Source organism: Panthera pardus, unplaced genomic scaffold (assembly GCF_024362965.1).
Source record: "Panthera pardus isolate Hobbes unplaced genomic scaffold, ASM2436296v1 HiC_scaffold_12, whole genome shotgun sequence".
NCBI lineage: Eukaryota > Metazoa > Chordata > Mammalia > Carnivora > Felidae > Panthera > Panthera pardus.
Window position 1 is genome coordinate 54,619,744 of NW_026526677.1, and position 72,089 is coordinate 54,691,832.

Genomic DNA, 72,089 nt, shown 5'->3' on the forward strand with positions numbered 1-72,089 from the left:
TTTTCAGTTCCAGATTTCAGATTCGCAAAGCACAATTTGCATCCTTGGTCACCAAAGACTTTTATGTAGATTCAGGAAAGGCATCACTCTGGTCACAAGTTACAAGTTCAAGGATTTCAACAAGCATTTGGGCAGTGCTTGTCTGCATTCCCTTGCAAGCTAGGCATTATGGAATAAAGCACAATCCCCAGCCAAATTCAAAATACATTTGAAGGCATATGATACGCACTTGATCCTAGTACACAATTATGCAAAATGGTATATAGTGCCAATTCCTCATAGATATGATACAGATTCTGAACACTTTAGTGATTAAATTAAAGATATTTTTCATGGAGTAACATATGAAAAGGTGCCATCTGAAGTGACCTCGTTAACCCACTGAGAGTCCAGCACTGACAGATATACCACCATACAGCTGAATCATATAGCATTCATAGACTATAGAAATCCCTGTAAACGTCCCCATCCTAGACCTTCCAGAAAAGCCTTATAGATAAAATCTCTCAATTCTTTCTTTTCTTTCTCATTTCATCTGCAGAACTTCCTGTCTCACTGGTCCTAGGATGCTCAGGTGAGTGAGAATTCAGTTCTGTCACTCTCCAGGAATCCCGTTCTAGATTGCAGGTTGGTGAATCCAAGACCGTAAAGCCATGACGATCTCTTACAATGGCAGCCTCCAAAAAGCCACTTTCTTCCTAACAGGCTTCCAAGGTCTGGAAGCTCTCCATGGCTGGATCTCTATTCCCTTCTGCTCCATCTACTTGACAGTTATTGTAGGAAACCTTACCATCCTCCACATCATCCATACCGATGTCACCCTCCATGAACCCATGTACTATTTCTTGGCCATGCTGGCCCTGACAGACTTGGGCCTTTGCCTATCTACACTGCCCACTGTGTTGGGCATCTTCTGGTTTGATGTCAGAGAGATTACCATCCCCGCCTGCTTCACTCAGCTCTTCTTCATCCATACCTTGTCACTGGTAGAGTCTTCAGTTCTATTGTCCATGTCCATTGACCGCTATGTGGCCATTTGCAATCCATTGCGTTACTCCATGGTCTTGACACCTGCACGTATCATCAAGATGGGGCTGAGCTCAATTCTTAGAAGTGCCCTGCTCATCCTGCCCCTGCCATTCCTCCTTAAACGCTTCCAGTACTGCCGCTCCCATGTGCTGGCCCATGCTTATTGTCTGCACCTAGAGATCATGAAGTTGGCCTGCTCTAGCATCATTGTCAATCACATATATGGGCTCTTTGTTGTGGCCTGCACTGTTGGTGTGGATTCACTGCTCATCTTCCTCTCCTATGCCCTCATCCTCCACACTGTGCTAAGCATTGCCTCCCGCCAGGAGCGACTTCAGGCCCTCAACACCTGCGTCTCTCATATCTGTGCTGTGCTACTCTTCTACATCCCCATGATTGGCTTGTCTCTCGTGCACCGCTTTGGTGAACATCTGCCCCGTATTGTACACCTCCTCATGTCTTACGTGTATCTGCTGGTCCCACCTCTCATGAACCCCATTGTCTACAGTATGAAGACCAAGCAAATCCGTATCCGCATTGCTAAGAAGCTTGAGATTGTAAAATCCCTTAAGTGTTTTCGATAGGATTAGGTTAGGATGAAGAGAGGGAGCTTTGGGGCATGAAGCCTATTGATATTTTTGGTTTTCAGGGAATCTGTAGCAGATTACCTCCTTAAGCAGCTTCTAGAAACTTTCTGGTGATTCTAGCTGGTACCCCGGCTGACTCTCCAGAAAGCCAACAGTAACCCCCATAGGCATTCTTGGAAAATGTCATCAGTCTTCCAGCAAGTAGTTCTCCACCAATCAGCCTCATCCTAATTGTGGACCAGCTTTGGCCCAGAACAACTTAGTGAACTTTGTCATTCAGTGAGCTTCACTCACATGTTGGTGGACAACATCCAAGTGCCAGCCTTGGGAAAGATTCTTCTCTTGAAATCTTGTTTCCTTCTTAGAGACTCTCCCTCAGCCCTAGAGTATCCTCTATGGTTCTTTCTTTCTTACTCTTAGTTGATTCCCTGTTACTATAATCTCTTGTTAACAAATGTTTATATTAAACTTTTCTGTTAAATTATTCTGTGGTTTCTTTCTTCTGACTGGACCCTAACTAACACACCACTCAGAGTAAGTTCTTTGTTTTATCATACCTACCCCACATTTTGGTCTAGTACCTTAAAGGAACCAGTTAGCATCTAGAAACTGTGACTTGCCAAGTGAGTCCTATTTCTGTATGAAAGTCACACTCTCTGGGTTTCAGATTCATCACTTCCATCCCTCAGCCAGTTGAAGTTGAAGATTTTCTGCAAAGTCTTCCAGAGGCTTCACGCCGCCCTTGGACTAGCATCTATTGAAGAGTTCTTACAAAACTAAGTTTCAGAAGGCAGCAGGAGAGCAACTTAAAACTGAAGTTGATTTAAAAAAAAGTAATAACATCTCGTGTTGATACCTGGGTGTGTGTCCAAAATTCTGTGAAAGGACATAGGACAGTTGAGGATCTGGGAGCATTCTCTAATACGTATACATTTTAATTTCAAAGTAAATAAAACACCTGTATTTCCTCCCTACCTCCAATCTTACTTATTTCTTACAGAAATCTTACAGATAATCTTACTGATTATCTGGGAAATATGATAAAAAATAATAGTGATAATTGTGGCAATAACACCCAATAATTATTGAACATTTACTATATACTATAGAATGTTTAAAAGCACTTACATGCAATATCCAATTTGACTTTCCTTTGGAAATTAAGATTACAGAGTCAAATTTTTAAAATAAGATTTTTTTTTAATTTTAAAAACTTACTATAGGAAGGTATTCTCCAGGTAGCAGCTAGCTGACTGTTATATGCTGATTATTTGATTATTGATACATCAAAATTATGAGCTTTTTTAATGCAGAACTATAACCTAGGATCCATCCCAAGAATTGCCTTCTGTTTATTTGTGAAGAATGGCCTCCCAAACACTTCAATAGTGTAGAAAAGACCGCAATAGGAGTGAAAAAGGTATGCCTACTTCAGGAATGTTAATTGAAAAGCATCCTTATAAGACACATTTTTAAATGGTCATGATGTTTATGTACTTACTACAATACTGAATATCAATCATTTTGTTGAAATTTTAATTTCTCAAACTATTTTCATTTAGTGCTATATTACCATTCAAGATAGCAAGTTCTCATATAATTCTTTTAGATAGGAAGTTCAATGAGGTAAGTTACTATAACCAACATCATGTGTAATAAACAGAAAGCCCCAAACTACATTAAGGTCTGTTGGATCTCAAAACATAAACTTTTGGCATTGTGCTGTTGAGACTTTTTTGAACTCTAGTTTTCCCACATATACTAACACTTTAGATTAATGCCTCAGTGGCGACAAAGGAAAAAAAAAAAAGTAGATCTAAAACAGCATGGGATATTCCTGGGAAATATACATTTTAGGTGTTAGGTGAATATGGATGGGCATCAAATTTACTCACACAACTAGGGTGTGCAGGGGGAAAGATGTTACTTATTTTATTTCTAATCATCTTTCTTATTCATAAATATCTACCAACTAATTATCACAGGAAAAATGCAATAAAAACTATTTTAAAACCATACTTAAATTAAAAGAAAAACACTAATTTTTGCATCAGTTTGTCTAAATCCAATCCAATAATATTCTTTTAAGGTCCTTTCAGTTTCTCCTAGCTGGTGTCTCCTCAAGTCAGCATCTTTACCTACAAGTTATTCCCTTCATTCTGCCCCTACCTTGTTTCTTTTCCTATTCTTTTCTGTGATAGGAGATATGAGTTTTTATTTCTTTTGTCTCTCCCCATATCATGTCCTGTTTTTCCCCTCACAGAGCTGAATAGTTAAGATTTAAAGCATGTAGGATATCTTCCCTGTAATAAACTGTTCAAAGATTAATTCCCTCTCTCTCTCTCTCTCTCTCTCACTCTCTCTCTCTCTCTCTCTCTCTCCCTCCCTCCCTCTGTTTCTCTTCACAAAATCTGAGATTCAGACCTATTTTCTTCCAAAACATATCTAACACTATCTCTCTCTTCTCAGTGCTTGGATTCAGAGATGGTAAATAAATATTGCTTGTGTATTTTTGTGGGGGAGTGTGTGAGGAGGTATTATTTATGTTATAAAACATTTGTTAAATATGTGAAAAAGTGGGTGATAGGATGCATGGATAAACAGATGCTATTGGCTGAATTGTGCGCCCTCCCCCAATTTATACTGAAGTCCTAACCCCCAGTTCCTCAGAATGTGACTGTATTTGGAGGTAAAGGCCTTTAGGAGATAGTGAAGTTAAAACAAGGCATTTAAGGTTCGCCCTAACCCAATATGACTCATGTCCTTATAAGAAGAGCAAGAGACATCAAGGATACTCATGCACACAGGAGAGGCCATATGAGGACACACAGAAGATGGCCATCTGCAAGCCAAGGAGAGAGGCCTCAGAAGAAACCGAACCTGTCAACACTTTGATCTTGGGCTCTGCTGGCCTCCAGAACTGTGAAAAAATAAATTTCTATTGTTAAAGCCACCCAGTCTGTGGCATTTTGTATTGGTGGCCCCAGAAAATTAATATAAAAGGTAACTGTGTTTTGAAATGGATTCCAGGTTAAAAGTGATACATTTTTTTATTATAGAGGGAATAAAATATTCTGGAATCAGAGCTGAAAACAATCATAAAGACAAGGATATATAAGAATTCTTAGACCTTTGTGGTTGTGACTAGTGTCAGTTTCTGATTCTGCACTACAGGGATGAGGCCCAGAAATATGTATTTTAATAAGCATTACAGGTGGTTCTGATCCTGATTATCGGGGGACTCTGATTTGAGAAATACTGCTACATAACACTCAGATGTGTCTACAATGTGTTTGACCAAAGATTAATGGAATGAAGCCACAAGAGGAAGCCCAGCACATTCCAAGGGGGCCCATCAGGCCAACGAATTGGAATAAACCTCTTATGGTTGGTGTGGGGATCTGGGACATTCCTTAATGTTTATACCTTTGTATTCTCAAAGTAGAGTCAATAAGCTGGATACTAATTATGTAGGTAATGAAAACACTGAAATGGCCCTCCTTTCCTCTTTCTAAAATATCTTTCCCATCAGCTTTTAAAGTTCAAAATGGATGATTAATTCTTCATATCTCTGTATTGACATATGAAACTCCTTGGTTTACCTATGCTTTTCAGGGGCTCATGTTGCCCAAAAGGTACAAAAATGAATTCCTTTCTGAAGGTAGCTCCTCAATGTCTAGAAACAAAGGGCTGAATTCTGTGTCTGTGTGGATCAGAGACAGGAAGAGGAGATGGAGTACAGACAAGAGTCCCTGAGTATAGACAGGAGTCAGCAGCATATAGGGTTACTTGGGGCACCAAGAATCAACATTATCACCATATTTCCAGGAATGTGGTGCTCCTTTCTTCCCCTTTTGATGGGAGAAGAATTGAATTAAAAATGCCCTTTTAATGTTATATATACCCACCATATACACTGTCACTTCTGATATGCATAACTATATGGTTATGATACATCATATATAAAACATTATCAACAACACCCACTCTGATTTCTTAAAGTTGTGGAGCTGTTCAAAATATTTCACAATATCTTCAAAAAGTAGCTACAGTGTGTAACATCTCCTGGGATTCCCATTTAGATATCTCACAAAACTATTCCCTTCTTTTCTTTCCCTTATCCTCAGAGTATGAGATAATGAGGTCCAGAAAACCAGTCCTCCTAGGGAATTGATGAAAGATTCTTGAAATGGTCTCAATGGGGACCTCAGGAAGTTTCATAAAAATCAAGGAATTCAACATCCATCCTTCAGTCTCTCCATACCCTCCAGAGTCTCTGGTTTTAACTTTCCTTCTCCCCTGTCACAAGAACTGAAGTCTCTGCACCTAGCCTTGATAGGTAAGTCAGGTGTCTGGTGCTCAGTTGTTAAGCCAAGAAGAGGTCCTAGAAGGCTCAGTCTGAGCTCTGGAGAGGGAGAGGAGAGAAGGGACTTTGAAGCACAAGAAAGGCTGTAGAAGATGCCTGCAGAAGGTGGTGACCATTGCAGTCAGATCTCACTAACTTCATGGGGTCCCACGTCTGGTTTTAGCACTAGCTTAGTAGGGAGACAGCAGCTTTCTCACACCCATTCACTTCAATGACTTCTAGCCCAGAGAGTTGCCTCATATGTGGCAACATAAGAGTATTACTGAGACCCACAGAGACAGACAAGTTAGGCAAGCGAAACCGAGATGAAAGAATGAGATTAGCTGTAAGTTCAGTCTCTACTCCTTAGCCTCAGACACAAGGTTAGCAGAATCAGGAGTTAATTCCAAGAAGCAGAGACAGAGGGGTAGGAAGTCAAGTGATCCTCTAAAAGAAAAGCTTGTCTGTGACATGAAAGGGCATTTTCCTGAGCAACCACAGAGTCTGAGTGATAGAATTAGAAGCAGCCATTGAACTTGTGCAAGTACCTCTAGGAAGTGTTCTCCAAGAACAATTGTGAGCAAGCCATTTGTTAAGTTTACCACTCCCCTCTACACTTGAACTGGTCAAGAACAATGAAATCCTCACCAAATCTGAAAATGGATACTCTGAAGACCTTTAAATAAGAACCCCTTAGAATAGTTACCTTACTAAGATCTCTCTGGCCAACAGGCTAAAGGTGGTCTTTCCCAGGCAGATATCTCTTGGCTTCACTATTCTGGATTTTCTTTTATATCCAAGTCTTTTCCTTCAACTTATTCTCATAACTCTCTCTCTCTCTCTCTCTCTCTCTCTCTCTGATTCTTACTCTGCCCTACTCGCTTTAAAATGTGAGGCACAAACTCTGAAGAAAGTCTATCTTGACGTAAAAGAAGGTGGGGAAAAAAGACTTTTGATATTTCCCTCTATTTTTGTCATTCAATCTTCACTCATTTCAGGCTGTCTCAGCTTAAAAAAAACTACCCAGCTATATTAAACTAAATGTTTCCAAACTTTCAGAATGCTCCTTGGAGCTCCAGAGATTTCAGTTTGAATTCCAGCTGTCACTGATTGATAGTATGATTTTATGCACATCATCAAATTCTGTAAGCTTCTCTCCTCATTTGCAAATCAAGGTAATAATATTAACTTCCAGGGCTTTTCTAAGATCTAAATGCTATTTCTTTTGCAGTGTTCCTAGTACAGTGCCTGGAAAATAATAGATGTTCATCATGTATTATAAATTAACTTTTATATTATTAAGTAATATATATTCTTTCTTCACTACCCTACTTCGTTTTCATGTCAAAACATTTTCTGCCTTAAGTTTTATGCATTATATCGTTAATCACCAGGTAGCTTGCCTGTCCCCGACAGGTAAGTTTATCACAGCTCTTCTGAATTCATTTTGATGAATGATGTGGTGACCACTGATCATGGCTGAAGTAGAAGCTGAGGAACAGCACACAAGAGCCAATCTGACCTTCAGGTGGACAGTGAGTTAATGACACTGGCTATTAATTTCACTGGTGTTTGGAGTGAGAGAGGGTGTGTATTTCTCCAGTCACTTTATTAATTTAGCTAAAGAATCAGTACTTTTCTGAAGGTCTATTAAGCCCTTGATATTATGCTAGCTGCTTCTAGCTGACAATGAATAGTCCTGTATGTGGGGAGAAAGTATAATGTTTGTTGAGAGCCTGGAATCTAGAGAATAACTGGATATTAGTTCAAATCTCATTTTGGCCATTTACTGTACCTTTGATCTTAGATATATTAACTGTCTATAATCCTCTATTTCTTCATCTATAATATGGTACTATTAATAGAACTTTTTTCACAGGATTAAAAAAAATGTTAGTGTTTATTTATTTTTGAAAGAGAGAGAAAGAAAGCACGAGTCAGGGAGGGGCAGAAGAGAGGGAGACACAGAATCCAAAGCAGGCAGTCAGTACAGAGCCTGACACAGGGTTCGAACTCACAAACTCTGAGATCATGACCTGAGCCAAAGTTGGACACTTAACTGACTGAGCCACCCAGGTGCCCCAATTCATAGGATTTTCTTTAAGTGATAAAATATGCACTGAGTTACTAACAGCTAACTAAATAAATTTAGCTCTTAACCATGCATAAAACAATTTCTGAGCGCCTACTGTATACCATAGCCATTATAAGCACTGTCTTTACAGAAGTAAGCAAAGCCAAGCCCCTGCCATTTTTGAGCTCACATTCTAGTGGAATTATTAACTGGGAGTGGGCAGATCACTGCTTTGAAAGTCAGGACTCTTAAATTGGCATAAGACTTCTGCCCAGTGACTGTCCTCTCATGAACCTTCATTTTTTAATCTAAGGAAGAATAAGTCCTACTGGCATATTGCATTCTATTCTGTGGACTCTCACGGACTCTGCCTTGAAATTGGGGATGTGGCCATGGTTGATGGTGCTTCAGCCTTTTCTCTCACCTAGGTTGATAGAAGTTGAACTCTAGATCTCAGGGAATGCAGGTTACTGACTCACAGGAGAATCAGAGCTTTGATATGGCACTTTAGCAGTCAAGAATAACTTTACAGACAGCCATTCATTCACTCCCCAGTCCTTACTGGAATTCTGTGAGCTGAGTAGCACATGTGAGCTATCTGGATCAAACTAGGCTTCCACGACTGGAAGACCAGAGGAGAAGGTGAGTGAAGGATTAATCTGCGTCTAAGGTTAGCAATTATATGTGGCTGATGAAGATAAGCAAGAGGTAAGAAAGAAAGAAAGAAAGAAAGAAAGAAAGAAAGAAAGAAAGAAAAAAAGAAAAGAGAAAGAAAGGCAAAAAATGAAAGAAAGAATGAACAAAATAACAAAAGAAAGAAAGAAAGAAGGAAGGAGGAAGGAAGGAAGGAAAGAAGAAGAAAGAGATTGGAAAAAAGGAAGAGAGAAAGAGAGAGAAGGAGGAGGGAAGGGAGGTAGGGAGGAGAGAGGGAGAAAGGAAGGAAGAATGGACAGTGACAAAGGAATAGCAAAGGAAGTAAGGTAAGAGAAAGGAAAGAAAGAGAAGTTGAAAGAAAGCTTAGAACATTAGTGAGAGTTCTGGCAGAAAAGAGGCAGGTGAGGAGTGTTTAATTAAAGATCTCCTCAAAAGAGGTAGGCAAAATTAGTATAACCAACAGGAATAGTGTAGATCCTCAGACCTCTCAGCCTGAAGGAGAAAGGAGAAAAGAATTCAAAGAAAAACATTTTTCTAAAACAATGTGGAAAGAAGGCCAGAGACCAGAAGGAAGTGACCTCTGGAGGAGATGTACACTTCTAGGTCTACTTGATTCTCATGTTTTTTTGTTTTGTTTTGTTTTGTTTTGTTTGTTAGTTTTTGTTGTTGTTTTGGTTTGGTTTGGTTTGGTTTGGTTTCTAATTTCTTCCCAGGTTCGACCTCTAGCTTTTTTTCTGAATTCATTTCAGGAATTTGGAAGGAATCCAATTTTCCTCTTCCCTCCACACACAATGTCTTTGGGACCCTTGGAAAGCAGCAGCAACATTTCCTCCACCTTTCTGCTGAGTGGCATTCCTGGGCTGGAGCACATGCACATCTGGATCTCCATCCCATTGTGCTTCATTTACCTGGTTTCCATCCTGGGCAACTGTACTATCCTTTTTATCATTAAAACAGAGCCCTCACTCCATGAGCCTATGTACCTTTTCCTGTCCATGCTGGCTGTAACTGACCTGGGTCTGTCTCTTTGCACCCTCCCTACAGTGCTAGGTATCTTTTGGATTGGGGCGCGAGATATTGGTCACGATGCCTGTTTTGCCCAGCTCTTTTTCATTCACTGTTTGTCCTTCCTAGAGTCCTCTGTGCTGCTGTCTATGGCCTTTGACCGCTTTGTGGCCATTTGTCGCCCCTTGCACTATGCTTCCATTCTCACCAACACAGTCATTGGCAGGATTGGCCTGGTTTCCCTGGGTCGCAGTGTAGCACTCATTTTCCCATTGCCTTTTATGCTCAAAAGATTCTCCTATTGTGGCTCTGCACTTCTCTCACATTCCTATTGTCTCCATCAAGAAGTAATGAAATTGGCCTGTGCAGACATCAAAGCCAACAGCATCTATGGCATGTTTGTCATTGTTTCAACAGTGGGTGTAGACTCACTGCTCATTCTCTTCTCCTATGTCCTGATCCTGCGTACTGTGCTGTCTATTGCATCCAGGGCTGAGAGATTCAAAGCTCTCAACACCTGTGTTTCCCATATATGTGCTGTGCTTCTCTTCTACACTCCCATGATTGGTTTGTCCATCATCCACCGGTTTGGGAACAAGGCACCTCATCTTGTCCAAGTGATCATGGGCTTTGTGTACCTTCTAGCCCCTCCCCTGATGAACCCCATAGTCTATAGTGTGAAGACCAAACAGATCCGAGATCGTGTGGCCCATGCCTTTTGTTGTTAGCTGGGTCTAGTCTTAGAGGCACTATTTCCTTCAGTATACCCTTATTCCTCTAGCCTTTATAATATCTAATGTGTATGAAGTGGAGGAGACAATTATTTATTTACTCAACAAATACACACAGAAATGATCAAGAAGTCACAGCTCTTACAGAACTATCATTCTGGTGGGGGGAAAACACAATGCAGTATGACATGGCAGATTGTATTTTACAAAAATGGCCACAGAGGTATTTCTAATCCTACATTCCCTTCCAGAAATTTGTCATTCCCCCATCAAGAGAGACAGTCTGTTTTTTTTCTTCCCCTCGTAACAGGGTAGGACTTTGTAACAGGTTCAATGAATTGAATGTTGTGGAAGTGATCTTGCAAGACTCTCGAGGCTAGGTCATAAAAGATTATATGTTTTTCATTGGTATATACTTCCCCACACTCATTCTTTCTCCCTCTTTTTTCCCCTATTTATATATCCACCCCTATCTCACTCAATGCTTGCTTTTTGAACACAGCCACCATACTGAGAAGCTGAGACCACATGGAGAAGCCACATATAGATGTCCCAGACCAAGCTAAAGTCTAAGCCTTAGCTGGAAATTTATCAACTACTAGTGAGTGAACAAATCTTCATATTATTCCAACCCCCGTTTTTCCTGCATTTCCAGGTGATATCCAATAAAATAATCAATCGAACCCAGCCCAAGATGCAGATTTGCAAGCTAAATAACTGTTTGTTTATTTGTTTGTTTGTTTATTAAGACACTAAATTTGGGGGTGGTTTATTATACAGCCATATGTTAACTGTGTTGCTCAAAGTAAAAAAAGAAGTTAATATAGAAGCAAAAAGAGAAATATCTTCTTCCAGGTGGGACAACAGAGTGTCAAGAAAGATTTCCTTGAGTTGATACAGTAGCCAGCCTGACAGGACATATAAGAGTTAGGCAGTCAAACCGGAAAGTTATGGTCTAATCTGAAGGAACGGTATGTGCAAAGCTGATGCAAAGGTGAGAGAGAGAACAATATATCCAGAGAAATATCTGAAGTTGTTTTTGTTGTCATTGTTCCTAGCAAGTCAGGAAAAAGTAGAGAAAATTAGGGTGGAAGCAGGGGAAGTGATAAGTAGAAAAAAATTGAGGGATTGAAGATATTGGAAAGGTCAGTGAACCAAAAAGAGATAATTCCTTATACCCTCTTATCTGTCCATTACAATTTTGCCACCACATTGACCTAGAAAAAGAAATTATCTTTTAAGACCTAAATGTGAGACCTGAAACCATAAAAATCCTAGAAGAGAGCACAGGCAATAATTTCTCTGACATCAACCATAGCAACGTTTTTCTAGATATGTCTCCTGAGGCAAAAGAAATAAAAACAAAAATAAACTATTGGGACTATATCAAAATAAAAAGATTGTGCACAGCAGAGAAAGCAATCAACAAAACTAAAAGACACCCTATGGAATGGGAGAAGATATTTGCAAATGACACATATGATAAAGGGTTAGTATCCAAAATATATAAAGAACTGATACAAATCAACAGCCAAAACCCAAATAATCTAGTTAAAAATGGGCAGAAGACATGAATAGATATTTCTCCAAAGAAGACGTACAGATGGCCACAGACACATGAAAAGATGCTCAACATCAGGGAAATACAAATCAAAATTATAACAAGATATCATCTCACACCTGTTGGAATATTTAAAAGAAAAAATACAAGGTGGCTCCTGGGTGGCTTAGTTGGTTGGTCACCCAACTCCTGATTTTGGCTCAGGTCATGATCCCAAGGTCATGGAATCAAGCTCCACATTGGGCTCTGCACTGAGCATGGAGCCTTCTTGGGATGCTCTCTCTCTCCCTTTACCCCTCTCCCTTGTTCTCACTCTCTATAAAATAAAGATAATAATAATAATAAGTGAATAAAAAACACCAAAAACTATAAGTGCTGGCAAGGTTGTGAAGAAATAAGAACTCTCTTACACTGCTGGTGGGAATTCAAACTGGTGTAGCCACTTTGTAAAAGAGTATCGAGGTTCCTCAAAAAGTTAAAAGGAAACTACCCTATGATCCAGTAATCACACTACTAGGTATTTACCCAAAAAAGACAAAAGCACTAATTCAAAGGGATACATGCACCCTTGTGTTTATAGCAGCATTATTTACAACAGTCATATTATGGAAACAGCCCAAGTGCCCACCAATAGACAAATGGATAAAGATGTGGTATACATATATATACATATACAATGGAACATTATTCAGCCATAAAAAAGAATGAAATCCTGTCATTTGCAACAACATGAATGGAGCTAGAGTGTATAATGCTAAGCAAAATAGGTCAGAGAAAGACAAATTCCATATGATTTCATTCACAGGCAGAATTTAAGAAATAAAACAAAAGAACAAAGGGGAAAAAAAGAAGAGAGACAAACCAAGAAACAGACTCTTAATTACAGAGAACAAATATGGTTACCAGAGGGAAGGTGGTTGGGGGGCGGTGGGTGAAACAGGTGAAGAGAATTAAGAGGACAGTTATCATGATGAGCACTGAGTAATGTATTGAATTGCTGAATCACTATATTGTACACTTGAAACTAATACAACACTCTATGTCAACTATATTGGCATTAAAATTAAAAACTTAATTAAAATTATCTTTTGAGTAATGTATGTCAATATAGTATTATTAATTTTGCCTTTGAGGTATCTGTGAGGAAAGCAGGCCAGGTTAAAATGCTGCTAAGGAAGGTTTTGAGCATCTGGAGGAAAGATTGAAGGGGTCATGTTTCTGCACAGTGCAGGGTCAAGAAGGGGAGTGGCAAAGGGCCAAAGACAAAACCTCTACTACAAGGTTTATGTGGAGTCAGTTCTCATTTGAGGTTGGACTTATCTGAGGCTACCTAGTATATCTGACATTTAACTCTTGACAGGTTATGCCTTCTCCCACCAGTGCCTCATTCTGTCTGACATGAGAAAGCTGTTTCTTCAGTGATAAGGTATATGTGAACTTTGGGTGTTACATGTGGAGGATCCAAAGGTACTATGCAAAACAAATAGAATAAAATAGAGGACGTGTGTGAGTGTCTTGGGTGTCTGCGTACATGCAAAACTTCAGGAAAACCATACAGCCACAGCAAATTCCAAAGCATGCATACAGCTCTACAGCTGGAATCTGTATCTATGCTGTGTACTTGCAATTTTAGTCCTCATATGGGAGTCATGTTTTCTTATATCTTATAGCAAATTTAAAAGTTTTTGTGATACATTAGAAAGTATACTACACTTGGAGTCAGGTTTAGAAAGTTCTACGTTCTGTGTGACTTAGGAAAATTATTTTCCTTATATGAGCTCAATTTTCAATTAAAATGAATCTAACAGTAACAATGCCTAACCCAAAAGGATCTCTACACAATTTAAATATATGATATATATGAAAGTTTCAAATAAAATTATTAGCATGTTTTTCAGCTCACAATAAACTTTAGTTACTTTCATTCTTTTTTTTAAATTTTTTAATGTTTATTTTTGAGAGAGAGACAGTGTGAGCCAGGGAGGGGCAGAGAGAGAGGGAGACATAGAATCCAAAGACTCCAGGCTCTGAGCTGCCAGCACAGAGCCTGATGCAGGGTTCAAAGCCTTGAACCACGAGATCATGACCTGAGCCGAACACAGTAAAATATATCATGGAAAATTTGTTATAAGGAAAAGAGGGAGCCCTGGAATGGCCCTGAGGGGATGGAGAACCATGGATAATATTCCAGAGGGGCTGACTTAGCTGTCTTAAAGAACAAGCAGAAGTTAGATGGGCCAAAATTGTGTGGGTGGAGGAGTATTCCCCCATTCCATAAATAACATTGAATGTGCTATTTTCCAGGCATAGTTTCCACTTTAGGAAGCTAGTAGACAAAACAACAAAAGACTATGCTTTTAACTTACATTTTGGTGGGAGAGACAGACAATAGAAAAGTAAGTGATTAATTATTTAAGACAGTGCTAAATGTCCAGGTAGTCTGTGGGCAGGGAAGACCTTTATAATAAGGAATTTTCAAAAAAAAATTAAAGGAAGGGGATTATATTTTATATTTATATAAATGTGGACTTATTTCTAGAGCATGTATTATAAGTCCTGAAGGGTGAATGGGGCAATAGCTGAAACATCAGCAATGTTCTGGTCTCAAGACTGTCAAACCCAATAGCATTATGAGATGCAGAGCCCAGTGATCTCCCAGAGGACAGTTAAAATACAGCACCTGCTGTAACTCCCTGACATTCCTTAAAACCACACACACTCCCTTTATGCCTTCACGTAAAACCAGATGTATGTTTGGTTAATGTCTAAGGCCTTTTGTGCTCCCTCTCATGCTTTGAGGCTCTTTGATGTTTATACCTAATAAAACATAAAATAAAGACTATGTGCAGACCCCAGCTGCTGCTGTTCTCTCACAGAGGCAGGCTGCATGTCCACTCAGTCTGGTGTCTGAGAACCTTTTCTTCAGTGCACAGCCACACATAAAATTTATTAAAATGTTTATATTTATATTTAAATACAAAAAGGCAGAGAATTTTAAAGGGTCTACGATGGAAATAAATTAGAGTATTCTAAGAATAGCAAAAGGACCAGTGTGCCTAGAGCTATGTGAGCAAGAAACTACACTAGCTGTTGGAATTAGCAAGTAATTGATATTAAAGACAGAAGAGAGGACAGCTAAACAAAGCTGATATTTCAAGGTCACTGTCAGAAGAAGTTCTCCTTGATATAGGAAGTAAAAACATAACTGACCAGCCATGACCATGAGAAGAGGTTAGCAATGGTCTGAGGAACTGGGGATCAAGCATTTTGTATCCAAGGTCATAACTGCTAAACTTTGCAGTGAATCTAACCCAGACCTGGTAGGAACAGGGAGGAGAAGAATTGCACCTTCCTTTGAAAATCCTGAGGCCCAAACTTCTCTGATAACGAGGCAGTAATTGTAGCAGGCCCTGGGGCTGCCATCAAGCATGGATGACAGCCTTTATGCATCAAGTGTAGAACCAACCTCATTCATTCATTCATTCATTCATTCATTATTTAATACTTAATGATTGACTTTTTTGAAAGTTACTGGGAATAAATTGGTGAACAAGGCATATCTTCCACCTTAAAGGAGTTTATAGTCTGGTGGAGATACCTGAAATAGTTTAGGATGATCTACAAATTAAGTCCTGAAGTTCAGGTTGAAGTTATCCAGTTGGAAATGAGGAAAAACAGCTTACTACATAAAGCGAGTATTTTGTGAAAAAGCCAAGAGATGACAAAAAGTGTGATTTGTTGAGAAACTATAAATAATTCCTTTGAAGATCTATTCAAGTGGTAGAGCAGGAGGAGGAGTCTATCTTGAGATGCAGGCTGGAATACACAGGGATCAGAACTTAATGACTGCAGGTTTACTAGTTCATGCACCCAGTATCCCCTGAGCAGCTACTCTATACCAGACTGTGAACAGAACAGACAAAAACACTGCCCTCTAGAGTCTTAGATTTTACTAGGTGTGGGCAAACAATAAACATGAGAAATAAATAAAAGACATAGTAATGTTAGATGGTGAAAAGCGCTGTGGAGAAAAATTAAAGTAGGAAAGGGGTAAAGGCTATATTCAGAAAGGTTGTCACTGTTGACTATATTTGATGGTCAAGAAAAGCCTCACTGAGAAGTGATATTTCAAGAATGTGAGGAAGTAGCACATGGACATCTTTGGGAAAAGGATTCAAATTATAAAGAAGAGCATGTAAAAAATGCTGCAGTAAACACAGAGGTACATATATCTTTCTGAATTAGTCTTCTCATTTTATTTGGGTAAATACCCAGTGGTGGAATTATTGAATCATATGATATTTCTATTTCTAATTTTTTGAGGAAACTCCATACTATTTTCCACAGTAGTCAAGATGTAGATGCAACCCAAGCATTCATCAATAGGTGAATGGATAAAAAAGATGTGGTAAATATTTGAATATTATTCAGTCACAAAAAAGAGTAAGTTGTGTCATTTGCAATGACATGGATGAACTTAGTATTACGCTAAGTGAAATAAGTCAGACAGAGAAAGACAAATACCAGATGATTTCATTTATATGTGGAATCTAAAAAACAAAATAAATGAGTAAACAGACAGATAAAAAGCAGAATCAGACCTATAGTACAGAAAACAAACTAATAATTGCCAGAGGAGACAGGGCAGAGTGATGGGAAAAAAGCATGGAGGGAAGTGGGAGACACAAGCTTTCAATTACAGAATAAATAAATAACAGGAATAAGAGTACAGCATAAGGAATATAGTCAATGATATTATAATATCATTGTGTGATGAGAGATGGTAGCTACACTTGTGGTGAGTGCAGCACAATATATAAACTTGTTGGATCACTATGTTGTACACCTGAAATTAACATTGTGTGTTGGGGCACCTGGGTGGCTCAGTCGCTCGCTTAAGCATCCAACTTCGGTTCAGGTCATGATCTCACCGTTTGTGAGTTTGAGCCCCATGTCGGGCTCTGTGGTGACAGCTCAGAGCCTGCAGCCTGCTTGGAATTCTGTGTGTGTCTCTCTATCCCTCCTCTGCTCATGCTCTGTCTCCCTCTCTCTCAAAAATAAATAAACATTAAATTTTTTAAAAAACTTAAAAAAACACATTGTGTGTCAACTATCCTCAAATTTCTTTTTTTAATTGGCAAAAAAAAAAAAGGCTCAGAGAGCAAGACTGGACAGTAGGAGAAGAGTTAGAAGAGACACACTAACTCAGGTAGGAGATAATATTATTAGATGTAAGGTAGTACCAATAGAGATGGAGACATGTGGACAAATTTTGAACATATTTAGAAGGTACAGTTGATAGGATGTTTTCAGTTTTGGATATAGAACACTGTGAGAAAGGAGAGGCCTAGAAATCTAATTTGGAGCAATGGTATATACAGTTAGGGAAAACTATACAATGGGTATCAACTTTCTTGGCAAATATTATGTATACAAGACAGTATTAACTATAGTCACCATGGCATATACTAGATCTCTGGAGAGTACAAAGGTTCAGTTATATGGGATGAATAAGCTCTGGAGAACTAATGCTACTCTTCTCACTAAATTATTTCAGTTTAGTTTTATTCTTTTATTTTTTAAACATGTGTTATTTATGTTAATATGCAATGGGCTTATTGTTATTTTATTTTATTTTATTTTTTAAATTTTAATGTTTATTTTTGAGAAAGAGGGAGACAGAGCGCAAGTGGGAGAGGGGCAGAGAGAGAAGGAGACGCAGAATCCGAAGCAGGCTCCAGGCTCTGAGCTGTCAGCACAGAGCATGATGTGGGGCTCGAACTCACTAACCACGAGATCATGACTTGAGCCGAAGTTGCACGCTTAACCAACAGTCACCCACGTGCCCCTTATTATTATTATTTTAATGAATTAATACGTAAGTAACATGACCCAGTTTTAATCTCTAATATGGTAAATATCAATAGAAATAATGCCCCATAAATAAATGATCTGTGGGGTTCTCAATAATTGTTAAAGAGTTTAAAGGAATCTTAAGGCCAAAATATTTCAGAATTGCTCTAACAGATGTTTCTTTTATTATGATATAAAAATAATGAAGTAATAAAAGAATACAATCTCCTCTATATCTTATTAACAAAAGTCACTTCTTGGTATTTTGAAGTTTTCCAGAAAGGAGTAGATCTTTCCCTGGAAATTCACATATATATTATAGAAGTTTTATTAAGCACTAATTTCAGACACCAAGAATGACCATGTACATTATTTCATTCTGTGATGTCTTTTTCATAACACATATGGAATGTGTATACTTTCTATGCATCTGGTATTGTTTTATACAAGGCATAGACCCTCTTCATTTTCGCATATGTCGATAGTATGGATTTGACAGTGAGACCTCCTAGGCAAAGAGAAAAACAAATGCAGAGACTCTCAAAGATACCAGACTCCCCAGTCTAATAGAATTGAAACTGAACTTTTATCTCTATTTCTTGACATATTTACTTAGATAAATGCAATAGCTTAATGTCTGTTCTTCTTGTCTCTCTCTCTCTTCCTGCTACTGTTTTTTAAATGCAAATCTGCTTACCATTCTGCTTATAACCTCAACAACTTCTCTTATTAGAAAAATTAATACTATTTTATGAAGCCTATGGATTTTGCCTTTACTTATTTACCAGACACTGTACATTATATTTTCCTCCCTCTGTATTCCACTAAAGAAATGGATGTAGGGATGAAGAATATAGCAGATTTGTAGAACTGAGATAAGTCCCAGATAGTGGTAGCAGAAAGAATAAAAAGTGTGGCAGAAGACTAGACTGTGAGTTAGGCATAGAGTTAGCTGAGAAGGTATACACAGGCCAAACCAAAGAATAGAAATTGTATCTTTAGAGTAAAGGGAAACCAATGAAGAATTTACCCAGGGAAGTAACATAATCATATTTGCATTTTAAGATACTCAGCAGGGCTATGATATAAAGAATGCATTAGGGAAGGGTTGATAAAGGAAAAGCAAGTAAGAAGTGTTGCAGAAGTCCAAGTAAGAAATCATCGAGCACCATGGTACAACTGGCAAGAAGAGTGAATAGTATCATGAGATATATAGAAGAAAGAAATTTCATGACTTGGAGTTTTCATGATTTGGTATTTATTGTGTGTGTGGTTTTAACAATAGTCAGGAAGGAATGAAGATCACTTCCTGGTTTGACTTCTGAAGAATCAAGTGTATGAGAGTTCTATTTAATGAGATAAAGAATACTTTATAAGGAACATGCTTAAAGGCAGGAATTAATTAATTGCATTTTGAAGATATTGAGCTCCAGTTGCCTATGTAACACAGAGAGTGTATAGTGGTTAAGAACTCAAGCTCAGGAATAGGTCAGCCTGAGATGAATCCAGATTATATTCAGATTACTAGTTACGTATCCAGAAAAGTTTTTGTTGTTGTTTTTTTACCGCTATAAGCTCCTACTTTCTCATCTGTCAAACAGGGATAAATAATGCCTCCTAATGGGTTAATAGAGGAATAAATGTAATAAGGTACCCTATATTATGTAAAGCATTTGGTACAATTTATGGCACTTAGTAAATGGTTAATAATTGTGAAGTATTATTATCATTATTCTCATTAAAAAGTGTAGTCAATTAGGCATTTGGAGCTTGGAAAAGAAGTCCATGGTGTGGAAATAAATTCATGACCTGGAATCATATTTTAAACCTATAATAGGGCAAGACTACTCCCTCACCTATCTCTCTCAAAGAAAACTTAGAATTGGAGTCATAAACTCAAATCCCTGTGGAGGCCGTTCAGTAAAGTCAAGGAGTGAAGAAAAATTGTGGAACATGAATAGCAAGTGGTAGGGTATGATCTGTGGCAAACCATATCTTAGTTCAATTTTTGAACAATCCACAGTTACATGAATGAAATAAACCATTATTCTACAAGCTCTGTCCTGTTGATGACCACTTTGCACATCTGGCCTATCAGTATCCCCAAACAGCCAATTTCTTTCAATTTGTTCTTTTTCCTTTTTATCCTGGAAGACATAGCATAAAAAAGCTTTAGAACAAAGGAAGTGGCTCCAAAGAGACTGGAGCCCAGTCCTCATGTCTGCAATTTTAGTAATCACTCAATTTCTCCAGAAAGAAATTCAGGCTTCCCAACACCTTGACTTTAGGTCAGTAAAACTCATACCAGACCTCTAACCTGTAGAATTGTAAGATAATAAATTTGTGTTGTTGTAAGCCATTAGGTTTATGATGATTGTTATGCAGCAATAAAAAACTAATACAGCATCCTGACATACAACATACCATAAGCAAAGGATTAGGTGTAAGTAACAGTGTGAGATCTATATTACATTGTTGGAGTGCAAGCCAGAGAATTAACAGAAAAAGTAGTAGATAAAAGCAGGTATTGAATAATGGAAAACCTTTGTGCAAATATGGAGCCTCACCACTACCTTGTAACTTATTGGACATCTCTTGAAGGATTTTAAGTGTGGTGACATTTATATTTTAAAAAGATCCTTTAAACAGTTAATCTCAACGTACAAGATTATAGGTTAATCCAAAGGAAATTTTAAATCTGAACTAGGAAAGCTTCAGGGGGAATCAATGAGTGAAAAAAAATATTTGAGATATCTTAATACGGGAGGATCTTCACAGTTTGATGAATAAACCTGGTTTAAAATATATATTTACTTCCATGTCTGCAACCAAGTATTACTGTCTTGCAAATGAGGGCAATGCTACCTATTTTTTTAAACCACTTTATTGACGTATGATTGACATACAAAAAGCTATACATATTTAATGTGCACAGCTTGGTGAGTTTAAGATGCAGCTGTTTTTTTGTTTTTGTTTTTGTTTTGTGGGGTTTTTTTTGTTCTTTTAAATTTACATCCAAGTTATTTAGCATATAGTGCAACAATGATTTCAGGAGTAGATTCCTTAATGCCCCTTACCCTTTTAGCCCATCCCCCACTCCCACAACCCGTCCAGCAACCCTCTGTTTGTTCTCCATATTTAAGATTCTCTTATGTTTTGTCCCCCTCCCTGTGTTTATATTATTTTTGCTTCCCTTCCCTTATGTTCATCTGTTTTGTATCTTAAATTCCACATATGAGTAAAGTCATATGATATTTGTCTTTCTCTGACTAATTTCACTAAGCATAATACCCTCTAGTTCCATGCACGTAGTTGTAAATGGCAAGATTTCATACGTTTGATAGCCAAGTAATACTCCATTGTTTATATACACCACCTCTTCTTTATCCATTCATCAGTCGATGGACATTTGGGCTCTTTCCATACTTGGCTATTGTTGATAGTGCTGCTATAAACTTTGGGATACATGTGCCCCTTCAAAACAACATATCTGTATCCCTTGGATAAATACCTGGTAGTGCAATGATCCATCAGGGTCATAGAGTAGTTCTATTCTTTAATTTTGTGAGGAACCTCCATACTGTTTTCCAGAGTGGCTGTACCAGTTTGCATTCCCATCAGAGTGCAAAAGAGATCCTCTTTCTCCACATCCTCACCAACATCTGTTGCTGCGTGAGTTGTTAATGTTAGCCATTCTGACAGGTGTGAGGTGGTATCTCATTGTGGTTTTGATTTGTATTTCCCTGATGAGGAGTGATGTTGAGCATTTCATCATGTGTCAGTTGGCCATCTAGATGTCTTCTTTGGAGAAGTGTCTATTCATGTCTTTTGCCCATTTCTTCACTGTATTCTTTGTTTTTTGGGTGTTGAGTTTGATAAGTTCTTTATAGATTTTGGATACTAACCCTTTATCTGATATGTCGTTTGCAGATATCTTTTCCCATTCTGTCAGTTGTCTTTTAGTTTTGCTGATTGTTTCCTTCACTGTGCAAAAGCTTTTTATTTTGATGAGGTCCCAGTAGTTCATTTTTGCTTTTGTTTTCCTCACCTCTGGAGACATGTTGAGTGAGAAGTTGCTGCAGCCAAGGTCAAAGAGGTTTTTTCCTGCTTTCTCCTCGAGGATTTTGGTGGCTTCCTGTCTTATGTTTAGGCCTTTCATCCATTTTGAATTTATTTTGGTGTATGGTGTAAAAAAGTGGTCCAGGTTCATTCTTCTGCATGTCGCTGTCCAGTTTTCCCAGCACCACTTGCTGAAGAGACTATCTTCATTCCATTGGATATTCTTTCCTGTTTTGTCAAAGATTAGTTGGCCATATGTTTGTGGGTCCATTTCTGGGTTCTCTATTCTGTTCCATTGATCTGAGTGTCTGTTTTTGTGCCAGTACCACACTGTCTTGATGATTACAGCTTTGTAATACAGCTTGAAGTCTAGGATTGTGATGCCTCCAGCTTTGGTTTTCTTTTTCAAGATTGCTTTGGCTATTCGGAGTCTTTTCTGGTTCCATACAAATTTTAAGATCATTTGTTCTAGCTCTGTGAAGAATGCTGGTGTTATTTTGATGGACATTGCATTCAATATATAGATTGCTTTGGGTAGTGCAATGCTACCTTTCTAATCATGGCAGATGAACAGTATCCTAGCCTCCTATTTCAACATGCCTGTCTTTGTATTTTATTATTTTATTTTATTTTTATTTTTATTTTTAAGAGAGAAAGAGTGCATGTAAGTGAACATGGGAGGGGCAGAGAGAGAGAGAGAGAGGGAGAGAGAATGCGAGTGGGGGAGGGGCAGAGGGAGAGGGAGAGAGAGAATCCCACGTAGGCTTCATGCCTAGCACAAGGCCCAATGTGGGGTTTGATCTCACAAGCATGACCTGAGCCAAAATCTGGAGTCAGACACTGAACTGACTAAGCCACCCAGGAGCACCTCAACATGTCTGTCTTTGAATATTCAGTCACATATGTATGCACCTTCATTGTTTAGTGGAATATGCAAACTTCTTATAAATTATATTAATTTTATAACAATAACAAAAAGCAACTTAAATGATTTAGCTTTTCTCTGCCCATTCCCAGAATCACTTCACTGTAGGATTATTCACGCAATCTCCTGTTGATCCCTTCTTCATCTCTCTCAATATTAATCCATGTTGCTCTGCATTCGGATATGCCATTCATAACATTTGATTTATTGTGTTAGCTGTTTGTTGTAGAGATTAAATTATCTCCCATTTATCCTCTGGATTTAGACTTTTCAAGGCTTTCCTAAATACTCCAAAATCTGGTTCATTCACACTATTCAAAATTATCCCTCACTATTTGCCAAATTGTACTCTTCATTGTGGTCAGACTAATATCCCTCATAGCTGCTATGTGCCTTACTTGTTTAGTTACCCTTGATAGTATAGTGTGTATTGTAAATATACAAATTTAATAAATGCTGCTTGAATAATAATCTCAATCTGTCTAATTTTATCCACTGTTTCAGGTGTGACTATAACCCAACTGCTCCGTTATATAGTGTTTTGTTTCAACTGCTCAAAATATTAATCATTTGTGAATCATATCATATATCACCTGATTATCTCACCTTTCCTGTTGAATATTGTTTTCCTGACACTATTGTAAATTCTGTATTGCATAGCTTTTCACTCTCCACAGTCCTCCACTAGATAGTGACCACTGTGGCACTGAAATAGGTGCCAATTAATACTTACCGGTTGATAATTTATTACTTCAATATTCAAACTTTTTTATCTCCTACATATGTTAAACAACTTTCTCAAGACCTTTTACCAGATTTGTCGAGTTTTTGCACAATACATAATGGGGTTCATTACAGGTGGCAACAACAAGAATATATCTGTAACAAAAATTATAACTAGCAGGCTTTTGTGTTTGGCAAAGTGGTGCATGGCAGCCAGGGTGATGATGGGTACATAGAAAACGAGCACAGCACAGATGTGGGAGACACAGGTATTGAGGGCCTTGAGTCTCTCTGATAGAGATGCAATGCTGAGTACAGTCTTCAAGATCAGAAAATATGACAGAAAAATTAATGCCAAGTCCAGCATAGTACAGAGAGCAACAAAGCCATAGATAACATTGATCTTGTTGTCAGAGCAGGCCAGCTTCATGGTATCCTGATGCAGACAGTTTGAGTGAGAAAAGAGATTCTTTTGATAATATTTTAGTCTCCTTAGAGTGAAAGGGAATGGAAGCACTAAGAGAATGCTCCTGGTGGCTAAGATCAGTCCCATATTAGCAACTCTGTTGCTAGCAAGGAGAGAACTGTATCTCAGGGGATTGTGAAAGGCAAGAAAGTGATCCAAAGACACAACTAGAAGCACTGAGGATTCCATGACAGTGAATCCATGGATGAAGAATTCTTGAGCAAAGCAGACATTGGGTGAAATTCCCATGGAATTGAACAAGAAGATTCTCAGCACGGTAGGAAGGGAGGAAAATGAACGGCCCAAGTCAGAGATGGCCGACAGAGCAAGGAAATAATACGTGGGCTCATGAATTGAGGGCTGTGTCTTAATGATGAAGAGAATGGTGCTGTTGCCTATGATGGCAACCAGGTACATGAGGCAAATGGGAATGGAGATCCAGATGTGGGCATGTTCCAGTCCTGGGATTCCAATCCGAAGAAAAAGCTGGACCTCAGAATTATTCAGAGCAGACATGATGCATGGGAATATGAGCTTTTTAACCAGATCTTAAATCACATAAATAAAAAGCAGCCACGCTTTTGGATAAAATTCAGTGTTGTGGGAATAAACAGTTCTTTTATATGCTATTCTCAGAAACACATTTTGCATGTTAATAAAATGCAATTTTCAACATTTATCAAAAGTCCTTAAACATGTTTATATTCTCCAATATAGGAATTTCACTTATAACAAGTTATCCTATGATGGTGGTTTTGCAACACTTTTAGCCAAATATAAAATTATCAAATTTTATATCAAAAGCCAAATATCAAAACAGAGCTTCTTTGATTGAGTCAGTGATAGGTATTCAGAATCTTTCCCACTGTTTTTCCACATGATACTCAGTAGTCCTTTCATTGGCTTTATAATAATATCCTTGATTTCATGTAGAAAAGTTTAAAAATAATAGTCTAAGAAAATAATCAGATATCCCTGAAAACATCTATACTATAGTAAATATTAAATGCTAGAAAATAAATTTATAGATTAATTTAAGTCTTAAACTTATGAGGTAGGTACTTACTATCCACATTTTTGCATGAGTATAAACACTGACCTCGGTTCAATAAACCACTGACAAGCTAATGTAAAATATTAACATTGATTATCCAGTGGTTTCCAGAAGAAGGAGTGGGAGAATGAAGCATGGATACACCCCTGGGAGTTATGTATATTTACTTCCTTCTTGTTTGTACTCCTACATGCAATGAAATGGTTCCTAGCTGGCATCTATGCACCATACTTCAGGTTACCATGTTATTAATCTAAGGGAAAGTGTTGAAGCTGTATAGTACTGAAATTATCTTCTAATGAAGAAGAAGATGAAATTATCTTCTATTTTATCTGTATCACTGAATTAGTCAAAGAAATTCCAAATGAAAAAAAAATCCAATCACTCAGTTTCTCCTTGTAAGGTAAAAGTTCTAAATCTATTTACATTTTTTTTGAGAGACAGAGAGAGGGAGACTCCACATGCACAAGTCGAGGAGGAAGAGAGAGAGAGGGAGAGAAAGAATCTTAACCAGGCTCCTCTGCTGTGGGCTAGACCTCATGACAGTGAGATCACGATCTGATCTGAAATCAAGAGTCAGATGCTTAACCAACTGAGCCACTTGGGTGTGGCTCGGAGGCATAACCAACTGAGCCACCTGGGTGTCCTTAAGTCCACCACATATTAAACTAAACCCTGATCTTATCATTAGATTCTCCATTAAAGAGTTTGCAAATTATATTTTCCAAGGTAAAATATACAATCTTTCAACTTATTATGAATTTGTTGAGCTTTTTGCAAAAAAATGGCACACTCCAAAATGAAGTGTTTACTCCAAAATGAAGAATTTAGAGTTTACATAAGATGCTAACCTCACTCCACAATTTTTTATAAGGTCAAATGGCAATAGAAGAAAAATCAATCTTCAATGGAAAATATAGGGGACACCAGAAACTTGGGGGCTCCTCTAAATTGAGCCTTGGTTATAAATTAATATCATACTTTGTAATTCTGTAGAAGATAACTACAAAAAACATAATAAATAACAAACAGCCCTCTCCCCATACATTTGATATTTTCTGGGTTCTCTCTATGCAGATCTGTTTTGCCAGCTTGTAAATCGAGTGCAAATCCTAGACTGGAAGCTCCTAAACAGTTTGATACATCTTAGGTGTCTCTCACCAGGGCAGCAAGCCTAATGCCAAGCCCAGAGAGTGTTTATTTTGAAGATGGTAGTAGATTCTCAAATACCATGAAAATCATTCTTTATGTATTCTGTCAGACGGCCTATTCAGCAGATTTTGTTCTGACTTCTCTTCCTTGAGAATCATAAGAAAAGTTCTCATTTCCAAAAACACTTAATTATTTTTCTCTTTGGCTGAGGGTCATTGACCCAGGTCTTTCAGGAAATGCTTATGTTGGTCACCCTTTACCATGATAGTTTCTACGCCACTTTATAACATGCTGTTTGCATGTATCCCTACCCAGTCCAACCCCACCATCACTATATACACTGACTACTAAATACTGAAAGGCACAGAAGAGATTTATTCTCATGTATCTGTCATCAGCATAGTTTCTGGAACATAAAAGGCTCTCAGCAAAATAGCTAAGACTAAATGTGAGTGGGAAAAAATTAAGATATATAGCATAATTTCTTAATGTCTTTTCCTTTTCTTCTCTAATAGTCACTAAGGGATATTTGTGCTTACTCTGCTTATCTACATTCTCAAGGGTAAACTCATTCTTACTCAGAGTATGCTTTTAGACATGGAGTCTGAACCTCAGGAAAAATGGGTCATGATAGTAAATGAGATCACCCAGGAAAAATGTACAAAATACAAAATTTAAGTCTCAGAACCCTGAGGAGAGGAAGGTTGCTGACAGCATCTTGTCCAAGAATACCCAGAGATCTGGGAGAAAAACTGGGAAAGTGGGTTGTGGTTGGTGTCAGAGGAGGAGAGTATTTCAGGGATAATAGTCATTATATCAAACATTGCTCAGACCTCTTAGAATTTCCATTTTTAAGGTAAGAAATAAGCCATCAGATCTGATGCAATATAATCCAGGTATGAATCTCAGCTCGGTGACCTACCATCTGTGTAAATCTGGGTTAGCTGCTTAGGCCTCCAAGCAGATGTATACACTCTTCTATAAAATTTTATAAATACGGTATCTAAAATAGTTATTATATATCTATTATAACTATGTATATAAAATATTCTGATATAGTCTTTAACATATGAAGGTAATCAATAAATACCAACTACAAATAATTATTTTGACAAAATGTCCTAACCAATTCTTCCACACAAGTCCTAAACTGGCTGAAGAGAATTTTTTTCTATTTTAATTGACAATAAGGTTTACTTTTATTTGTGATATGATTAAGTAAATGACACCCCCTTAATACTAGAGTTAATAAAATCCTTTCTCAACTTCAGAACATGCAATCCCATCCACACTTCATTTATACACACATACACACACACACACACACCACTTCCTTCTCCTTCAATAGTCATTTCTTCAACTATAAACTATTTAACAAAGCCCTAGCTTTAAGCTTACAAATAGATTTTTAGTTACTTGCACTTACCAAAACTAAATGCTCAACATGTCTTTGAAAATTAAAAACAAGAACTCTCAACTTTGACTTCCGCTGTATCTAGATGTACCTACTTCTACTTCTTTCTGGGGTACAGACCCTAGGGAGGAATAGAAAAACACCCTGCTCTCTGATATCTCCCAGTAAACTTACATGGAAAGGGGTGGGCCTAGTATATTAGCTCTTTGGTACCCAAGAACTCCAATAGGAGCTAGAGAGAAATTGTGAGGCAAAACAATTAGAGACCTATTCAAGTGAGAGGTAAATGCTAGTAGTCACACTGATAGAGGAAGCCTGATATGTGGCGTTCATAGCAATTGGGCAATACAGTTTAAAGAACAAGTTATTTGTAATAAAAATATTTTAGTTTGACCGCACCACTTCACTTTTTTCACTTCAGTTTAATCATTCACAAAATGGAGATAATAACACATAAGTATCAAATATTTATAAAAGCACTTTACAAGCTATAAAATTATTTACCAGTTATTCCATTTATTTCCTTGATCCATTTTTAGTAAATGTCATTAGCTGAGCATCCAAATAGGCATTTCCTGCCATTCCCTGTTAGATTTCCAACCAGGAATCCCAAAATTTAATGTCTCCTACATTATATATTGAATTTAGAAGAAGCTATTTGAAAGCTATCTCTTGTATTTTATTCATATCTTTCTAATTTTTTGCTTTCTTTTTTGTCATATATTTCTAATTTTTATGCAGGTCCTGTAGTGTTTTAATTCATAAATTAAATAATAATTACTCAAGGATATGAAGCAATAGTAAATTTGATGATAATTTAAGTATAAAGAAGATATATTTATAATAATTAGCATATGTGTATCTGGGAACAAAGATGTTAAAAGTAAGAGTGGCCCCACTTACCATCACTTCCAGTGACTTACTTAGGAATTTTGCTTTCCATTCCTATAGTTTAGACTCTGTTGGGCTGGAGGTCTTCCCAGAGTGGGGGACACAGCAAGAATACAATTAAAATTTAAGTTGCAGCTCTTACCTAGGAACTTTGATCTTCTCAAGTCCAAAAGCCAGAGGACAGGAAAAGAAGTCACTAACCTGGTAGGTGTAATTAATCCCTAATCAGGAAAATATAGGGATTCTGCCTAACAGTGGGGGGATGGAAGAAAATGTTCAGCACCCAGAAGTCTGCCAAATTTTGATGATGAATGAACAAGTGCAGCAGTTATACCCTGAGAAGAGCATGGTATCCAGAGATTCATACTTTTTGGGAAGAAGGATCTGGGTCACCCGCCATGAAATCCACCTAGACACTAAAGGCACTAGCTGAAGGTGAGGGGAATTTAGAATGCATGGTAGAGGTGGAAAATGATAAGATAAGTTGAGGCTTCAAGAATACTGCAGTGAGTAGGTCTGTTGTAGTTCATTCTCTATCCTTCTATATTTATGTTTCCTCAGGCAAAGGAACCAACCTAAACAATGGAGGGGCTATTCCCAGACTGGATGAAGCAGTTGGATATAAGTGGTGCTAGAGCAGACTCTAATAAATTCAGTCTGCACTATTGCAGAGCTGAGTCCTGGCTGCTATTGGAATATAGCTGAGTCCTTCTGGATTTTTCTTTAATTCTATTTTTTAAAGTTTATTTATTTATTTATTTTTGAGAGAGAGAGAGAGAGAAGAGAACATGAGCAGGGGAGGGACAAAGAGAGGGAGAGAGAGACTCTCAAGCAGGCTCTGTGATGTCAACATAGAGCCCAAGGTGGGGCTCAAACTCATAGACAGTGAGATCATGACCTGAATGAAATCAAGAGCCAGACGCTTAACCAACTGGGCCACCCAGGTGCCCCTGGGATTTTTCTGATCCAAATGAAGCTACCTCACCCAAGTTACACTCCTGGTTGGTGGAACAGATCTCATTCAGTGACCTATTGAAGCAGGAGTACATAAATCTTGCCTCTTTGCCTCAATCTGGGATAACTCTGAAGGGCTATTCCAGTTCCAGAGTTTTCTGTAGGATTGGCAGAACTATCCATTACAACTGCCTTTCATATCAAATTATCTATCTAACCAGTCAAGATTCCTCCACACTCCTACAGACATTTTTACTGAAAGTCCATACACACACACACACACACACACACACACACACACACACACACAAAGACAGAGACAGAGAGAGAAAGAGACAAAAAAGATATCCTTCATGTTAATCTTCATCTTAGAGTCCATTCTTGAATGAATCCTACTTTAATACATTCAAATGTTGGCTATTTGGGGCCTTTTCTTGTTCCATACAAATTTTAGCATGGTTTGTTCTAGCTCTGTGAAGAATGCTAGTGTTATTTTGATAGGGGTTGCATTGAATATGTAGATTGCTTTGGGTAGTATTGACATTTTAACAATGTTTGTTCTTCCAAACCATGAGCATGGAATGTTTTTCCATTTTGTGTATGTATGTGTCTTCTTCAATTTCTTTCATAAGCTTTCTATAGTTTTCAGTGTATAGATTTTTCACCTCCTTGGTTAGGTTTATTCCTACATATTTTACAGTTTTTGGTGCAATTGTAAATGGGATCAATTCCTTGATATCTCTTTCTGATGGTTCATTATTGGTGTATAGAATGCAGCTGATGTCTGTACATTGATTTTATATTCTGCAACTTTGCTGAATTCCTGGATCAGCTATAGCAGTTTTTTGGTGGAGTCTTTGGGTTTTCCACGTAGAGTATCATGGTGTTCGCAAAAAGTGAGAGTTTGACCTCCTCCTTGCCAATTTGTATGCCTTTTATTTATTTGTCAAAGCAATCCTGAAAAAGAAAACCAAAGCTGGAGGCATCAAAATCCCGGACTTCAAGCTGTATTACAAAGCTGTAATTATCAAGATAGTATGGTACTGGCACAAAAACAGACACAGAGAACAATGGAACAGAATAGAAAACCCAGAAATGGACCCACAAATGTATGGCTGACGAATCTTTGACAAAGCAGGAAAGAATATACAATGGAATAAAGACAGTCTCTTCAGCAAGTGGTGTTGGGAGAACTGGACAGCGACATGCAGAAGAATGAACCTGGACCACTTTCTTACACCATACACCAAAATAAATTCAAAATGGATGAAAGGCCTAAACGTAAGACAGGAAACCATCAAAATCCTTAAGGAGAAAGCAGCAATAATCTCTTTGACCTCAGCTGCAGCAACTTCTTACTTGACATGTCTTCAGAGGCAAAGGAACCAAAAGCAAAAATGAACTATTGGGACCTCATCGAGATAAAAATCTTCTGCACAGCAAAGGAAATAATCAGCAAAACTAAAAGGCAACCAACATATTGGGAGAAGATATTTTCAAATGACGTATCAGATAAAGGGTTAGTATCCAAAATCCATAAAGAATTTATCAAACTCAACACCCAAAATCAAATAATCCAGTGAAGAAATGGGCAAAAGACATGAACAGACACGTCTCCAAAGACATCCAGATGGCTAACAGACACATGAAAACATCCTCAACATCACTCATCATCAGGAAAATACAAGTCAAAACCACAATGAGATACTACCTCACACCTGTCAGAATTGCTAACATTAACAACTCAGGCAACAACAGATGTTGGCAAGGATGTGGAGAAAGAGCAACCTTTTTGCACTCTGATGGGAATGCAAACTGGTGCAGACACTCTGAAGGTTCCTCAAAAGTTAAACATAGAACTACCCTAGAACCAAGCAATTGCACTACTAGGTATTTATCCAAAGGATACTGGAGTGCTGTTTCGAAGAGGCACATGCACCCCAAAGTTTATAGCAGCACTATTGACAATAGCCAAAGTATGAAAAGAGCCCAAATGCGCATCGACTGATGAATGGGTAAGGAAGAGGTGGGGTGTGTGTGTGTGTGTGTGTGTGTGTGTGTGTGTGTACACAATGGAGTATTACTCGGCAATCAAAAAGAATGAAATCTTATCATTTGCAACTACATGAATGGAACTAGAGTGTGTTATGCTAAGCAAAATTAGTCACAGAAAGACAAATATCATATGACTTCACTCATGTGGAATTTAAGATACAAAACAGATGAACATAAGGGAAGGGGAGCAAAAATAATATAAAGACAGGGAGGGGGACAAACCATAAGAGACTCTTAAATACAGAGAACAAACTGAGGGTTGCTAGAGGAGTTTTAGGTGTGGGGATGGGCTAAATGGGCAAGGGGAATTGAGGACACTTGTTGGGATGAGCACTGGGTGTTATACGTAAGTGATGAATCACTAAATTCTACTCCTGAAATCATTATTACACTATATGTTAGCTAACTTGGATGTAAATTTAAAAAAAATAAATTAAAATAATAGATTCAAACTAATAACTTCTGAAAGAGATGGATTTTGGAGTTTTTTGTTTTTGTTTTTGTTTTTTCATGGAGACTGTAAGTAAATATATTTTATATGTTAAAGAAATACCCATGAACATTTTTGAGACAGATAAATAATGCTAATAGAAATCTATTTTCTTGGGATGCCTGGGTGGCTCACTCCGTTGAGCATCTGACTTCAGCTCAGGTCATGATCTCATAGTTCATGAGTTCGAGCCCCACATTGGGCTCTGTGCTGACAGCTCAGAGCCTGGAGCCTGCTTTTGATTCTGTGTCTCCCTTTCTCTGCCCCTACCCCACTCATGCTCTGTCTCTCTCTCAAAAATAAATAAAACATTTAAAATATTTAAATGAAAGAAAGAAATCTATTTTCTCTGGGTCTCCTGGGTGGCTCAGTTGGTTAAGCATCCAATTTTGGCTCAGGTCATGATCTCACAGTTTGTGGGTTTGAGCCCCATGTTGAGCTCTGTGCTGACACCTCAGACCCTGGAGCCTGCCTTGGATTCTGTGTCTCCTTCTCTTTCTGACTCTCTCTTGCTCACGTTCTGTCTCTCTCTCTTTTTCAAAAATAAATAAACAACAACAAAAAAAAAAGAAATCTATTTTCTCTTGCTAAAATGTCTATATTACACAAAGAATCTACACATTTAAAGCAATCCCTGTAAAAATACCACCAGCATTTTTCACAGAGCTAGAACAAACAATCCTAAAATTTGAATGGATCCATGAAACACCATAATAGCCAAAGTAACCTTAAAAAAGAAAAGCAAAGTTGAAGACATCACAATTCTGGACTTCAAGTTATATTACAAAACTGTAGTGATGGTACTGGCACAATAGCAAAAATGAACTATTGAGACTTCATCAAAATAAAAAGCTTCTGCAGAGTAAAGGAAATAATCAACAAAATTAAAAGCCACCCTATGGAGTAGGAGAAAATATTTTCAATTGGCATATCTAATAAAGGATTAGTATCCAAAATCTATAAAGAACTTATCAAACTCAAAACCCAAAAACAAAATACAGTATGGTACTGGCACAATAATAGACACATAGATCAATAGAACAGAATAGAAAACCCAGACATAAAGCCACAATTATGTGTTCAATTAATCTTTGACAAAGAAGGAGAAAATGTCCAATGGAAAAGACAGTCTCTTCAATAAATGGTATTGGAAAAACTGGACAGGAAGATGCAAAAGAATGAACCTGGACCACTTCTTTACACCATACACAAAAATAAATTCAAAATGGATTAAAGCCTTAAATTTGAGACAGGAAATTATCAAAATCTTAGAGGGGAACATAGCCAGTAACCTCTTTGGCATCATCAATGGCCATACTAACTTCTTACTAGACATACTGAGGCAAAAGAAATAAAAGCAAAAATGAGCTATTGGGACTTCATCAAAATAAAAGTCTTCTGCACAGTGAGGGAAATAATCAACAAATTAACAGTCATCCTATGGAATGGGAGAAGATATTTGCAAATGATATATCTAATAAAGGATTAGTATCCAAAATCTATAAAGAACTTATCAAACTCAACACCCCAAAAACAATCCACTTAAAAATGGGCAGAAGACATGAATACACATTTTCTAAAGAAGACATACAGATGGCAGACACATAAAAAGATGCTCAACATCAATCATCATTAGGGGAATACAAATCAAAACTACAAAGACCTAGCACTACACACCAGTCAAATGGCTAAATTAACAACACAGTAAACAATAGGTGTTGGCAAGGCAGAGAAATGGGAACTCTCTTACACTGCTGGTGGAAATGCAAACTGGAAAACATTATGGAGGTTCCTCAACAAGTTAGAAATAGAACTTGCTTACAATCCAGAAATTGTACTAGTAGGTATTTATACAAAAAGGATACAAAAAATACTGATTCGAAGGGGCACACGCACCTCAATGTTTATAGCAGCACTATCAACAATAGCCAAATTATGGAAAGAGCCCAAGTGTCCATCAACTGATGAATGGATAAAAATGTGGTAAATACATAAAATGAAGTATTATTTATCAGCCATAAAAAAAGAATGAAATCTTGCCATTTGCAACAACATGGATGGAGTTAGAGATTATTATGCTATGTGAAATAGGTCAGTCAGAGAAAGCAAATACCATATGATCTTACTCATATGTAGAATTTAAGAAACACAACAAATGATCATAGGAGGAAAAAAAGAGAGAGCAAACTAAGAAACAGACTCTTAACTGTAAAGAATAAATTGATGGTTACCAGAATTGAGGTGGGTGGGTGGATGGGTGAAATAGGTGATGGGGCACCTGGGTGATGATGAGCACTGGGTGTTGTATGGAAGTATTGAATCATTAAATTGTACACCTGAAACTAATATTACACTGTATGTTAACTAACTTGAATTTAAATTTTAAAAAAAGAAATCTCTTTTCTCCTTATTTTTAATAATATAATTCAGAGATTTATGTGTCCCTAATTAGAACATGGAAAAATATTAAACACATTAATTTATGTAAAAATGAGAATGTCCTGGACAGAATAAAAGTCATTATTTTCTATAGGGTGGTAAAAAGTACTAGGTGTAAAAAGGTCTTAATGAACTGAAACCCAAACACATCACAGTCAAATCATGAAGAAAAAGAAAGATATATTAAAAGCAGGCAGAGAAAAAAGATAATAGAAATAGAGAAACAATGGTAACCAACACTAAGATGGAAGACAATAGAACATTTTGAAAGTACTGACAGAATAACTTGTCAACCTGGAACCCAATATTTGTCAAAATTACCTTTCAAAAAGAAGGCGAGATAAATACATTTGCAGATAAACAAAACCTTAGACAATGCACAGCCGTGAGACCTGCACACAATAAATGAAGGAAGTTTCCTAAGGTAAAGTAAAATAATGTCAGTTGGAAACTCAGGTAAACAGCAAAGAATGAATTCTCAGAGGGATGAATGTGAGTAAACATAAAATATTTTTTATCTTTTCTTAATTTCTGGACATGATAATTTACCTTTTTTTTTTTTTGAGAGAGAGAGAGAGAGAGAGAGAGAGAGAGAGACTGAACAGTAGAGGAAGGAAGAGAGAATCTGAAGCAGGCTCCATGCCCAGCACAGAGCCCAATATAGGGCTTGATCTCACGACCCTTAGATAATAGCTTGAGCCAAAACCAAGAGTCAGATACTTAACTGACTGAGCCAACCAGGTCCCCTGATAATTTATTTTTTAAAGTAAAAGAATTACAATGTATTGCGAGATTTGTAATATAGGTAGAAATATGTACTTAGCAATAACTGCATACTATTTTTAAATGAGATAAGTGGAAGTATACTGTTAAAAGTTTCTTCCATTACCTATGGGAAAGTATAATATTAATTCAAGGTAGACTCTGGAAATTAAGGTTGCATACCATAATCCAAAAAGTGACTACAAAAAACAAAGTCCCAAAACTATAGCCAAAATCCAACTGAGGAAATAAAATAGAATACTGAAACATAGTTGAACTAGTTTGATTTAAGTATTTAAAAAGATGAGTAAAGCTACATAACAGAAGAAAAACAGATGGGACAATGAGGGAACAAACAAAACAATGATAGACATAAAATTAAATGTATAAATAATTTCATTAAGTATAACAGGCTGAAGACTCCAATTACAAAACAGCACTAAGTCACCATGGATTAAAAAACAGGCCAATTATAAAAGTTACATATGAAATACAAAGACACAGATAGGTTAAGAATAAAAAGATAGAAAAAGAAATGTCATGCATAACACTATACATGGTGAATGTGGCAGTATTATCAGAGCACATGAAATTTATTTATTTTTTATTTTTTCATTTTTTGCACATGAAATTTAAAGTGAGATATAGCATCAAGAAAAAAGGAAACATTTTGCAATGATAAAAGGATCAATTCCAATTCATCAAGAAGTCATAACAACTTAAAAAAAATTAATGTTTATTTTCGAGAGAGAGAGAGAGAGAAAGAGAGAGAAGATGAGTGGGGGAGGGGTGGAGAGAAAGGGAGACAGGGAATCTGAAGCTGCCTCCGGCTGTTAGCACAGAATCCAACATGGGGCTCAAACCCATGAAACATAAGATCATGACCTGAGTCGAAGTTGGATGCTCAACTGACTGAGTCACCCAGGTGCCCCAAGAAGCCATAACAACGTTAATGTTTATACATGTAATTAGGAAAATTTCAAAATACACAAAGAAGAAGTAACAACTAAAAAGAAAAAGAAAAATTAATAATCAGATGTAAAGATTTTAGCACATCCTTGATTGTTACTTGGTTGTCTATGTAGGTAAAAATCAATTGAGCTGTACACTTCAGATTTCTGCATCTTTCTATATTTAAATAATAAAGACAGAAAAAAAACTTTATTGATGATAATAAAAAAAGAAGGAACAAAGAAATGGTGAACTTAAAATAATATATCAATTAATTTGGAATTAAATGATTTCTTAGAGCCCCATTTGCTTTCCATAATCTCTGGAACAGACTGTCCTTGGTATGAGCAGGTTTCCAAAATCTATGGGACATCCAGTCCGATCTTTTCATGGCCTTGTGGTAACCAAGAAGTTAAAGTTATGGTCCCAAAGCAAGCTTTATTCTGGAAATTTCTAGGAAATTTCTCAGGGAAATCATTTGTTTACAGAGGGTGACAGAACTGGAGGAATTGGTGTCCCATGAGTGCAAAGCTCAGAAGACAGCTCAAGGAGTCTGTGATCTGTAGATAAAGGTCTTAGTCAACAGATGTGATACACTGAGGCTGAGAAGCCTGTATCTTAAAGTCATTTCTGTCACTATGTGGTCAAATGGTAAGTGCAATGGGGCTCTGACATAATATTGCTTTATCCTATGGTTTTGTGTCCTGAAGTGTGTCTGAAACGTGAGTACCTGAAGAACTGGGTACTGTGAATAAGGAGAGCACATGGAAGCTCCCAAATTTTGAAATAAGGAGGGCTAAGAGGTATAAATAAATAAATAAATAATAAATAAATAAATAAATAAATAAATAAATAAATAAATATTGCAATGTGGGGAATATTGTCGAGCTATGTTTGCTCGACAAGAGGAGAGTTTAACTTAAATTTGGAGAAGAAGCTATGAGATAAAAATGCACTGAATCTTTCAGCCATCCACAGGCACTGTTCAACTTCACCCATCCATGGTTCATTGTAGAGAGCATCCAGTTGTTCACATAGTTAGACCAAATGCTAGACAGAGTGAGAGAGGTATTATCAAAGAGGAAAGCCCATATGATGAAAGGATACAACTTATCTGACTAAGAAAAGAATAGGAAAGCAGATATCCCAGGTTAAGTCAGGCCATGGGTAACAGGATCTCAGTCACTACATTGGAATCACAGCAGAGGGTTTTAGTCTTAGAAGAAAGGGCAGCTGAGACATTATGGTCTGAAGTTACTGTCATAGACTCTGGGTCTAAAGTTCTCTCTTGTCTAGCAAAAGAGTGGGATGCAGGATTGGAAGCAAGAGATGGCTAATGTTTGGGGAAAGACAAGAGCCCCAAATAAGTGTCCTTGCCCGTTTTTATTAGGATCAGAAGACTTACAAACATGCGATGGATGTGCACAAAGAGACAATGAATCTGTGATCATTAACTTGTGGACATGAGGGAAAGAGGGTCTTGAGGATATTTGTGGTTAGGGGTTTGGGTTAATACAAAACAAAATCCAGGCGTTGGGCAGTCAGGAGGAAGGTTGTTTACAGCGAACATGAGGCAGCACCTCTGGTTATCTTAACTAGCCTAGGGGATGAGACAGATAAGGGAAATAACCTCAGGGTTAACAAGGCACCTTTTCTTTTGTTAACCATCTCTTCTGGGCTGCCTTGCCTGCAGCACAGCGGTCCATCGTCCATTTCACCAATTTACCTAACCTGGCCCTATTCTCCTGTGAAAGCAGCTTTCTGCTATAGTACTAAATTGAGGGTGCTTCCACCCTGAATATCTAATCTTGTTTATTTCATATACCTATGTATTGGGCACCTTTGCACTGCTCCTATTTTAGGCCTTTGCCCCTCCCTCTCTATTTTGGGGTCTCTGTACCCCCTTTCTATTTTGGGGTGCCTTTGCACCTTCCTATTCCTGGCACCTTTGTACCTCCCTATTCTCAGGGTGCCTTTGCACTCCCCTATTCTTGGGGTGCCAATCTGATTTACCCAAACTTGGGTGTGAGCATTTTATGATTTTGCATTTCTTTATGCCTTATCAACCCAGTGGTGTAAGCCCAGGGGATTCATAAGCTTATCCCCCACAAGTTACTAGAAGAAGAACTTTAGAACAGGGAGCAGAGGACAACCTAATTATACCAAATGAGTCACAGGAGATTGGAAAGGTAGTAATGTAAGAAGCAGTATCAGGAAGTCCTTGGCATCTGGCAGGAGAGTAAGACACACTTAGATTTGAATTCCAGTTTTATCTCTTACTAGCTGTTTCTTTCCTTCCCAAATGATAAAACAGAGATAATATTAGTACCTGCAGGATAGGGTTGCATTCAGAATTAAGTAAAATGATGTACATGAAGAGTTTAAGATATCCTTCATCTAAGAGAATGTGTTCCTGAATTTTAATTCTTATTAGTAATAACATATAGGACTTTCTCTCAAGACAGTCAATACTGAAGAAATATTTCAGTAATTTATCTACAAAAGAAGCTGTACTTGAGAAACAAATGCATTGGGCCCTCTGATGTGAACTACTGCCAGCAGCTTTACTGTGTTCCGGACTGATAGGGTTTGCCAACCATAGCTATCTTCAAAGTAGTTCTGCTATTTTACTACCTCCTGCTCATCCATAAGGCTATGAGGCTTTGCAGATATTTATTTCCAAGTTCACAAAAAAAAAGTCGGACAAACATTTTGAAAGCAGAATTATCTACATGTAAAAATTGTCTAACACAATGTTTAATATATAATAATAGTTACCAATGCTTTCTTTTTGCCTTCTTTTTTAAAGATATCTACCTCACTTTTTCTCCCTTCAGCTTATTAAGAACGATCTCTTCTCCTCACTTCTTGATCTGGCTAAACAAGTATTGATTACATACCTTTACCTTTACTGTTTCACAGTTGGTTCTATTTGCTGGATTTTGCTACCAACAATCTCTATTGGCCTTTTATCTCTCAACTGATGCAATTTTGTCAGAAATGAAATTGAAATGACTCATGTTGATTGAAATAGCTCTGGAGGTAACTCTGCAGGGTACTGGAACTAGGAAGTGATAAAGTTCAAGGTTTCAAATTTTCTTCACATTTATATTGCTTATTGTATCACTAATTTTTATATGTCTTCCAAAAGAATTTCCTTGTGCAATTTCCTTGTGATTATTTCAGTTTTTAAACTTACTAGTTACCATGAGATAGAAAGCATGATATAATTAAAAAGCTTGAATTCAAATGGCATTAGTTCAAACTGTACGTAGAAAGAGTTATGGGTCCCCAGGAAAAGAAAGACAAGATACAGCTTTCATGACCCAAGAAAAATCATTTCAGGCCCCCACCTCTTTTCATGATCTATACCCTACTTGCCCAAGCCCACTTTCTGCAGAATTTCCTAAGAGATGTCAAAATTACAAAGAAATGCAAAAACCTCAGGAGTTAAGGACTTTAAGGGAACAAAGGGAGTGCAAAACCAATAGTTTCTACCATGCCAGGATATAGCCTGACCTTATCAGAGACAACCAGTGGTAAAACCCCCAAGTGCTGCTTCAAAAGTGAGCAAGACCCCACCTTCCTTACCCAAGATAAAGAGCCCCAAACCCCAGTTAGTTAATACAGTTTATACCTGGTCTCCTTGCCCACAGCCCCTTCCCCTAGTCTGACAGTTACCTCTGCTTCATTATAATGTCAAAGTCTGGGCCCTAAAGGGAGCAAGAGCTTCATTTACATAAGATAAGATACGTGCATAGACATGGGTTTTTTTGTTTTGTTTTGTTTTTTGTTTTAACTTTTTTAATGTTTATTTATTTTTGAGAGAGAGACATAGTGTGAGCCTGCAAGGGTCAGAGAGAGAGGGGGAGACACAGAATCCGAAGCAGGCTCCAGGCTTTGAGCTGTCAGCACAGAGCCTGACACAGGACTGGAACTCATGAACTGTGAGATAATGACCTGAGCCAAGTATTCAACCTACTGAGCCACCCAGGCACCTGGTGCATAGACATGTTTTTGAAGTAAGCTTGCACAACCTTGTGCCTGCCTTTACATGGGATGACAAAGCTCTCCTTTCTCAATATTCATCCTAAACCTTAAATAAAATGAACCCACTCACCTCTGTGGGGGAGTCACAGCTTTGGAAGTTATTCCCCATGATCTTATTTGCTGCATATAAAATTCCTGTTTTGTGACAACTCCCCCTAGTGTAGTCTCCATCTGTAACTCACCAAGGAGCAAATTCACCTTAAGGTTACAAAACCTCATGTCTTTTCATAACAATATATATTTTTTCAAGATCTTAGTTAATCTCTCTATGCTTTAGTTTTCAAGTTTGTGAATCAGGAATAATAATACCATGTGGGGATTAAAAGAACTAAAAAATATAAAACATCCAGCACAGGGGTGCCTGGATGTTTCAGTAGGTTAAGCCTCTGACTTCAGCCCAGGTCATGATCTCACAGTTTGTGAGTTTGAGCCCTATCCATGTTGGGGTCTGTGCTGATAGCTCAGAGTCTAGAGCTGCTTTTGATTCTGTGTGTGTCTCTCTCTCTTCTCCTCCCCCATTCATGTTCTGTTTCTCTCTCTCTCTCCAAAATAAATAAACATGAAAAAAATTAATAAATAAGTAAAATAAAAATAAATAAAAATAAAACATCCAGCACAGTTCGATAAAGGTTAATCTCAACCCTTCCCTTTTCCCTATTTTCTCTTTCAATCCACCCTACTTTTCTTCCTTTCTTCTCCAGATCTTAGAATAGGGGGATAAAATGAAGTGTTCTATTTATCTTTCTATGAAGTGATTTATTTATATATTTATTAATTACCTAATGACATATAAAAGGGTTAATAAGCTATCTTGATAAATGTATTTTTTATTTTACATATTTTATTTGTTGCCTCTCAGTTGAATTATTTTAATATTTTATAAAGAATATACTTTTAAACTAATGCTAATACCAAGATCTTCTAATAAAATGTATTTTTAAAATACAAAAAATATTTTGTTAAATTAATATATCAATTGATACTGTCTTTATGATGGGGAAGCATAAGGCAAGCTGAGGGCAAAGCCCAAGCTAACAACCGCTCCCTCCCCAGCAAGGTGGGATGTGTATGATATTCTGCAGGCACTCCTGGCTGCCCAAGAACAAAGGAAAGGAAAGAAAACAAATGGCTAACTGATACAGATCACAGTCTTCTAGGACAGGAGTCTCCATCAGTTTGTAAATGTCTTAATAAATTATAAGGCAATCTTATTAATAGCCTAATTTTCAGAAACCAATAGACTCAGTTTCCTGGAACCCCCACATTATCCTCCCTCCGTAGTGAGGTAGGGAGCAAAGGCAAGAAGGAAATGGCAGGTAAAATTAAATTTCCTTATAACCTGCAGCCCATTGACAAATACTTAGGCAAATACAGAGTGTAACATTTCTCTAAGAATTCCCAACTGTTGTAATGTTCACGTCTTACTAGAGGAAAAATGACCTTAGCTTGATAATAGCTTGGCCTCCTAAGAGTCTTCTTTATTATATTAGCCCTCTTTAACATATGAAAGTCTTCTGGAGGCCTCCTTTTTGCCTTTATCTCCCCCAACTCCATAGTACATAACCAGTCACTTTTCACAACCCCAGTGCAGCTCTTTCAGTCCATGGGTTCTGTCCCCATGCTTTAACTGAAATCACCTTTTTTTGTACTAAAGACATCTCAAGAATTCTTTCTTGCCTGTCAGCTCCAGACCCCCACCACTCCCAAACCCCATAATATAGAAGATTATTTTTTCATTTATCTATTTTATATAACAAATATTTATTGAGGATTTACTGTATATCAGAGTGAAGTTAATACTGTAATTGGATTTGAGCAAGGGAACACAGCATGACCAAGGGGGCGAGTGTATTCGGGGAAGGCCTTTCTGATGATGTGACCTCTGAGAAAGAGCTGTTAGAGCCAAGGAAACAGCCAGTAATGAGACGGGAAGTCTGATGGAATGTTTAAGGATATTTAACAGAAAAATATTTAGGGCATAAATGCTTTGTGAGTGAAAGGAATTAGTCACTGTGATATTGTGATTTATAATAAATATGTTTGGTCTTCATGCCTGTTTTTGGCACTGAGTTCCCTTGGAATTTCTTATGGGATGAGAGAGACACAGTTGACTTTTCTCATGTTAAAATGGTAACTTCTGGATCTCACCTAAGATTGGGGGCTGTTTGCCTGAAGAACCAACCATATGATTATAGGGTTGGAACTTTCAGTCCCATACCCCTGCCATCCAGGAAGGAGACAGGGGGATAAACTAATTGAAAATCTTGTGTTTCTGATTCATAATAGTCAAGAGCACTCTGATAAAGCCCAAGCTTCTCAATTAAACTCTCACTTCTCTAGGAAAGGGGTAAAAACCAACATGCTCTATGTATCTTGGAACCCCACTGTCCCCATTAACTTAATTCCATAAAGAAAGAGAAAACACTTAAAGGAACATAGTAAGCTCAGTTGTGTATAAAAACAAAAAACAAACATAGTTGTAGAGCATCTATTTATCTTATGGTGTCAGAAAAAAAAAAAAAAGGATTCAGAGAATACCAGTCTTCCTCATCACCATGTCAACCACTTTGCCACTCACCATGGCTGGCCTATAGTCCAATTGGCTAAGTCACTTTGTATTTATGAGAGCATATGTTGGACTGTAAAGCAAGCCTAAGAATCTCTCTCTCCTCCCATGCTCATGGATGGAGAGTACTGATATGGATTAATCATGTTAAAGAACATTCTATCTGCTCTATATAAGAAAATGGGATTTTTCACTATACTATATAAGAGAGGGTTAACAGTCAAGTGCACATCACCTATTTTCTGTCCTTTCTTTGTACTTCTTCCTGTGGAGAGCTTGTGAGTAAGATCAGCTTTAGAAGCTCAAGCCCTTGCCTGAAACATATTTGGAGCAAAAGTCTATAGAAATTAGAGAAACCACTTAGTATCCACTCTCTTAAATCTACTTTCTCCAGGTTCCTGTTTTTTTTCTTTTTGTTTGTGTGTGTGTGGGGGGGGTAGGGTTGTTTTTTATTTTTTGGGTTTTTGTTTTGTTTTGTTTTTTGTTTGTTTGTTTAATTCTAGGCTTACTCTGGACCAAACTAAAAGAATTATCCTATGGTTCAGCATAACTGTATAAAATTTTTCATTAGATTGGGATGGGAAGGGGAATATCCTAATAGAAAAGGGGGAAATTTATTTGCAGGTCACTGCTCTTTATGTGAGTAGTTTTTCTGAAGACTTTATGGAGAAATGTGATTGGTAAAGATAGTTCCTATATTCCTGGTTCTCCTTGTCAGTTAACATTATCTGACTCTATTACCAATAGTTTGTTCAGAAGAAATACTTCATTCTTTTATTCCAGGATATGGGTCTTTCAAAACTGTATTTTCTTTATGTCTCAGAGAAAAGTGCTGAAAGGAGTGCTTTTTATGCTGAAAATGTCATTTATGTTAGAAGTGTCATTTCAGATCTGGGAATAAACACTTTCCATATGATTCATCATGCACAGTATCAATTCCTCTAACATTGAGATCACCACCTTCTTCCTGATTGGAATCCCAGGACTGGAGCATATTCATGCTTGGATCTCTGTCCCCATCTGCTTCATGTACCTGGTGGCCATCTTTGGCAACTGCACCATCCTCTTTGTGATCAGGACAGAGTCCTCACTCCATGCACCCATGTACTATTTCCTTTCTGTGTTGGCTGTCTCTGACCTGGGCCTCTCCCTCTCATCCCTCCCCACTATGCTGAGGATATTTGTTTTCAATGCTACAGGAATTTCCCCAAATGCCTGCTTTGCTCAAGAATTCTTTATCCACGGATTTACAGATATGGAGTCCTCAGTGCTCCTGGCCATGTCTTTTGACCGCTTTTTGGCCATACGTCACCCTCTGAGATATAGCTCTATCCTCACCAATGCCAGAGTTGCCAAAATGGGCCTGGTGTTTCTAATTAAAAGCATGCTCTTAGTGCTCCCATTCCCTTTCACTCTCAAAAAATTGACATATTGTAGGAAAAGCCTACTTTCTCACTCTTATTGTCTACACCAGGATGTCATGAAGCTGGCCTGCTCTGACAACACAGTCAACTTTTTCTATGGTTTCTTTGTTGCCCTCTGTGTGATGTCAGACAGTGTATTCATTCTTGTGTCCTACATATTCATCCTGAAGACGGTGATGGGAATTGGATCCCATAAGGAGCAGCTCAAGGCTCTCAACACCTGTGTCTCCCACATCTGTGCTGTGCTCATCTTCTATGTGCCCATCATTGCTTTGGCCTCCATGCACTGCTTTGGCAAGCACAAGTCCCCAGTGGCCATGATCCTCATTGCGGACATTTTCTTACTAGTACCACCTCTGATGAATCCCATTGTATACTGTGTGAAGACGCGGCAAATTCGTGAGAAGGTTTGGGGGAAATTATGTCTAAAATAAAGGTATGGGGAAAAGTAAGGCAAGGTCAACCAAGAGTGGAGAATTAAATAATATATCTCTAAGCAAAGTATTATAGATGTTTATTGTTATCTCCCTTAATCATCCTTATAATCACTACAACATGTGGGCTGGGCACTGAGGTCTGTGAGCCTAGGACTGATGTGGGCATTGACAGGTGAGTATGGAATAGTTTTACAATACTATTAAAATCATGAATTGATATACTGCTTTGGAATTTTAGTTACACTGTTTACAGCACAAGGGTAAATACACATAGAAGTAGAGCTTGTGCCCCCTTATGGAAAATGAATACTGGGGCACCTGGGTGGCTCAGTCAGTTAAACGTCTGACTTTAGCTCAGGTCATGATCTCACAGTTCACAAGTTTGAGCCCCGCGTCGGGCTCTGTGTTGACAGCTCAGAGCCTGGAGCCTGTTTCGGATTCTGTGTCTCCCTGTCTCTCTGCTCCTCCCCTGCTTGTGTGCTCTCTCTCTCTCTCTCTCTCTCTCTCTCTCTCTCTCTCAAACAAATAAAAACATTAAAAAATTTTAGAAAATAAATACCAAAGGAGTTGGAAGTTAAAAGGTGTTATGCCAATCCAATTGGATTTTCCTTCAGGCAGCCTTCAGACATGTATTTGTTGAGGGTTCTTCGGTCAATTCAATGCAAATCCTTGATTTCCCACTTAAGGAAAGAAGTGTATTGTTAAGTCCAAATTGGTTAAAATTTTTCTCCCTTTGCTCTTTCCTTAGTAATCAAATAGGGACAACCAGTGATTGTTTTTAATGTAGAGCTTTCATAGCCTGGAAATATGAGAATAAACTCTCTCACAACATCCTTTAAGACAGATCAGATTTTTTCTCTATATTACAACAGGGCTCCAAGAAATTATAGGTATTAAAAGGAGAATGAGAGAGTATGCTGCTAGTAGTAGGAGATAGGAAAGCTAGTAGTTCAGTAATTTTTAAAACATTGATATTCTTAACTACTTTAAAATAATGGCTCTCATGCTTGTTTAGGCACTTGGTATTTTGACCTATGATATATTCAATTACACTAAACAAGTTAGAAATAATTTTAAACTAGCAGAAAATATGATCATATGTTAAGCAATATAAAATCATATTCATACATATATGGTTCCATTTTTTGAAAAGATAAGTGGCCCAGGGGAACCTCAGTGGCCCGGTTGGTTAAGCATTCAACCCTTGATTTTGGCTCAGGTCATGATCTCATGGTTCATGAGATGGAGCCCGTCTTTGGCTCTGTGCTGACAGCACAAATCCTGCTTGGAATTCTCTCTCCCTCTCTCTTTGCCCCTCCCCCGCTCATGCACATGCACACACTCTCTCAAAAATGAATAAACATTAAAAAAAAAAGATAGACAACTAAAGTAGATTGGCTATCTCAGTATACGTTCTGTAAAATTCATCTGTTTCCTATTCATCTGTTATTTGTGAGTACTTCATAGTAGACAAAGTATAAAACATAAATTTTAGAATGAGTCAACCAAAACTCTTAAAAAGTCTGTACTATGGATTGGGAAAAAATGATTGGTAATCAATTTCAATGTTTCATTATCTCAGTTGAACTCACAAATATTTAGTATTGTTTGTTCCAAAGAACCATTTTGAACAAGATGTTCTCTGTTGAATAAATATTCTTATATATTTTATGTCCCCAGGTGAGTTTAACTGAGTCCTTATTGCTCAAAAGCTGACCCATTCTGGATGCCCATAGTTTAACCAAGGAAGGGAGGGACAAACTTTTGGACTTCCTCCCAGGTTGTTTTCAGTTATGTTATTAATTCACCTGTCTGTCTTACTTCAATTTTGTTTCCTTAAAGAAACTGTATACATTAAATTTATTATCGTATCTCCAGACTTGTACGCTGTATATAGTGACATCTGGATAGCAGTCTGACACATTTCTCAACTTTGAGAAAAGAAGCACACATGCACACACACACATACACACACAAACCTTTGAACAGTCAGAGTATGATGATAAATTGTAAGCACACAGAACGTCTAGAATGATAGAAACACTATTGCCAAATGAATAAGATGTAACTATAAATTTTAAGTCAAAGAAGCTGCCCTGAAAAATATTTCATGTCCTGTTTAGCCACAAGAAAAAGTAAACAGGTTGTCATGAAAGAAACAAGAAGAATATTATCCTCCATTTTTTTAGTATTTGCCCTCAACTAAGAAACTCAGATCTTTACAAAACAGAAACTGCTCAAGTCATAACATGTCAATAATGTTTATCTGGATCATAAGAGTGAATAGGCTAACATCTGTTTTCCTCAATTATAATATAGGCTCAATGTATTTCTAATCAAGCTTCCAGGAACATTTCACTGAGAGTGTAGCAAAATAATTCTAAAAAAAGTTTTACAAATGTCAACTGGAAAATATAAGATAAAAACAAATAGAAAGTGTAATAGTTTCATATGATAGCAACATTTATTAAGCAGCTATAAAATTGCATGTAGTTTGCTCAACAAATCAATGGGAAGAACAACTAAAGAATAAACACTTCAACATACTCTAAATGATATGAAAGTAATATATAATTAAGGAATATCAGAACCTTATTTAAAATAGGTTATTCAAATAATAGTGGTAGAAAAAATTACAACCTATTTAAAAAACCATAATTGTGTGTGATCCTTTATTACACACAAAAATAAACTAAAGTAAACTGGGAATTAAGTACAAAGATGTTTTTTCAAGTTTTTATTTAAATTCCAGTTAGTTAACATATGGTATAATTCAGTGTTCACCAGGCACCAAACACTGGGTTATATACTTACTTGTATTAACACAATTAACTTTTGTAAGAACATGGGAAGGTAGATTTTATTAATTCCTCCTGTTTTGTGGATTTAGAATCTAAAGCTTTGAGAAGTTAAACAAGTTTTCCAAAAATACAGAACTATAAAGTGTTGGGAGCTTAAATCTAAACCCATTTCCAGAGTCTACAACCTCATGCACTACAGCAGACCAACTATTATTTTATCTCCTTATAAATTTAATAATTCACATTCTAGGAATAGAAGAACACAATCAGAGGGGTGATCAAATATTTATTTCTAATATATATCAAGGATTATTGTCTATGATAAAAATACTGTAAACTACTGAAATGTTAAACATAAACCATTATACACAAATAATATTAAGTATTATTCACCTATGCAACACAGAATCAACAACTAAGTGGCATTTGTTAAGCACTGTATTAGATGATAAGGATTAAATTAAACTTACATTTATGCTATCAAGGGGTTTACAGTCTGGTGGTGGGGAGAACAGTAAATAAAAAATTAAATCCATGGAGTAAAGTATGATAAGTTTAAGCACACATATAAGAAAGCAAATAAAAGAATAAAAGACTGGTAACTTGACCATTATAGTGGAGAATCAAGTGAGAGAGCTTCCTAGGGGAAGTAAAGTCTAAAATAAAGTCTAATATAAAAATGTAATATATGATTAACAGAAAATGATAAATAATATCAAGCAAATAGGACATACATCTGAGTATACACTACTATCCTAGTTAATAAATGTATATGTATGTGCACATATGTTGGCTTATTAAAAAAAGATAGTTATATATCATAAAATTCCTCATTAGTAGGATTGTGAGTGATTTTTGTTACCTTTTTAATCACAAAATTTTAATTGTATATAGTACACATATGTGTGTATAATTGCATGTACTTACATACATACAAGATATAATTAGAACAAGCTCCAAATTATTAAACACATCCTTTGAAGTAACAACAAAACACATTCATGTCCTATTAACAACTGCTATGGGGAATAAAAAACACTGATAAAAGTGTTTTTGGTATTGAGCAGGTGAGTTACATTTTAAGCCAGATATGAAAAGCACATTTGGAATAATAAAAGATTAACAGACATGCGGTAGACTGCCTTAAATATTGGCCATCATAAAACTGGAAGAATGCTTGCACATTTCTACAATTGTTTACCTAAAACTCTTGAAATTCAGAATTTCTTATACTCTAAACATCTCTACAACCCTGGAGGCATTACCCTGTATTCAAGCACAGCTATATTTCTGAGGTGAAATGTGTAGATATTCACTCAATGTAGAATAAATAATGACCATAAATACATTCATACCTGTTTATGCTAGCTTTTGCTGCCAATAAGTTTTGGCTCCAAACTTAGGAAAAAAATTTTAAAGTGTTTTTCCAGATGTTATAAAATTCAGGAATTGTAAATGGAGTTGGGGATCTAAGAACAAAAACTTTTAGAAAGGTCTGTAAGGAAGCAATTAAGGAGCCATTGGCATTTGTAAGAACTGATGAGGAAGTCTGGATAGTTAGAGTAGGGTGTGATCTGGCATGTCTACTCTGCCACAGGTTGATTCCAGGATCAGAGACCGGTGTCTCTTGGTTTGGGCAAAGAAGTCACAAAATTGTCAGTGTTTGAGCAGAACAGAAAGCCAAGGCAAACACACAAGAGTTTGGAAGCGGTATTCCTTGTCTGCCAGGAGTAGGAAGGTGATGTAAGGAGAGGAGACAGGTGGCTCAGATCAGAATTTCTGCTTGGTCTCCTGTGCTCAGACATGAATTATCCTGAGTGGAACAAAGTTTCATAACTTTGTATGTAAAAAAAACACAAAAAACAAAAACAAAAACAAAAAAAAACTTAGGAGAATTCCCCCAACATCCCATCAACTCTATAGAGAGGTTCCTTCTCTTTTATTATTACTATTATTATTATTATTATTGTTGTTGTTGTTGTTGTCATTGTTAATCTTTATTTATTTTTGAGAGAGAAGAGACAGAGTGCAAGCAGTGGAGGAACAAAGAGAGGGAGACACAGAATCCAAAGTAGGCTCCAGGCTCTGAGCTGTCAGCACAGAGCTGGACACAGGGCTCGAATTCACCAACTGTGAGTTCATGACCTGAGCTGAAGTCTGGTGCTTCACTGACTGAGCCACCCAAGCACCCCAGGTTACTTCTTGACCAAATAAGTATTGTTAAGCAAGGTATTCTAAAGATTTCCTACTAAGCATCAAAGTCACTGTGCAATTCTACAATGATAAGTACACCAAAAGGTCCAGGAGCCCAACAGCTAGGTAAAAACTTAACCACCCATGAAACAAGGGCAAATAGAAAAAAAGTACTGTCCTGAAGCCTAGCAGACACTGAAGAGGTGCTACAGAGTGAGAATCAGAACTGTATTAGAATATCTAGGCAATGGGAAAAATAATGAAGAGTGATATGTAACTTTAGATATTGGACTCATTGGAGGTATAACAAACAGCAATTAGTTCAGTGACAATTTCACGTTTGCTGAGGAGAAAAAGAATTCAAGAAAAGATAGAGGTTCAGGGAGTGCATCTGCAAGGAGATGGGTCTCCCTAGAGGTGACTTTAGGAACTGAAATCAGTGTGTAAGAGTTTCCTAGAGTTTTAAATTACAAATTGCAATGTGCATGTCTTTGCACACACACATAACTCTTTCACTTACCACCTCAAGGAAAAAAAAAAAATCTCTGATGCCCCCTGGGAAATCTTACCACAGAAATAAATGACTTTTTGGCAGCTGAACACAGACATAAAATTATATATATTAATTTTTGGTCTAAGAATTACCGTTTTTAGGCAGATAATTAAATTGTTCAACCAGAATAAAATGATCTCATTGTGCTTTTAATGTGCACAGGAGTTCCATATAATTATTTTAAATGTTTGAGGGACATATACACAATTAATTTGGTTTTGAATGGTAGTTTTTTTTTTTTTTTTAACTTTTGATAAGCTTAGGGGAAAAGTATTCTCTTTCTGCTCCTATGATTTAAGTGAAACTGCTTCAGTAACTAAAATGCCTGGTGGCACAGACCTAGATCCTTTTATTGCTCAAATATAACTTCTCTCTCCTTCAACCCCAGGGTCCTCTATGACTCCTCACACTGGGGCCCTGTGAGCCCTTAAAGTGGAGCAGCTGGAGCATAGCCTGGCGGATGGTCTTGGTCTTCAAGCTGTAAATGACAGGGTTCAGTACAGGTGGTAAGAACAAATAAACATTGGCCAAAATGCTACAGACCACTTTTGGGGTGGAGCTGAAAAGGCAGTGTGTAAAGGACAGGCTGATCATTGGCACGTAGAAAACAGTGACAGCACAGATGTGACAGACACAAGTGCTGAGAGCTTTTTGTTGTTTCTTAGGGGCCACGATACTCAAGACGGTTCGGAGAATCAGAACGTAGGAGAAAAGAATGAACAGTAAGTCAGTGCCAGTCAGGTAGAGCTGAAGAAACATGCCGAAAAAATTGCTGATCCAGGGGTTGGAATATGTGTATTTAATCATATCTGGATGGTAGCAAAATGGGTGGGAAAGCTCTTGGCCTCCGTGGAAAGATACTCTCGTCAAGGCTAGAATCATGGGAAAGATTAAAATTACTTGCCGTATGCAGATGACCAGTCCAATCAACAAGATTATCATGTCTGTGAAGACAATAGCATACTTCAGTGGGTTACAGATAGCCATGAAGCGGTCAAAGGCCATGGCTACCAGCACTGAAGACTCCAGGAAGGAGAAGCCATGTACAAAGAACATTTGAATGAGGCAAGCTTTCAAGCTAATCTCCCGGGCATGAAACCAGAGAACCCCAAGAACAGTGGGAAGGGTTGAGATGGTCAGACATAGATCAACAGCTGACAGCATGGTGAGGAAATAGTACATGGGCTTGTGAAGACTCCTCTCAACAATGATGACGAACAGAATCGTGCTGTTTCCCAAGAGGGCAATGGCATAGAGACAGCAGACAGGAATAGAGATCCAGACATGTGCAAGTTCCAAACCAGGAAATGCAGTGAGTAGGAAGTTTGAGGAAGATGATGTAGTGTTATTGAAAATCACCATGGTGGGTTGAGAACACACCCTGAAAAGAGAAACAACAATCGTAGTGTTTGTCCTATTGGTCCTTTTTTCAAGTTCTCTAGTATAAACTGTTCCCAAATTACACAGTTGTTTTTCTGTATTCAAAATCCTCCATCTAAATATGGCACCTATTGCATAATTCTACAGTATATTGACTTTGTCTTGTCAGAAACTGGCCCCAGTTTTCTTCCTCTGTCTTCTCCCAGTTATAACCATCAGTCTCTCTAGGCTCATCCCCACCCTACTGCTCAGACTAGTCCTAAGGCTGGAAGTGGGAAATGCATATAGGCTTATGTCATACACAAGCACACACACCAACACAGTGACAACTGATGAGTCTTTGCATTAAGTGCCCAACCAGTATAGTTGCTCAAGAAATAGTAGACAAGCACACAAGAGCCACTGGGCACCTGTGATGGCATACTCCATGATTTTCTTGCTGGAAGCTGGTCTGGGATATTGTATCCACAGGTATCCTTGTACCTCTGTTAGCCAGCCTCTTCTAGTAGACTCTATTAGAAGTCTCCTTTTGGTATCTGGGTTTCTTTATTCCTTTTCCTATTCCTTTTCCTATAGTGGGATGGTTTCTATAATTTGTCCCTTCCCACTCCATATATATATGGAACTTGGATTTATCTTATGTTCTAATTCTGTATCTCTGCATACTTTTCCAGGGTACTGAAATAAGTAGGTCTTATCCTCCTTTTCTCCATCTTACACCTTGGGATACTTGTTTCTACTCCTTCCAATGGATAGTTAGCATGTGACTCCGAACCAAGTCATTGTGAGTAGACTGCTCTAATGAATCCTGTGAAAATTCCAAACAGTATTCTGGAATACATGATTTCAGGTGTCCTAATCTAGATATAGCAGGTACGCTTAGACAAAACACCCATATAAAAGTCATGAGAAAGGACATCTGGGTGGCTCAGTCGGTTAAGCATTTAACTCTTCATTTTGGCTCAGGTCATGATCTCACAGTTTGTGAGATGGAGCCCCATATTGAGCTATGTGCTCACAGTTTGTAGCTTGCTTAGGATTATCTCTCTCCCTTTCTCTGCCCCTCCCCCATTCTCTCTCTCTCTCTCTCTCTCTCTCTCTCTCTCTCTCTCTTTCTCTCTCTCTCTCCCAAAATAAATAAACTAAAAATAAGTCATGGGAAGCACTCAGCAACATGTGATGAATGCCTTTGTAAAAAGCATGGATGGGATGGAAGTGGAGATTAATAACTAAACAGGAATCACTCTGAGACATGGAAAACTGAAGTGACATCACAAATTGGAATATAAAGTAGTTCACTGAGTGAGAAAGTACATAGAATGGCAGCTATATAGAAAACAGAGATGGTGTCATATTTAAGATGACTGTTGCAATTCTATTTAGGGTGTGTTCACTGACATCATCATTGCTGGTGTCATCATTGCTGATTTTAAAATTTGTACCTAGGGTATTTAGTCATCAACAAAGAGCTAAGAGGGGTGCCTGGGTGGATCAGCCAGTTAAGCATTTGACTTTGACTCAGGTCAGGATCTCACAGTTCATGAGTTCGAGCCCCATATTGGACTCTGCACTGACCATGTGGAGCCTGCTTGGAGTTCTTTCTCTCTCTCCTCTTTCTCTGATCCTCACCCACTTGCATTCTTTCTCTCAAAATAAATGAATGAACTCAAAAAAGAAAGATGGTAAATTCCAAAAAAAAAAAAAACAAAACAAAACCCAAAGAGCTAACAAAGAATAATATACTCATTTCAGGTGTTGTGTGGATCTGGCCAGCCATAAGTATTGTTATTTTTCAGTAATCTAGGTTTTCTGTCTTGTATCTGAGTGGATGCAAGAAATTTGCTAGTATCAGGCCCTGTGAGTTGCTACATAAACATAAATATAAGAGGTTGTTCCTTATTTTCTCCCCCTCCTCCAGTCTACTGAAGATGTTGATAGAAATAATCACTTGTTACTCCAAAGGAAAAAAAAATAGATGAATTGCTTTTTCTGGTATAATATTTAATATTGTTATATTATACATGTTTGGAAAAAAACACTAAGAATTAGGAAAACTAGGGCCAAATGAGATATAGATTACAAACTTGTTGTATCATGTCAACCATTTAGACTCTAAATGACTATTTCAATGTCAGTTACTGCTGATGGCCAGGGAAACAGAAATTAATAAAGAATATTTTTTGCATTCAAAACTCACTCAACTCAGAGGAATGAATAGTGTGAGAAGCCAAGGCAAAATATTATTGAAGAGTTATTACCACATGGGGACACAAGAGGAGAGTAGCCAGATAGGAAAGCAAAAGGCTATGATATTTCTGTTTTATTCTTCTCAACCTGATGAACACACACATTAAAAGTGAATCTCTAACCAACAATCACTGTGTCATCACTGGTGAATTCATATGAAGGAACTTCAAGGTTGAGAGGTGCAGGACCCTTCCTGATCCAGTCAGAAGTATCACAGTGTGACTCATGGCAAGAGAGGTTAGGGATCTGGACTTGAGTCCCAGGCTCCTTTCAAGCAGGCCTTCTGTACTTAAGTTGGTTGATTTGAAATATTTAAGAATTGCTAATAATGTATTTGCAAACAACAATGTGAAGTAAATTGAGTTTAATGTTAAATGCTTTCAATCATTTACCTAAAACGCCACTGTTAAACATTAAAAAAAAAAGAGTGACTTTCTTCCATGATAACCATCCAAGAAACTCTCTGCAACACCAAATCACTCAATCTATTGACTCTTCTTCAATAGTACTTTACATGTGGTTTTTATAGCACTAAAAGTCTATTTCTTAATCACATTTATTTCTTCCTCTAGAATGCTGGCTCTCTGGGAATATAAAACATATGTATTCATCTTTTTATTTTCTCTAGAGAAAAGCTTGGTGATTGGTACGTGGTAAAGATTCAAATAATTTAATTTAATTAGATGTATTAATGGGTAGATAAAAAAATTACAGATGATAGAGATACGGATAAACACTAGATAAGAGAAATATAAATTGAGCCTGGAAGTTTTGACGGAAGGATGAGCCAGAGGGAAATCATTTCCCTAGACACCAGGGAAAATATCCTCTCACTGACTGGAAGAAGGAGACTAGGTTAAGAGAAAAGGAGAATTATGATCCTTTGTATATGTCAACATTTACTGTCCATCTTGTATATAATTTTATATAAGCCCAGGAAAATGGATATAGATGTTTTTCTCCTATTTTAAAGAAAGGAAATCAAACTGGCAAGATAAAATAGTGTATCAAAGGTAAAATATGTACTGATTCAAAATTCAAAACAGATTTACTAACTCTAAAGTCTATCATTTTTCATTAAACCATAAACCATTTCTAGAAGCTAAGCTCATGAGAGAAGTTGAACAGTTGGGCAGTATGATTGTCTTCTTTTAAAATATAAGAATTGTTTATACTCTGTTGTATATACATATAAAAATTTAGAGGAGTGTTAGAGATGAGAAATCAGTAAAAGAGAGAACAATGTCCTCATGGTTTATTTAAAGAAGTATACCTGTGACATCCATGTATGTTTAGGAATATGTGTAAATATTTATATACTGATATTGTGTGTATCTCTGTGTGCTGGTGTATGTAGAGAGGAGTTTTTGAATTGAAGAGTAACTGAGAGATAAGATTACCATAAATAAGATACCAGTTATTTTCTATTCTTTTAATTGTATCTAATAAAGGACAAAAAGATGACACCGGATGATGTGAGGAAAGGAGGGTAGGAGGAGGGGAGACTATGGCTCATTTTGCTGCTGGAGAACTTGTTTCCTGTGGAATGTAGATATGTGGACAGGGAGTAAAGTTTTCCTCCCTAGATCTAGTGAGTTCATACACTCTGGAACTAGTTATAGAATTAAAGTTCAGTGCCTTCATTAATCAAGGTTTTCTCTGCACTGCCCTCTACCCAGAATAGGCTAGAGTTTTCTATTTTCAGTTCTCCATCTAATGGCCAGAAAGAAAGCAGTGTCTACCAATTCACATACAAAAGCCTAGATTCACTGACTTGGATAAGATCCACCCAATTCAGTAACTTAGTGACCCAAAGGTCAACATCCCTGCATCACTAATGGTAAAAACCAATCCATGTATCCATGGCATCAGTAATGGTAAAACCAGTCCATGTCATTTACCAATCCCAAATCTTCTGGTCATTTTTCAACACTGAAATCTATTCTGTCCACAATGTGGAACCTTCCCTGACAGCTTCAGGCTATGTTAACCAGAAACTTCCCCTCTGCTGCTAAATATCTGCACCACTTCATGCTTGGAGCTTTCATTTTATTCTTTTTAATTTTTTTTAAGTTTACTTATATTGAGAAAGGGGGGGGGGGCATTGAGAGGGACTGAGAGAGGGAGAGAGACAGAATCCCAAGCAGGCTCTGCACCGTCAGCGCAGAACCTGATGTGGGGCTCAAAAGCACAAACAGTAGATCATGACCTGAGCCAAAATCAAGAGTTGGACACCCAACTGACTGAGACACCTGGGTGCTCCTCATTTGATTCTTAATACAGTAAGGAGGCATGGCTGATATTAGAATTATATATGCAGATGTCATCTCTTTTAACTGGAATGTGAGTTCCTTAAAATTTGGGTATTCCTGTTTTTCTTCTCCCAATGCTAGCTAGTAAAGTAGGATCCGGAACAATAGAAAGCTTCAGTTAGTAAGCTTAATGGTCTTGGCCACAGGCAGAGTTCTGAGTCCTATCTCTTTTTTGTTTATCCTCTTTTCTCTTGTCCTCTGTCTCCCTATCTCAGTTTTATCCAGGCTCCAGTACACCCCTCCATTTCTTCACCCCAGCTTACTTGTAGCTACTATCATTTATTGCACTTCTCTCTTCCCTCTGTCTCCTAGCGTTCCTCATGCTTTAATCCATTTGTCTCCCATCCCTTATTCATTTATGCACTCTTCTTACCTGTTCACATCAGCAGGAAACACCACCAACTTCTCTCCATTTCCATCACATAGCAAGGACTAAACAAGCTCCCAAGAGTAGGGGCTTTATAGGAAAATCAGTAGAGTCATTAGGCAACAGAGAGCTGTCTTTATTAGTGAGTGTACTGGATGGAGCAAGAATTATGGGACCCATAAGAATATGTTCCTCTACAACAGCTCAGACACCTCTTCCTGACAGCTTCAAACTCTGCTCCCAGGCCCATGCAATCTCCATTCATCAGGGGTTGTAAATTGAGTCCTGGCCCTGGGGGCTGACAGTAATGGATATCTTCTAAAACTGCCTGCCTGGATCCAATAACTACAATCATTCCTCCTCATCCTGCCTTAGGCTACAGAGTCTCAGCCAGGGAGGCTCCCTGAGTGTCAGAGTACGATTAAGAGAGTGCAAAGAAGTCTTTCTTCTGTTCTCTATTCCAAAATGTACTCTTCCTAATAGGTCTCATCGTCCCCGTGGCAATTCCCATGTCCCTCCTCTTACCCAGGAGCCCCTCCTAAGAAGCCATCCTATTCACTGAGTCACATCTGCAGCCCACCTACCCTTCTAAGTATAATGAAACTAGCACTTGATGAACTCATGATACATGCCAAGAATCGTACTAAACCCTTTAAACACATTATTGTATTTATTCATCATCAAGCCTATGGGTTTAGTATTATTTTCCGTTGTTTCACAGATAAGGAAATTGAAACTCAGGTTTTGAATAACTTTACCCATCTAAAAGTTAGCAAGTTACAGAGCTGGCATTCAAGTCCATGTTTGTCTTACTCTAAATCTTAACCTATATACTATACTGCCTTCTATAGTCAACTGTTTCCACTATATCTTCAGAAAATATGGTTGAAAACACAGTCCTCAATCTATTCATCCTACCTCTGCATAGTAGGCAGTGAATTAATACTTCTGACCATATCTAATAATCATTTACTTTTTATCCTCCTTGAAACATTTTCCTGTCCATATTCTTGTATCTTTATTGGGAACACTGAAGAAAGATATTGATCCCAATGAGTATGTAGAGAGATTAAGAAACTCCATAAAGTTACTTGGTAGGTAATGTTCATATTTATATGCAAACACCACCCCTTTCCACTGGTTCCCATCAGCAAAAATGAGTGGCTCTAGAAATTTCAAATGAGACTTACTAATACTAAATGGGACAAAGAGGTTTGGAAGCATGGAATCAATCTTGATAAAGTTCAGTTTTCATTCACTTGTTAATTTTAAAAAAATACATGTTGAGCGTATATCATATATGTTCTGAACTACATTAAGTACCTGGGATAGACTTAAATGAAGTTAAAAGGGTCCCTGTTCTTATGAAGTGTACAGAATAGCAGGGAAGATATACTATTAGTAAGTTATGGTACAGTATGAGAAATTCTTAACATAATTACAGCCATGTCAGAAAAGCTTTCTGGACAAAAATGAAGTGGAAATAAAATTAAAATTTAAAGTATATGTATAGTTTCCTATTCTTCCAGTTCATTGAGGGCACCATTCTCTCATACTCCTCATTTGTTACTTTCATTTTAATATTTTTCTCTCTTGCTTCAACCTGTTGCACATACACACCTTATATTTATAAAAAATACTCAAAGAACATACAAATAAACACAAAAAGCAAAAGAACAGAAATGTCCTATGTTAAGTGTTGGATACCAAAGTGATTATAATGGAGCAAAAATAATCTGGGAATTTTTCTTTAAAAGATTGTTAATGACATATAATTGAAGTGTTCAGCAATAAAAAGGAAGAAACAACCAATACATACTACAACATGAATGAATCTCAAATGCATTATGCTAAGAAGCCAGACATGGGAGACTACACACTGCAGGGTCCAAGATACCCTGGAGAAAGGAGAATTACAAGCATGGAGAATAAATCAGTTCTTGCCAGGAGTGAGTGGGTATGGATAGAGGGGTTGATGACAAAGAGGTGGCATGAGGGAATTTTGGAGAGTGATGTGAATTTTCTGTATTTTGGTGTCAGTGGTAGTTACGTGATTCTATCCATTTGTCAAAAGTTTATTAAAACCGATACTAAATTTATTTAGTATTATTTATTTATACATTTATTTTATATAAATGTTCATAAGCTGTGGAGTGATTGGCTGGCTCAGTCAGAAGAGCATGTGACTCTTGATTTCAGGGTTGTGAGTTCAAGCCCCACATGGGGTATAGAGATTACTTAAAGAAATAAAACTTTTCAGAATGTTGGTAAGCTGTTATATACCATTTTAAGAAAGGAAAATGCATATTTTTATCAGTTTACTTAAGATAAATTATTGCTTTCATCAAAACCATTATGCAAGGGCATATGATAACTCATATTTGTACTGTTCAATACAGTAGCTACTAGCTACATGTGACCATTTGCATTTATATTTCAATTAATTAAAATCAAATAAAAGTAACAAATTCAGTTCCTTAGTTGTACTATCAAAGTTTCAAATGCTCAATAGCTATGTGTGGCTAGTGGTTATGCACTAAATAACAGAGATTTCCATCACTGCAGGAAATTCTATTGGACAGTACCGCATTGGATACCCTTCCCTGACTTGACTGCATTTGCACAGAACTCATAGATGCCATTAATGGCCAATCCTGTTCCCACAGAATGCTCGGACAATCCGCTGCCGGATCTGCTTGGTCCTAACACTGTACACAACAGGATTGAGCAGAGGAGGGAGCAGCAGATAGATATTGGCCATAAGTGTGGGTATTATTGGTGACAAATGCTTCCCAAAGCGGTGAATCAGAGTCATGCCAATGAGAGGCACATAGAAGAGCAGTACTGCACAGATATGAGAGAAGCAGGTATTAAGAGCCTTAAGTCTCTCTTCTCTGGAAGCAATGCCCAGTACTGCATGGAGGATTAGAAAGTAAGAAATCAAAAGGATCAAGGCATCTAGTACAATGATGAAGATCACAGCCAGCAGACCATAGATGCTATTGACACGGGTGTCAGCACAGGCAAGCCTCATGGCATCCTGATGGAGACAGTATGCGTGGGAAAGGACATTGGAGTGGCAGAAAGGTAGCCTTTTGATGAGGAAAGGCACAGGGAGCACTATACTCACACTCCGTAGCAGGACTGCTGCTCCAATTTTGATGATGACTCCATGAGTGAGAATGGTAGCATAGCGCAAAGGGAAGCGAATAGCCACAAAGCGATCAAAGGCCATGGCGACCAGAACACCTGATTCCACTCCTCCAAAGTTGTGGATAAAGAACATCTGAGTGATGCAGACATCAAGGGTTACTGAGCGCCAGTCAAACAAGTGAACACTTATCATGGTGGGCATGGAAGATAATGAAAGGCTAAGGTCAGTGGCAGCTAGCATAGCCAGAAAATAATACATGGGTTCATGGAGACTTCGCTCAACCTTTATGACAACAAGGATAATGAAATTACCTAGGAATGTGGTACTGTAAAGAAGGCAGAGGGGCAAGGCCATCCAGAAGTCTTTCTCTGGCATTCCTGGAATCCCAATCAGGGTAAAGGTCTGATGGTTATGAATAGTTTGGTTGAACAGTGACATAGTGGAATGAAGGTCTGCACAAAAACAGAAGAACTCATTAAGTCAAACAGCTTCAATTAGAATCAGTAGCAATAAGTATTGAGATGGTAGCCATAAGAGGGAGTGACTTAAATATTATTCTAATACACTCATGTATTAGTATCACATTAGTATTCTGTATCACAGTCTGATACAGAAATTGATGGTCCTACTCCATGAGGCAATAATTCCTATTAGTGATCATCATATGCTAGAATACTTAGGAGAAAGGAAAAGAAAAACTTCAACCAACACCTGCACCCAATAGGAATATAATTCATCTGGAAACATCAAGGAGTTAGCTGACTTGCTTCTTTGCTAAGGAAGAATTTTATATTGTACATTCACGTGGGTAATGAACCAAACAGGTAATGTTAGCAAGCACAAATGTGACCTAATGGCTGTTCATAAACACGGACATGCAGATGTGTGTATATGTGTGTGTATCTTAATTGTGATCTTAAATTGTTGTAATTTACACATAATGCTCTTTTGGAACCTAATTTTTCTACCTGCATGATATGAGACAGAGAATGAAAGTTACTCTTTAAGTACCTTTAAAGTACTCTTTAAAGCTCTGCCCTTCTGCATTCTTGGGAGTCTGTGGGTACTAAAAGGACTGAGCTTGCAGCAGATGATGGAAGGAGAAGTTACTCTGGCTGCCAAAGAACTTTAGAAAGACCCACTATGGTAGACAGAATAGGGGTCTCCCAGGATGTGCACATTCTAATTCTTGAAATGTGTGAATATGTTAGCTTGCATGGCAAAAGAGACTTCGCAGATGTTATTAACGTTAAGGATCTCAAGATGTGGAGATTATCCTGGATTACCAAAGTAGGCCACATTTAATCATATGAGTCCTTAAAACAAGAAATTTTCCCAGCTGCAGAGAACCAGAGAGATAGCAGCATGAGAAAGACTCAGCTCAACTGGTGAAGATGAAGGAAGGGGACCAAGAGCCAAGAAATGTGGGTAGCCTCTAGAAGCTGGAAAGGCAATGGAACAGAATTTTCCCTAGAGTCTTCAGAAACGGAGGCAGACTTGCTGACACCTTGATTTTAGACCAGTCTTCTGGGACTTCTGAATTTAAGAACTGTAAGATAGTAACTATGTATATTATAAGCCACTACATTGTGGTAATGTGTTATGGAATAAGTAGAAAACTAATATTCAGAGAAGCCAAAGAAGAGTTGCTTTAACTCCTTTTCAGAAACTTTCCAACTCTTCCCATTCAGTCTCATTTACTCAGGACTTTTTTCTTTGGTAAAAAATGAAATGAATGAGGGGCGCCTGGGTGGCTCAGTTGGTTAAGTGTCTGGCTTCAGCTCAGGTCATGATCTCACGGTTTGTGAGTTTGAGCCCCACGTCAGGCTCTGTGCTGACAGCTCAGAGCCTGGAGCCTGCTTCGGATTCTGTGTCTCCCTCTCTCTCTGTCTCTCTCTCTCTCTCTCTCTCTCTCTCTCTCAAAAATCAATAAACATTTTTTAAAAATCTCTAGAAATGAAATGAATGAAATGAAATTAATTCCACACATGGAGAAGTCCCAAAAGACAAAGTTCAAACATTGGTCAGATTGGTGAAGTCACTGTTCCCGGTGTTAAAAATTCAACTGGACTTAAGTTTCCCTGGGCCTCCATAAAGACTTCTCCTTCTCTGCCCATATTTCTATGTGGCTGTTCTATAAACTCCACCTTGAGTTAGCAGTAACTATATTTCCCACTCTGAGTAAAGCCTACATGGATCTATGGGCTATTCTAGACATTAATGCCTAGCACTTGCATTGACAAAGATCAATATGAAAATTTTGGTGCCACACAGCTCTCTTCTATTTCAATTATTTGCTATTATCTCCAGGAAAATATATCCAAATGTACAGCTGAACTAATCACTTTTTGGGCCAGTGTAGCCACAACTAATAAGAGTTTAGAATTAAAAGAAAAAGTAGTACTATCGTGGCTCTTAATGTTTTTTGAGTTATAACCCTATGAGAATCTCATAAAGAGTTTCCCAAATAAGAATGTTCACACACACACACACACACACACACACACATGCGCACACAAAGTTGTGTATAAAAATTAAGTGAATTCATATATTATTGGAGCCCATCTCAAGACTCACATTAGAGAAAATGGAATAGGAACCTGGGGTCACAAAAAAGAGAAAAGTTACTAGACAAAGCACAAGGGGCAAAGAGCTCTGGATGCTTGGGCATGAATAGAGATAGAATAGAGTTATTCCAAGTTTCCTGTAAGTCAATAGTTTAGTTCTACACCGTCTAATATTGTAGCCACTAGACATTTGTGCCTGTTTACATTTAAATTCATTAAATTAAATTAAGTATCAGTACCTTAGTTGTACTAGCCATGTTTCAAGTGTTCAATAACTACATAAGGTTAATGGCCATTGAACTGTGTCATACGGACACAGAAGATTTCCATCATTGTAGAAATTTCTATTGGAATTTGGAAAATTGGTCCAGCAGAATACAGATTTAAAGGATCCCAACATTCTGGCTGACATCTTGAGAACTCTTAGATCCACTTGGTTTTGTGGGTCTTTTACCTATATACTGCATAACTTGTGTCTCATTATATATTTTTCTCTTTGTCTCTTTTCTGGAAATTTAACTAAGAAAATAGTTTTAAAACTAAAAAACCCTGGAGATAGATAACCTGGGTTTGAATCCTGGTTCTATGACTTTGGACAAGTTACTTAATCTCTGTGCTTCATTCCTTACCTCTTTAAAATGAAAATGAAAATAATAGTACCTACCATGGGATAGTTAAAAGTATTCACTGGTAATATTGATAGGGCATTTGGATGAGAACAGGCATAGAAAAAACACTCATTAAATTGCAGCTCTAATCAATATTTATCTATTATCTATAAATTTTTTAATGTTTAGTTAACTGTGAAAATTACCTCAAAGTATTTATGTCATGAAATCTATTTATGTGCTGATAAATGTATCTACCTACCTATATATCATTCATATTTTTTTATCAAATTCTATATTACCTAAACCTCTCCATCCCTCAGCCAATTTAGCCCAACACTGAAAATCAGTGGCTTGCAGGTGATGGCTGTTTCAGTGCTCACGATGGGGAACCCTATGGATCTGTGCTCAGTGATTCTGCACCTAATTATGAATGCTTACTGTAAAGAATTTATTGGAAGTAGATCCTAGATAAATCAGATATGAAAGAATTATGTACTAGTAGGAGTCATGGGTAGTTAAAATCAGTAAGAGAAGAGAAGAATTAAGGACAAGTGATTCTGAGGGACTAGAACACCAAAAGCAACACCACACTGACCATCTGAGGTGCTCAATCCCAAAGGCCAGCACAGTCCTTCCAGAATTCAAGATGAGGATTACAAACTAGATTCTTGATTCCTTAAGATCTAAAGAATTCAGGAAAAGCTTTTCATGTTTAATTAATTTATGATTAATGACTTCATATTTGTCAAATGCCTACTAAGTGCTAGGCATGCCATTGTAATCAGAGGACCAAAAGGAGCAACTTCTTTCCTTATCAAAGAACACATGAAAAACAAGATCAGATATAGGGGAGGAATGTGTGCCCAGGGTTGAACAAAGACATGCTTTACAGATGGGTCAATATTTCAGTTTGTATCCCCAGCTGGACACAGCTTAACTCTCTCCATCAATATTAGTTACACACCATGGACAGGATCAAACCTAAACTTTCCACACAACAAAAGGAGTGGAGCTTCTGTGGCTTATGAAGCATATTTGGGGATGGAGCTGGAGGAGAAGGTAGGCAACAAGAGTCTTTTCTATCCACTATGGAACTATAATTCAATGCTCTTTTCCACCCAGGCAGCCAGGTAGAAGAGCTATTCTCTGAAGGACAGAAATGATCATAATATACTCTTTATTAAAGTGTCTGAGCTGCAGGCTGAAGCATAGTTATGCCCCCTTGATGTGTCCTTGGTAGGAGCCATGGACTAGTTAGAATATTTCTATTTTAATGAAAAATGTAAAGGAAATGGAAAAATAATTCTTGCTGAAAAAATATTCTTGCCAAAACTGAGACAATGCAAAGTATAATGAGCAGACATTTAAAATTATTTTAGTTCTTTAATAATAAAAAAAATTCTAAGATTTATTGAATGCTTATTTATGCTCTAGGCTCTGTTTTTAACTCTTTACATACACTACCTCTTTTAATGGTCAAAAAAAACCTTATGGGAAAAGTACTGTTGTCAGTATGCATGAGTAAAACAAGAGTCAGACACGTTAATTAACGTGACTTGAATCCCAAAACTAAAACTTAAATCCAGGTGCTCTAAACACTAGGCTTTGAAATTCCATTTAGTCCTTTTGTTTTTAAGCTTTTTTTTTTTTTTAATTTTGAGAAAGAGAGAGAAAGAGACATAGAGCCCACAAGCAGGGGAGGGACAGAGAGAGAGGGAGAGAGAGAGAATCCCAAGCAGACTCTGTACCCTCAGGGCAGAACTGAGCCTGACCTGGGGCTAGAATTCACCATGAGATCATGACCTGAGCTGAAACCGAGTCAGGCGCTTAATTAACTGAGCCACCCAGGTGCCCCATGAAGTTCTATTTAGTCCTATAGGAAATGATAAGCTTTTCTCCACAAGGACAACTTCTGCCATCAAATTCAAAGTCCAGATCAAACAGTATACTGGGATTAACGGATCCTACCTCCTTCACCACATCCATTCAGTCATGACTTCTAATGATTTCTCTATGAATTCTCCATAACCACAGTCCCCTCCATTCTGTGAAAGTATCCTCAGAGAAAGCACTACCCAGGCCTCAGTTTATTCCCCAACTCACCCAAAGCCTAGTCTAGGAGATGCTATGCTGGCCACCATAGCAATATGGCCAGAGATTTAAAACGAGCAGCACCAGTCTAGAATTCCCTGTGAAGTAATCCTCTAGAGACAAATCTTCCTGGAGATGTCCCCAGGGCCAACAGTTATACAGACTTCATCTTCTGGGCATTTTGCTCTTCTTTGTCTTGATCTCAGAGGACCTACTTTTGCCTAATGCAAACTTGTGATGGCAACCATCCAAATATAGAATTCATCTCAGTCCCATGTGAATGGTACCGCACTTGCTATACAAAAATGCAAATATACTTTAGTGCCTAATCTTTACAATTCTCTCTAAAAGATGAAAGAAAGAAAGAAAGAAAGAAAGAAAGAAAGAAAGAAAGAAAGAAAGAGAAAGAAAGAAAGAAAGAAAAAGAAAGAAAGAAAGAAAGAGAGGAAGGAAGAAAGAAAGGAAGGAAGAAAAGAAAAGCTCATTCATGTTTCCACATGCCTTCTAGTTACTATCGCATTCCTTCCTCTGCTTCACAGTAAACCCCTTTCATTGTTGTGGCCTGTAGTCTCTGTTTCTCTGTATTACCCATTCTCTCCTCAATTCTTTAACACACCACTGAAACTCTCTTTGCAGGTGTTACCATTGGCCTGTCACCTTACTCTCCTTTTCAGCAGGATTCAATGCAGTGGAAAATTGCCTCCATGTTGAGTTACTTTCATTTTTAATTTTTTTGTGACACCATGTTTTCTTCCTGTTTTAATTTCCACTTTTTGATATCCTTTTATCTTTCTCCTACATCAAATATCACTGTGTCTCTTACTTGGTCTTTGTCCTATACTTTAAATCCACTCCCACTGAGTGATATTATCAAATCCTATTGATCTAATATCTCTATATATTGATTACCCCAAAAAGCATATCTTCAGGCCTGTATTCTGCCTTGATCTAAAGACCAGTTCCTACTTGATAATTCCATGTGGATATCAAATAGGAAACTCAAAATTAGCATGATGAGTACTATAAAACAAAAACAAAACTTTTTTTCCTACCTGCTTATACTTTCAATAAATCACACTAACCAGAGCACAATCCAGCCAGTTGTCCAAATCAAAATTCCAGATCTTTTCTTACCCTCTTCCTTATATTTTATCCTTTACCAAGGCCTTTTAAGTCCAAACCAAAATACTTTTCACACAGTTCAAATTCCCTTCACTTTTGCTTCTACCATTCTAGCAAAATTAACATTACCTCTCATAGAATATAGTAATAGCCTGCTAATGATTTCTTTTAATTTGCTATTTTTATTTATTTACCTTACTTTGTTCTGGCATAATTTATAAACCATAGAATTGATTCAAGTGTACAATTTGAAGTTATATTAAATTTATACAATTGTGAAACAATTACCCCAAAACAACTTCCATTTTTTTCAAAACTTTAAAACTTCCATTACATAAAAAGATTCCTTGATGGTGGTTTGAAGTTAGTCCTGGGCCTCTTTCCACCTCCAGCAAACCACAGATATGCTTTCTATGTTCATAATTTGCCTTTACTGGAAATTTCATATAAATGGAATCACAAAATAAATTGTCTTCTCCTATTTAACAGTGTTTTGAGTTTTATCCGTGTTGCCAAATGTATTCATGGCTTGTTCCTTTTCCTTGCTGAGTAGTATGTTATCATATGGTAAAGCATATTTATTTAATTCCTTTGGTAGTTGAAATACATCAGGGTTGTTCACAGCTTTTGACTATTATGAAAATGCTGCTACAAACATTAGCATATACTCTTTGTATGGACATGTTTGGGCTGATATCATGAAAAGGAATACAGGATGGTACGATAGGCATTTCTCTAATTTAGAAGAAGAAAATGTCCAACTGTTTGTGGCTGAACCATTTTATACTTGCATCAATAATGTAAAAGGATTTCAATTCCTGCACATTCTTGTCAATGCATGGCACTGTCAGATTTTATGCAATGTGTAGTGGTTCCTCATCACAGAATTAATTTGACTTTCCCAGTGATTAATGATGCTAAAGTCTTTTTATGTGACCATGATTTGTTGAGACTTTTTTGTTTTGTTTTGTTTCTTAGTATAAATGGGTATTAGATGTCAAAATGATTTTTCTTCATTTACTGATACAATCATCTTTTTTTGTTTTTCTTTAATCTATTTATATGGTATTATACATTAATACTTTTAATGTTAAATCAACCTCAGATTATTGGGGTAAACTTCATTTGTTTATGATATAATTTTTTTTGCTTGCTATATGTGTTTACTAATATTTTGTTTAAAATCTTCACATTTCTATTCATAAAGGGTTATTTTTGTAGTTTTCTTGAGATACATGTACCTAGATTTTGTATCAAGTAATCCAAGTTTCAAAAAGGAGTTAGGAAATATTCCCTTCTCTATTTTCTGAGAGAGTCTGTTTTGAAATGGTATTATTTTTTTCCTTAAATGTATGCTAGAATTCACAGTAAAGTCATCTAGACCTGGAGTTTTCTTTGTGAGAAATATTTTAATAATTAATTCAAGCCTTTTACTTGATATATCTATTTAGATTTTTAAAAATCTTTCATTTAAACAGCTTGGGGAATTTTTGACATTCTAGGAATTTTCCTTTCCCCTCTCATTTGTCTAATTTGTTTGCATAAACTTATTCATTATATTCCATTGTTAATCCAATGGGTGAAAGACCTAAATGTGAAATAGGAAACTATCAAAATCCTAGAGGAGACCACAGGCAGCAATCTCTTTGACGCGGCCACAGTAACTTCTTACTAGACACACCACCAGAGGTAGGGAAACCAAAGAAAAATGAACTATTGGGACCTCATCAAGACAAAAAGCTTCTGCACAGTGAAGGAAACAATCAAAAAACTGAAAGGCAGTCCATGGAATGGGAGAAGGTATTTGCAAGTGACACATCTGATAATGGGTTAGTATTCAATATCTATAAAGAACCTGTCAAACTCAAAACCCAAAAAACCCAAATAATCCAGTTAAGAAATGGGCAGAAGTCATGAATAGATTTTTTCCAAAGAAGACATACAGATGGCTAATGGACACATGAAAAGATGCTCAACATCACTCATCATCCGGGAAATACAAATCAAAGTCACAATAAGGTACCACATCACCCCTGTCACAATGACTAAAATTAACAATACAAGAAGCAACAAGTGTTGGTAAGAATGCGGAGAAAGGAGAACATTTGCACACTGTTGGTGGGAGAAAAACTGGTGTAGCCACTCTAGAAAACAGTATGGAGGTTACTCAAAAAGTTAAAAATAGAACTACCCTATGATCCAGCAATTGCACTACTATGTATTTACCCAAAGGACACGAAATACAGATTCAAAGGGGAATATGTACCCCAATGTTTACAGCAGCACTATCAATAATAGCCAAATGATGGAAAGAGCCCAAATGTTTATTGACTGATAAATGAATAAAGAAGATGTGGTACATATCTATATCTGCATATATAGATTATATAGATATAGATAATACAGATATAGATGATATTGATGATGTTGATGATATTTATATAGATGATATATATAGATAGATACAGATATAGATATAGATGATATAGATATAGATGATGATATAGATATAGATATAGATATAGATATAGATATAGATATAGATATAGATAGATATGCACAATAGACATAAGACTCTTTACAACAGAGAACAAACTAAGGGTTGACGGAGGGAGGTGTGTGGGGGATGGGTTAAATGAGTGATGGGCATTTAAGGAAGGCACTTTTTGGGATGAACACTGGGTGTTACATGTAAGAGATGAGTTGCTGGGTTCTACTCCTGAAGCCAAGACTACACTGTATGTTAACTGACTTTTATTTAAATTAAAAAAAAATAAACACTGATTCAAAAAGTTACATGCACCCCAATGATTATATCAGCATTATCAGCAACACCCAAATTATGGAAAGAGCCCAAATATCCATTGACTGAGGAATCTATAAAGAAGAGGTGGTATACATATATACAATGGATTATTACTCAGCCACAAAAAAGAATGAAATCCTGTCATTTGCATTGACATGAATGGAGACATGATTTCACTCATCTGTGGAATGTAAGACACAAAACGATGAACCTAGAAGAAGGGTAGAAAAATAAGATAAAAAACAGAGAGGGAGGCAAACCATAAGAGACTCTTCACCATAGAGAACCAACTGAGGGTTGCTGGAAGGGAAGTCAGTGGAGGGATGGGCTAAATCAGTGATGGGTACTAAGGACAGTACTTGTCGTTGGATGTTATATGTAAGTGATGAATCACTAAATTCTACTCCTGAAAACAATATTACGCTATATGTTAACTACCTAGAATTTAAAAAAAATTTGAAAAAATATTCCACTGTAATCCTTTTTATATCTGCAGGGTTGATGGTGATATCGCCTCAATCATTCCTGATTTGAGGTTTTAATGTCATGCCTCCTTTTTTCTCTTGGCTAGTTTAGCTGAAAATCAAATCTGATGATCTTGCAAAGGAATCAAACTTTGGTTTTATGAAATTCTGTTTTTCTTTTCAATTTTCTCTTTTGGCAGTGATCTTTATTATTTCACTGTTTATACTGACTTTGCATTTAACTTTCTCTTCTTTGTCTCAATTGAGGTATACGCTTAATTTATTGACTTTTCCCTACCATAGAATTTAAAGGTACATTTGTATTTCCTTGATGAGGAGTGATGTTGTGCAACTTTTCACGTGCCTGTTGGCCATCTGAATGTCTTCTTTAGACAAGTGTCTATTCACGTTTTCTGCCCATTTCTTCACTGGATTATTTGTTTTTCGGGTGTGGAGTTTGGTGAGCTCTTTATAGATTTTGGATACTACGCCTTTGTCCAATATGTCATTTGCAAATATCTTTTCCCATTCCGTTGGTTGCCTTTTAGTTTTGTTGATTGTTTCTTTTGCTGTGCAGAAGCGTTTTATCTTCATGAGGTCCCAATAGTTCATTTTTGCTTTTAATTCCCTTGCCTTTGGGGATGTGTCAAGTAAGAAATTGCTGTGGCTGAGGTCAGAGAGGTTTTTTCCTGCTTTCTCCTCTAGGGTTTTGATGGTTTCCTGTCTCACATGCAGGTCCTTTATCCATTTTGAGTTTATTTTAGTGAATGGTGTAAGAAAGTGGTCTAGTTTCATTCTTCTGCATGTTGCTGTCCAGTTCTCCCAGCACCATTTGTGAAAGAGACTGTCTTATTTCCATTGGATATTCTTTCCTGCTTTCTCAAAGATTGGTTGGCCATACATTTGTGGGTCTAATACTGGAGACTTTATTCTATTCTATCGGTCTATGTGTCTGTGTTTGTGCCAATACCATGTTGCCTTGATGATTATAGCTTTGTAGTAGAGGCTAAAGTCTGGGATTGTGATGCCTTCTGCTATGGTTTTACTCTTCAATACTACTTTGGCTATTCAGGGTCTTTCAAAACCACACTGAGATATCACCTCATGCTAGTCAGAGTGGCTAAAATGAACAAGTCAGGAGACTATAGATACCGGAGAGGATGTGGAGAAACGGGAACCCTCTTGCACTGTTGGTGGGAATGCAAACTGGTGCAGCCACTCTGGAAAACAGTGTGGAGGTTCCTCAAAAAATTAAAAATAGATCTACCCTATGACCCAGCAATAGCACTGCTAGAAATTTACCCAAGGGACACAGGAGTGCTGATGCAGAGGGGCACTTGTACCCCAATGTTTACAGCAGCACTTTCAACAATAGCCAAATTATGGAAAGAACCTAAATGTCCATCAACTGATGAATGGATAAAGAAATTGTGGCTTATATTCACAATGGAATACAATGTGGCAATGAGAAAGAATGAAATATGGCCTTTTGTAGCAACGTGGTTGGAACTGGAGAATGTTATGCTAAGTGAAATAAGTCATACAGAGAAAGACAGATACCATATGTTTTCACTCTTATGTGGATCCTGAGAAACTTAACAGAAGACCATGGGGGAGGGTAAGGAGGAAAAAATTACAGAGAGGGAAGGAGGCAAACCATAAGAGACTCTTAAAAACTGAGAATAAACTGAGAGTTGATGGGGGGTGGGAGGGAGGGGAAAGTGGGTGATGGGCAATGAGGGGGGCACCTGTTGGGATGACCACTGGGTGTTGTATGGAAACCAATGTGACAATAAATTTCATATTAAAAAAAAAGAAGTTAAAGGTACATATTTTCCTCTAAGCAGTGTTAGCTGAATTTCATAAATTTCACACATTTTTTTTAATATATGAAGTTTTTTGTCAAATTGGTTTCCATACAACACCCAGTACTCATCCCAAAAGATGCCCTCTTCAATGCCCATCACCTACCCTCCTCTCCCTCCCACCCCCCATCAACCTTCAGTTTGTTCTCACTTTTTAACAGTCTCTTATGCTTTGGCTCTCTTCCACTCTAACTTCTTTTTTTTTCTCCTTCCCCTCCCCCATAGGTTTCTGTTAAGTTTCACAGGATGCACATAGGAGTGAAAACATATGGTATCTGTCTTTCTCTGTATGGCTTATTTCACTTAGCATCACACTCCCCAGTTCCATCCACGTTGCTACAAAGGGCCATATTTCATTCTTTCTCATTGCAATGTAGTACTCCATTGTGTACATAAACCAAAATTTCTTTACCCATTCATCAGTTGAGGGACATTTAGGGTTTTTCCACAATTTGGCTATTGTTGAGAGTGCTGCTATAAACATTGGGGTACAAGTGCCCCTATGCATCAGTACTCCTGTATCCCTTGGGTAAATTCCTAGCAGTGCTACTGCTGGGTCATAGGGTAGGTCTATTTTTAATTTTTGAGGAACTTCCACATTGTTTTCCAGAGTGGCTGTATCAGTTTGCATTCCCACCAACAGTGCAAGAGGGTTCCTGTTTCTCCACATCCTCACCAGCATCTATAGTCTCCTGATTTGTTCATTTTGGCCACTCTGACTGGTGAGAGGTGATAGCTGAGTGTGGTTTTGATTTGTATTTCCCTGATGAGGAGCGATGTTGAGCATCTTTTCATGTGCCTGTTGGCCATCCAGATGTCTTCTTCAGAGAAGTGTCTGTTCATGTTTTCTGCCCATTTCTTCACTGGATTATTTGTTTTTCGGGTGTGGAGTTTGGTGAGCTCTT

The 72,089-nt window shown here is 37.4% G+C and overlaps 6 protein-coding genes across 6 annotated transcripts; 3 read left to right on the forward strand and 3 right to left on the reverse strand.

Moving 5' to 3' along the window:
- The first annotated feature begins 653 nt into the window (after positions 1-653).
- LOC109267022 (olfactory receptor 51G1) lies at positions 654-1,613 on the forward strand. The gene has a single exon (XM_019449532.2). It carries the CDS (start codon positions 654-656, stop codon positions 1,611-1,613), a length of 960 nt encoding a protein of 319 aa, XP_019305077.2.
- Positions 1,614-9,480: 7,867 nt separating this feature from the next.
- On the forward strand, positions 9,481-10,422 carry LOC109267110 (olfactory receptor 51G2). The gene has a single exon (XM_019449601.1). It carries the CDS (start codon positions 9,481-9,483, stop codon positions 10,420-10,422), a length of 942 nt encoding a protein of 313 aa, XP_019305146.1.
- A 13,209-nt stretch (positions 10,423-23,631) lies between these two features.
- LOC109267112 (olfactory receptor 51A7) lies at positions 23,632-24,528 on the reverse strand. The gene has a single exon (XM_019449603.2). It carries the CDS (start codon positions 24,526-24,528, stop codon positions 23,632-23,634), a length of 897 nt encoding a protein of 298 aa, XP_019305148.2.
- A 19,172-nt stretch (positions 24,529-43,700) lies between these two features.
- On the forward strand, positions 43,701-44,648 carry LOC109267111 (olfactory receptor 51A7-like). Its single transcript, XM_019449602.2, has one exon. It carries the CDS (start codon positions 43,713-43,715, stop codon positions 44,646-44,648), a length of 936 nt encoding a protein of 311 aa, XP_019305147.2. The 5' UTR covers positions 43,701-43,712.
- A 5,928-nt stretch (positions 44,649-50,576) lies between these two features.
- On the reverse strand, positions 50,577-51,664 carry LOC109267108 (olfactory receptor 51T1). Its single transcript, XM_019449599.2, has one exon. It carries the CDS (start codon positions 51,558-51,560, stop codon positions 50,577-50,579), a length of 984 nt encoding a protein of 327 aa, XP_019305144.1. The 5' UTR covers positions 51,561-51,664.
- Positions 51,665-59,145: 7,481 nt separating this feature from the next.
- On the reverse strand, positions 59,146-60,107 carry LOC109267023 (olfactory receptor 51H1-like). Its single transcript, XM_019449534.1, has one exon. It carries the CDS (start codon positions 60,094-60,096, stop codon positions 59,146-59,148), a length of 951 nt encoding a protein of 316 aa, XP_019305079.1. The 5' UTR covers positions 60,097-60,107.
- Between the last annotated feature and the right edge of the window lie 11,982 nt (positions 60,108-72,089).

Bases quoted from the DNA above. Each gene is read 5' to 3' on its own strand.
- LOC109267022 (XM_019449532.2), top strand. From the start codon at position 654: ATGACGATCTCTTACAATGGCAGCCTCCAAAAAGCCACTTTCTTCCTA.
- LOC109267108 (XM_019449599.2), bottom strand. From the start codon at position 51,560: ATGGTGATTTTCAATAACACTACATCATCTTCCTCAAACTTCCTACTC.
- LOC109267110 (XM_019449601.1), top strand. From the start codon at position 9,481: ATGTCTTTGGGACCCTTGGAAAGCAGCAGCAACATTTCCTCCACCTTT.
- LOC109267112 (XM_019449603.2), bottom strand. From the start codon at position 24,528: ATGTCTGCTCTGAATAATTCTGAGGTCCAGCTTTTTCTTCGGATTGGA.
- LOC109267111 (XM_019449602.2), top strand. From the start codon at position 43,713: ATGCACAGTATCAATTCCTCTAACATTGAGATCACCACCTTCTTCCTG.
- LOC109267023 (XM_019449534.1), bottom strand. From the start codon at position 60,096: ATGTCACTGTTCAACCAAACTATTCATAACCATCAGACCTTTACCCTG.